Source organism: Lepus europaeus, chromosome 12 (genome assembly GCF_033115175.1).
Source record: "Lepus europaeus isolate LE1 chromosome 12, mLepTim1.pri, whole genome shotgun sequence".
Classification (NCBI taxonomy): Eukaryota; Metazoa; Chordata; class Mammalia; order Lagomorpha; family Leporidae; genus Lepus; species Lepus europaeus.
Genome location: NC_084838.1, coordinates 19,567,423 through 19,639,211, shown reverse-complemented (window position 1 = coordinate 19,639,211; position 71,789 = coordinate 19,567,423). Strand labels below are relative to the sequence as shown.

At 44.0% G+C, this 71,789-nt stretch overlaps 1 protein-coding gene, 1 non-coding gene and 2 pseudogenes across 2 annotated transcripts; 3 read left to right on the top strand and 1 right to left on the bottom strand.

Annotated features, from left to right (window-relative positions):
- The first annotated feature begins 7,332 nt into the window (after positions 1-7,332).
- LOC133772100 (small nucleolar RNA SNORA46) lies at positions 7,333-7,475 on the top strand. Its single transcript, XR_009867726.1, has one exon. It is a non-coding gene; the product is annotated as a small nucleolar RNA SNORA46 (small nucleolar RNA).
- Positions 7,476-15,804: 8,329 nt separating this feature from the next.
- On the bottom strand, positions 15,805-34,480 carry TNFSF15 (TNF superfamily member 15). The gene is made up of 4 exons (XM_062206921.1): positions 34,253-34,480; positions 21,815-21,857; positions 20,707-20,754; positions 15,805-16,256 (listed from the first exon to the last, which is right to left on the bottom strand). Exons 1-4 carry the CDS (start codon positions 34,478-34,480, stop codon positions 15,805-15,807), a joined length of 771 nt encoding a protein of 256 aa, XP_062062905.1.
- LOC133771184 (high mobility group protein B1-like) lies at positions 25,685-26,234 on the top strand (annotated as a pseudogene).
- A 13,406-nt stretch (positions 34,481-47,886) lies between the features above and the next one.
- Positions 47,887-58,905, top strand: LOC133770929 (eukaryotic translation initiation factor 1-like; annotated as a pseudogene).
- The last annotated feature ends 12,884 nt before the right edge of the window (positions 58,906-71,789 follow it).

Genomic DNA, 71,789 nt, shown 5'->3' with positions numbered 1-71,789 from the left:
TGACAATTTCTAGAAGTATAATTAAAATCTTTGTAATCAACACTCATTTAACTTGGCATTTTTCATTTATCTTAGAATCATCATAATTTCTCTCTCTCTTTTTTTTTTTTTTGGCTTAAATACCAAACATTTATTTCTCACAGTTCTAGCAGTCTAAGATGAGGGTGCCAGTTTGATTTCTGGAGGGGATTATCTTCCCACTTGCAGATGGCTGGTTTCTCATTCAACCCTTTTTAAAAAATATGTTTAATATAAAGAGAACAGATTTCATAGGTACAGTTCTAAGAAGATAACCATACTTCTCTCCTTCCGCTCTACCTCCCTTAGTCTCCCTTTCTTTGTTTTCCCTCTAATTTTTGCAAGAACATGCTTTAAATCCACTCTTTTTTTTTTTAGATTTATTTATTTACTTGAAAGAGTTACACAGAGAAGGAGAGGCAAAGAGAGAGAGAGGGAGAAGGGGAGAGAGAGAGGGAGGTCTTCCATCTGCTGGTTCACTCCCCAGATGGCCACAATGGCTGGAGCTGCGCCAATCTGAAGCTAGGAGCTTCCCCCAGGTCTCCCACATGGTTGCAGGGACCCAAGCACTTGGGCCATCTTCTGCTTACCCAGGCCACAGCAGAGAGCTGGATCAGACGTGGAGCAGCCAGGACTTGAATTGGCGCCCATTTGGGATGCCGGCACTGCAGGCAGCGGCTTTACCTGCTGTGCCACAGTGCTGGCCTCAATTCACTCTTAGTCATAGGCGTAATTAAAATCTTTGTAATCAACACTCATTTGACTTTTTCCCTTATTTTAGAATCATAAGTTCCCTAGTTAACATCTTCACTATTCTCTTCCACAAATAAAAAAGCCTTGCCTTCTTGATCTCCTTCCTCAGGTCCATTTGTTTCAGCATCTCTAGTGCTGGAAGTTCTCTTCCTCGATTGATAAGCCAATTATCAGCAGGAAAGCAACTTAATACATATTCTACCATCCTACCTCCTGCACCTGTCCAGGGCACCATATCACTTTTCCCTCACTGTTTCTGTGAAAATCCTGTCCAGACTTTCTTTGTATCATCATTAGCTGAGAGATTAAATGATGAGAACTTCCCCATGTGGTCTGTCTCCACTCATCACCACCCCCACCCTCCCGCCCAAAGGCCTTTTTAAAAAAAAAAAAATTTCCATTAAAATTCCTAAATAAATGTTTTCTCTGGAAAAGTCACAAAACTTTTTGGCAGGTGACACCCGTTGATGGACAACTAGGAGAGACTGCCCTTTAGAAGGTAGACCAGCAATGCTATCATGGTCTCTGTCATTCTCTAAAATTTCAATGTAAGAGAAGTTTTGATTTATTTCATCTGCAAATACCATTGCATTTCTTTCCTGTCTCCCCCATCCTGCAATCTAATCTCCAGTTTGCCTTCACTTTTGAGACATGGTTTCATTTCAAATGGAATTTTGTGTCAATGGATTTTTTCCTTCAAAAGTTTAAAGATGTTATTCTATTGCCTTCCTGTCAAGAAGTTAGAATTCAGTCCTATCCCTGTGTTCCTGAATATAATGTGTCTTTTTTCCTCTGATTGCTTTTAAGATTTCACTCTTCTTCATTTATCGGAACATGATGTGTTTTTTGAGGGGAGGGGGTTTTTCTTTTAAAACAAAATTTATTCTCAGAGGTAAGAGGAAGATGGGTGGGAGTGTGGGCAGGAGGGAGGATAGTGTAGGTAACATCGCTATGTTCCTGAATCTGTATATATGAAATTTGTATACCCTAAATAAAATTAATTAAAATTATTCTGCTTGTAGTTTGAGCTTCTTGGATCTTTGGGTTATTTTTCATAAAGTTTGGGAAATTTTGGCCATTACGTCTTCATGTGCCCTTTTCTACTTCAATTTATTTTTTCTCTGTCAGGGATTTTTATTAAAAATATACTGCACCTGAATTTGTCTCTCAGGTCCCTATGCTGTCAATGTTTCCCTTTTTACTATTGGTTTGAAAAGTTTCTATTGACCTATATTTAGTTAACCAATCATTCTTTTACAAGGTGTATTGTGCTGTTAAAAACTACCCAGTAATTTAAAAAATGTTTGATTTGGTGCTTCTCACTTCTAGAACTTTATTTAGATTATCTTAGATTTTTTAGAGTTTCCCTTTATTTTCTGAGAGCCCCAAAACATTCATTTATGTCCATCTTTTGATTTACAGCAGGGCACATGTTAATAATAGCTATTTTAAGTTTTTTGTCTCCAATTACAACCACTATCATTTCTATTTCTATTGATTTTTTTTCAGGTTAGGTCACATTTCCCCCTGATTCTTTTGTTTTTAGTGATTTTTAATTGTGTGTTGAGTATTGTATATACTATATTGTTGATATGGAAGCTACATTGTTGATAAGACTGGATTTTGTATGCTTTCTTTGGGAAGCTTTTTTGTTGTTGTTGTTGTTGTTGTTTGCTTCCTAGCAGCCTTGAGACTATCAAGGCTTGTTTCAAGGGCTTGGTGGGATGGAACTAATATAGTGTGTTGTAGCCTGCTCCTAAACATGGCCTTTCTAAAGTTTCAATTGAATGCTCTGGGTTACAGTGATCTGCTTATACTCCATTTGGTCATAATTCCATTTTACCTAGTCATTTGTGACTTCCATAATCTCTGTTCCGCTCATAGGGTCCCTGTAGTTATTTCATGCTACACTTCTGTATTTACATAGCTAAGCATTCAACCAAAAGGACATACAGGCAGATTTCTGCAGCTTTTCCACACAAAATTCTTCTTTCCTGTGTCCTTTGCCACAAATTACAGCTACCTTAATAGCTCCAAAACTTGACATGTTTCCTCTACCTTCTAAGACTTCTCTCTCTCTTTACTTTCTGGGCATGCAGAACACATCTCATGTATTTCCCTTCTGTTCAAGATCACAGCCCTATTTTGTCTATCATCTAATGACCAAGAACAATTGCTTCATATTCAGTGCTATTGCTGTGCTATGGGTTTGTACAAGATTTCACTCCCAGACTCATGCAGAAGATTAAACCTCCTAAGTCATAAGTGGACAGTACCAAGAAGGTAGAAATAATCCAGCTGTGGTGTTTAGGTGTTAGACCTAGTGAGAAGTCCTTAGGACATTGTGGACACACCCGTGGAAGGTAATTCTTGAAGGATTGATTATAAAGGCCAGAACTGGACCCAGGTACTGTCTGTGCTTTCTGGCTCACCACGTGATCCTTCCTCTGCCCAGGCACAGTGCTCCCTCTTGTCATGTAATACTCTGTCCTGTCTCATGAGTCTACTAGCAAGGACACTACAGCAGATGCAGAATGGATGGCCTGCTTGATCTTGGACTATAGATTTCCAAGACTGTGAGCTAAAGTAACATTTCTCTGTATAAAGTTAGCCTTTCTCAGGTACTTCAGTGTAGTACTGAAAAGCTGATCAGTGCAAGGTGGTACGACAGGAAAGTGAGTCTTGTAGCCATTATTATTCTATCATGGCTAGAACTAGAGGTCCCAATGTCCTCTTTATCTTTGTTTCCTTGGAGCTTACTATTATCTAGAGTAGTGCCTAGAACTAGATACTTGAGTTAGGTGAATGCATGCCAGATAATTTTGTCATGTGACCTGTCCAAGGGTACATGGAAGAGCAAAATGTAGTTACTGAGTCTCTCTGTTTTGGTCTGGGCTTTCCTATGCAGTACTTCAGGGAGCTTCATTTTTTTTTTTTTTCACATGGTTCTGAATTATGGCTCAGAGTTCCTCCAGCACTTCATTGTGGATAGAAAGCTTAAGTTCCCCATGAATGCCTTTTTCTTCCCTCCTTTATGGAATTGACACCCACACTGTGATAAAACCACATTTAACCTTTTGGGATTCACTTTAAGGGACCAATGGGGAAACACAGGGAAATGTCCAGGAATTTTCAGTGCTATCATCCTGACTTCCTCCTCATTTAGCAAAGCCACAGAACACTGCTGAGATCATCTGTCTGATGAAATCAGAAGTTATTTTCCTGTTTTGTTGAACAATCCCAGTGATTATCCCAGTCCTCCTGGAGCAGCTATTTATGGTCCTACATTCTTTCAATCTGAAGCTGAAATATTGATTCCTTGGGAGTGGCTGCAGGGAGAAGCGGGGTTCAAAGATTGTGTCAGGGTTGGGAATGTGAACTTCAGAAGGAAGAAGGACTCTGAAAGCTGAGTTCTGTTGCTTAGAAGATACATGAAACTGGTCAGTTTTCTCAAGCTATCCAAGCCTCAGCTTGCTCATGGAATAATAATAATACCTATCTTCCATGTAAGGTTAAATGAGTTAACAAGAGTAAAGCAACTAGTGTTAGACATGCTTCAGGAGAAGTTTTGAATAATGGTGCATTCCCTTCCCTTCCCCACCTCTCCCCTCCCCTCCCCTTCCATACTCTTCCCTACCTTCCCATCTCTTCTCTTCACCTTACCTTATTCTCTCCCTCTCTCACTGTTCTCTCTCTCTACTCTTCCCCTTCCCCTCTTTCCCTCTCTCTCAACATCTTAGGAGAGGACAGATGAGAGAGGAACAGTGTATTTCTATTCCTATGGTTAAAGACATGCATTTTTCAGTTAATCAGACTTTGGTTCAAATCTTGCGTCTGGGGGACCCTCTGCATGGGCCACTCCAGGAAGGCTCCACAGCTGAGGGACACCTAAGTCTTGATAAATGAGTATGGGGTTGGAGGTGAGGCAAGCTGCCCAGAGCAAAAAGTAGGGCTACAGTCATGACAAAGCTTAATCAGTGATGCTGAAGCAGGTGTGTATAAACATGTGATAACGGAGTGTTAAATTTCCAGGAAGCTCGTGAGCCTAGATTGAAAATTACATTGCATAAACTTACATGGACATAAACAATATTAAAACAAGGGTAATAAATACTCCAAATATGTCACTTCCAAAATGAGCACTAAAACCTATATTATCCATCCTCTAAGGTTGTGTATTTCTACTTTATCTGTGGGGTAGAAACGCTGTTGAATGCTATGCTACTTCCCAGCTCTCTTCAATGTGCGTTGTGTCTCCTCCCAGCTCTACATTCAGCAGCAACACAGTGGTTGCTTAAAACTGGTCATGACAGAAATATTTACACCATGGGTATTGGCAAATAATGATTCACAACCGAGCTTTCTTGTGGACAGCTGGTCATGAAATGTTTATCTGCACACTGTGGCTTATATGGGATGGGACACTGGCAGAAGCAGAAATATTGGTAGGGATTGAATCAGGAAGGACTTTGGAGGCCAAGTTCATGATCAGAAGTTTTCATAGCATTCCACATCAGAGAAGTACATGATTTTTCTTTTTTAATTCAAGACCACTTAGCTGCTGAGTGGTATGGGCTGTATGGACTTCACCTGAAGCAGGGAGATCACTGGGGAGGCTTTTGTAATAAGAAGAGAAGGAGTTTGATTCGATACTCAGGAACTGGCCTTACTGAGTGATTACATGTGGGGTGTAAGGGGGAGTGACCATTCTAAGGTGGCCCAGCTTCCATCTCGGGACACTTGGCACGAAACGGTGATGTCTCTGCAGTACAGTTGCCCATGAACAGATGGACAAGGTATGAGAGTGTCCTGGAAAGGAAACAGTACCCAAACTACTTGGATGGTCCTTCTCTTCTCCTACCTGCTTCACATCCATAAATACTTCCAGGGCTTTATCTTTGCTACATAGACTCCTGGGGTAAGAACTCTTTGATCCTTTTGCCTATGGACTGTATCTCCCAGGGAGGCATCATGTGGCTGGGACATCCATACCAAGGTTAGTCAGGCTTGAATCAGTCCCTTTATTTCTACTGAATAATTGGCATGATGACTTCCTCCCTGAGCTATGGTTTGCTTTTTCTGCAAAATGGCCATTCATATCCAGACTCTCTCCTTCCCCATGGAGCTCTTGGGAGAAGGGGCATGTGCCAATAATTTTCCTTATGATGTCAGATGTGTTGCCAGTAGAAGGGCAAAAACTGGAAGAGCTCCTTGGCCAACAGAAAAGCACAGTCTAGTTGGGAATCGTTCTTAAAAAGCATCAGAAAGTGCTAAGGGAGATGCTGGATCTCCCTGCAGTGTTTGCAAGAGAAATGCTTTCCATCTGAGCATGTTGAGTGCAGCCCTAGAGGTTAGTGGGGTGGTTGTTACCAGCCCTGTCTGAGTCCAAAGCATAAGTTGTTTGCTTTGGCCCAGGGACAGCTGGCCGCTGGCCAGTGCTCAGTCACCTTGTGTTTTGCCCCCAAAGGTTCCAGTCATTAGTAGAACCCATGAAGTGAATCACTTTCTATCAGCCTGTGTTGTGGAGTCCCAAGTCCAAATGTTAACAAAACAAAACACACTTTGCAGGGTGGCTCAGAGGCCTCCCTGAATCACTCACATGGAATGTGAGTCTTTCATTTCTGTCCCCTATCTTCACTTTCTGTGTCCTTTAGATAACTTACCACAATGCGTTATGTCTTAGTCATTCCTTTATTGCCACCACCTCCCCACATCTTCAAGCCAATAGTGTAGAAGCCTGATGAGCCCAATAGTCCTCTGTGTGTGTGTGTGTGTGTATTTAAGATTCATTTGTTTATTTGAAAGGCAGACTTAGGGAGAGTGAGCAAGTACACTTCTGTCTGCTGGTTCACTCCCCAAAGGGCCACAACATCCAGGGCTGGGCCAGGCCTAAACCAGGAGCCAGGAGCTTCTTCCAGTTCTCCCACATGTGTGCACGGACCCAAGCCATCTTTTGCTTTCCCAGACACATTTAGCCGGGAGCTGGATTGGAAGTAGAGCAGTCGGGACTCAAACCGGTGCCCATATGGGTTGCTAGCATGACAGGTGACAGCATAACTCATTACCTTTCAGCACTGTCTGTTTCATGCACAGCACCCTGAAATATTTATCTGACACATGGACATGCTTGTTCAAGTCAGATGAATGAATGAATAACTGAGTCCCCAGCCCATCACTTACCATTCAATATGGTCTTATGGTTTTCTGTAATTTGTGTTGCCTGTTTAAATATAGAAGAGAAGAAATGCAGAGAACAGATTTTCCAGGTCAATTTGCTAGAATGACAACTGCTGTTTATTGAGTACTGGCCATGGACCTTGCTAGAACTGTTGTCAGGCAGCTTCCTGGGCATTATCTCATTTGATCCTCACAAGGGCACCTGGAGGCAGGTACTACCTCTATTCTCATTTTATAGGTGGAGAAAGTGAGATGTGAGCAGAATAACCCAACTGTCTGAGGTCTCAAAGCTCGAATGTGGCAGAGTTAACATCATAGAGATCTGTTGCTTCCAGGCCCTGTTCTTTCTCTCATGTGCTCATGCTTTGAAAACTCAGCTCTGACTGCACAGTGGAATTATCTAGGGTTTAAAAAAACTCCATTCCTTATTCTTGTTTAGGCTACAGTGCTAAAGAATTCCTGGCTCCATTTATTGCACATCTGACTTGTCCCATTCTGCTGTTGCTTTATGGAGTTAAGGAACATTGAATAATAATAATAATAATAATAATAATAATACCTTACCATCACCTGTGTTCCACCATTGGTGTTTCTGATTTAATTAGTCTGTGTTATGGCTTGTGCACTGAGCTATTTAATCTGTTCCCAGCTTCTACTCCCACAACGTGCAGCCCACATTGGGAACTGTTGCTCTGAGAGGCAGAGAGAGAAACACAGATCCAGTAAAGCATCTACCTTCAAGGGCAGCCACAGGCAGGGCTTCTGAGGATAGCCTTTGGTGATGGTACATTCCCCCGGAATGAATGCATAGCCCAAAGAAAAGAGGACTTGGGTAAGGTGCCCCCTTGAATAAGTCAGGCCTTGATTTTTATCTGTAACTTGGGCATGATGACAATCATAACACTGCGTGGCTGGAATCCTAGAATGGTAGGGTGGAAAGTGAACTGAGAGATCTTTAAGGAGGCCCAAAGATGTTAGATGACCTGTGCAAGAGGACCCCAAGAGGAGTGAGCAAAGCTGAGGAGCAGACCAAGATAGTAGGCGAGAGGCTGGAGTCATAATGCCTGATGGTCCAAAGCCAGACTGATTGCTTTTGCCTCCACATCTCTGGGCAAGTCACTGTGCCTCACTGAACCTTGGCTTTCTTAGCTTCAAAATAGCTAAGATGAGAATTGTTCCTGCTCCTCAGGGTTCTATGATGATGAAAGGAAATTGTGTTTGGAAAGGGCTTAGCCTAGGGCAGATGTTCAAATATTTCTGGACTGGCATTTTGGCATAGCAGGTAAAGTTGCCATGTGTGATGTCGGCATCCCATATGGTTGTGGATTCGTGTCCCACCTGTTCCACCTGTTCCTGCTAATGGCCTGGGAAAATCAGTGGAAGATGGTCCAAGTGTTTGGGTCCATGCTACACATGTGGGAGGCCTGGATGGAAGCTCCTGGCTTTGGCCTGGCTCAGCCCTGGCCATTATAGCCATCTAGAGAGTGAACCAGCAGGTAGAAGATTCTCTCTCTCTCTCTCTTTCTCTGTGTGCGTGCCCCCCACCCGTAACTCTTTCAAATAAATAAACAAATATTTAAAAAGATATTTCTGAATGCCAAAAATAGAGAACAGAAACAAAAAAATGGCACTCCAGAGGCCAGCTTGCGGGGATCATGAAACTGGCAATGGACCCTGAGGTTGATGGACAAGGGACCCACAGTCGGTCTCTGTGGCTCTTCCGAGGATTGGATGTGGCCAGAGTTGAGACTTCCCACATTAGGCTGACAGCATGGTGGTGGTGTCGGTAATCCTACCACAGCTAGTAGGAATGTGGTGCAATTCCCTGGCATTCAGGAAAGGAGTATATGTTGGGGGTCAGAGTGTTCAGTCAATGCTTTGAAGGGAAGACAGTCATCCTTTATGGAAATGGTGGCCAAGCCACATGGAAGGTCAGGGCGACCAGGTGGGCAGAGGGAGAGCAAAAAGTGCTGTCAACTTGGAACAGCATTGGCAGACCCTGGGACTCAGGTCTCAGCTGCAGTTACCCTTCCGTTTCTCGGCCTGAAGGAGTGGAGGTTTCAAACGAGTGAATAAAAGGTCTTTACTGTTGGAGGTGGTGATGACCTATAAACTAACCAGAGGTGAAAGGGTGAGCAGTGTCCCCTGCCAAGCTCCAGGTAAATACCACAGAGCTCTTTCCGTAGGTGAGTTCTAAATGCAAACTGAAATATAATTTTTCTGGTCATGAATGGATACATAAGAAAAGTATATTTATGTTTTAGAATGAATAATTATCTATTGAGGGAGACCGACCTTTCCCTGCAGTTTAGTTTTTTAAATGTATTTTTTAAGTGTTGGGTCAAGGTATAACTCTTGTGCATGTTTAAAGGTACAATGTACCATCTCAACATGTATACATAATTTAAATATTTTTTTATTATAAATATATATATTTTTTTATTTTTGACAGAGTGGACAGTGAGAGAGAGGGACAGAGAGAAAGGTCTTCCTTTGCCGTTGGTTCACCCTCCAATGGCCGCTGCAGCCAGCGCATCTTGCTGATCCGAAGCCAGGAGCCAGGTGCTTCTCCTGGTCTCCCATGCGGGTGCAGGGCCCAAGGACTTGGGCCATCCTCCACTGCCTTCCCGGGCCATAGCAGAGAGCTGGCCTAGAAGAGGGGCAACCGGGATAGAATCCGGCGCCCCAACCGGGACTAGAACCCGGTGTGCCGGTGCCGCAAGGCGGAGGATTAGCCTGTTAAGCAACAGCGCAGGCCCAACATGTATACATAGTTTAAACAGACCTTACCAGGCAACCAACCTTTCTGTATCTGTGTCTTTTTTGTGTGTGTTTGGAGCCTCTATTCCAGCTCTTTGTAAAGAACATTAGATATTGTCATGAGCTGTAGTCACCTCTGTGAAACACCAGCATGCTCACTATGTTCTATGTTTTGGTAGCCATGGTCCAACCTCCTCCAGCCCCTTCTTCCCACCCTTCCCAGCTTCACTATTTTAAATTCAGATTCAATATGTGTATCATTAATTACTATTTAAACTTCCAAATATGAGAGGGAACACGTGCTATTTGTCCTTACGTGTCTGGCTTATTTCACTAAGCATAATACCTCCAGCTTCATTCATTTTGCTGCAAATACCAGGTTTCATTTTTATGTCACATTTTACAGATATTTAGTGTTAAAAAATTTCTGGAACATAACTAATTTCTTGCTATAAGTGCGAAAATATTTTTTTTCTTATCACTCCCAAAGATGGATATAAGCTAAAGTGAGAACTGAATATTAGAAGGACTTGGATACATTCCCAGGTTCCACACTGGGAGGGACATTTTGGGGGCTGATGTTTTGGGGGAGAGTCTTCCCCTCTTCTGCCTTCATGTTTGATTCTACCTCTAACTAGGGGAAAACAAATGAAATTTCTGATGTGTGATCACTTTTGGCCCTCAGAAATGGCAATTTAATGTGGCCTGAGCTGGTGGCTGAGCACTGACATTGACCCCAGCTACTGTTCTGGGTGATAGAGTGGCATTGAACTGCTTTGACTCCTGCTGTTTGATGTTTTTATGAGAGGCAGCAGGTGAAGCTTCAGAGACAGACCTGGATCCAAATAGTGGCTTCATCTAGTATTCACCTCTCTTCATTGTTCCAGCCACGCTTTCTCTTTTTCAGGGTGGTTTGCTATGAGATCTGGCCCCTTAGCTGCAGTCTTCCTTCTTATCATCCAACCAGAGTGGCACAATTTGAGGTGTCACAATCAATTTGTTACAAGATTTATTCTAAGTTGTGGAAATTGGTTGTTCCTTTGCATTCAAGAACATACGCAAGTAGGTGCATTTAAAAAAAATCCCAAGAGGTTACCCCTAGGCCTTAATATGGAAAGAAAAATAAATGAGCAGATGAACAGAAGAACTACCTTATTATTAAAATCTTGTGGCTTTTGATGCGAGTTTATTAAGTTACAACTGTTAAATACATTAATACACATCGCATTTCATTTACAGGGATTAGAATTTCTACAGTGGTGCCCGAAGACATGGGATGCTTACTAGCTAAGTACATATCCAACAACATACAATATGCATTTTACCTTCAGGTTGTGGCGTTTTAACATAAAACATAAACTCAATGAAAGCACGTGGGGCTCATCACTGAAACCACACAAACACCTGTATTTGTTCAACTTTTACACCCCTAAAACATAAAAGGGGAAAGTTACGTATTTTAACGACTTTAAGAATAAAATCATTTGATTACATCCAGCTACTTTATCTACTCTATCCTATGTGTCTCCTTCCTCCTGAATGTATACACCATGGGCATGAGATTTGCCTGTCACAGTGCTCTAGCATCTGGCTAAGTGATGTTACATGACCAATGCTCAAAAATGAGGTGATTCATGGGTGAAGTTGAAAGGCCTCTGGGCTTGGTGTCAGGAGATAGGAATTGTGGCCTTAATCTACCAGCTACTCCTGTATGGCACTGAGCCATTGATGTCACCTCTCTGAGCCTAGGTTTCTTCATCCTTAAGATGATGTAACTTAGATAAACTGCAAGTCCTGGCAGCTCTGAAACTCCATGACATTTCTCTATTGGCCAAGAGCTCACAATCACTTTGTGTTGGACACTCTAAGCAAGTAGGAAACGACAACTGCTTCTAGACTGGAAGCCACTGAACTTTGGACAAAGCCTGCCAGTTTCAAAATGATCAAATAGAACACATGGAAGTCAGTTAAAAAAAAGTTACTGAATCATAGACTTGGAAAGACTTTGGAAATCCTTTGGCTTAACCCCTCCCCCAATCTCAACAAAGGAATAGCTTCTATAAAACCATAATGATAGGCTCTTTGCTTGAATACCCCCAGAGACTAAGAAAACACCACCTGGGAAAATTCTGCTGTTGAGTAGAAACATCCTTTGGCTATGGAGCCAGATGTAGTGATCCTAGATCTATTACCCTTTAGCTCCAGAACTCTCCTCCAGGGACACAGTGAAGAAATTTCCTTGCCATTTCTATGTTGCCCTGTACATTTTGAAGATAACTTTTTCTTCCTCAATTTCTTCCCCAGTTACTAAAATGAATCATACTTAATAACAGTGGAGAGAAATTAGATGAGTCCAGGATTATTGTGTAAGATTTACAAAAACAAAATCCTAGCTCTAGATGGCCCTTAATTGAGTGGTCCTAGATATCTCCTATTTGGGCTAATATGGTGTTTACTTCTTAACAAGGGATGATGGAAAGAGCAAGGGTGAATTGGGCCAGGGTATCCAGTCTACCAAATTCAGTCCACTGAATCATTCAAAGGCCTAGTTGCCAATACAATACAATTAGGTTAATATCCAGGATAAGGTTGTACACTTAAAATTCTACTAAAGGTAACAAATCATTTCCAGGACTCTGGGCCCTAGGAGAGTAAGAAATCTTGAGTTATGAGACATTTGCATGTATTTTCAAGGTGAAAAATATAAACAATCCTGTCCTGAAGAATTAATCCCCTATGTCACAATAATGGAAACATGATTAAGTAGGGATTTGAGAAAAATAATTTGCAAGAGAATATTGGCAACAGCCATGTTTGTGTGTATGAACAAATTGAAGTTTATAATCCAGGAGGGTTATTGATGAGCACAGAAGTGGAATTTCCAATGGTTTGGCACAGCTTAGATTGCAATGGAACCAAGGGCTTTGGAATGCCCTGTTATTAAACTGAACCTGGTATATTTAAGGATGTGAAAAGCATACTTTTCATTTTTCTTACTGCACTTTAGTTGAAAAAAAAAAAACTCGAAATTCTAGTAGCTTAAGCAGTTCCATTCTGCCAGTAGTTCTAAACCACGCTCTGGTCAAAATTCTAGTGACTCATGCGTTTTGATTATAGTTCCTCTTTTGCTGAGAAACAGACTTCTCAAGTCATCTCTGGGTCATCTAAATGTTTCTAGTATTTTCAAGTGTGTTGATGACCAGACTCAAGGGCAGCAAATAATAACCTATTTTTACATGTGGCTTAAGGGTAGAGTCTACTATGGAACATGTGTCAATGCTTCCCTTCTCTATTTATTTATGAAAAACGACACTTGCACAGCTATTTAAACACAATGTAAACACAAATCATTTTGCTAATGATCATCCCTCATCAAATGAAACTCATTTTTATAATGAGAAAATATCCATATGCCTAGAGTTAGCTAATTAATTATCTAATACACTGAAGTAAATTAAAAGATCTGCAGACAATAGAGGCGCTGAGCAGTTAGAATGAGCCTGTCTGGGATAAAAATAATTTATCTTTGTGTCCCCAGGCGAGAAGACACTCAGTAAATGTTTGTGGGACTGATTTGAGCTCAGATATTTGAGAGACATTTAACTAGCATTCCATTCCCCTGCCAACCCCAAATCAACTATTCTCTAGAACATGTTTGTTCTTTCCTCCAAACCCTTGAATGATCCCATTAACCCCTTCTAGGGGTTAAAAAGCATTCTCTCATCTCATTGTTGAACATAGTGCCCTAATTTTTGCTATGGACATAAAGCCTTAGAAACAGAGGTCTGATTTGAGTCACATTAGGAATGTTTGGCTGTGCCTTTCTGAATAGTAAAATATGTATTATAGAGAATCTAACATAATCAGCAGCAAAAAACGGAGCTACAGTACATTCTTCAACAAATAAGCTCATGATAGGAGCAAAATAAATATGCAACAGAGATGTTTCCCCAAAGCTTAACATATCCTAGGAAATTCCTGTCTTGAATACATTTTCACATTTACCACACCCGCTATGGAATAGTGGGCAGGTTTGAAGGCTCTTGGCGCAAAGCTGCCTTGTGGTGGGAGAAAGTGGCTCTTCCATGCCAGTGCTTTCCTGTACCTTCCAGTGACTTGGGGCTCTCAGAAACAGGTGCACACAGGACATTGTGTTTTCTTAATGGGATGCTTGTTCTGACTATGGAGGTGGGCAAGAGTCACACATGCAACACTCTTCATCAGTCAATAAATATTGTTCTGGGAATCGGTTGAGGGGATACTGTGTTCTGAAGCGAGTTTTGGAGTTACTGAGAAACCTTTCCTTTCTGCTTTAGGCAAAGGGTATTTCCCCCCATCTTAGATGCCCTTTCCCATGGTCATCTGAGGGCCACCCACCTTCTTTCAGGCTTCACTTCCTCCATGAAGGTGGAGGTGACCACACCCTTCTCTCATGGAGTCCTTGACTGCTTTGAGAAACTGAAGGCAAGGAAGAGGACTGCTGTTAGTTAGCTGAGCAGAGGTTAGGAAATATACTGAGAACCTTAACTGCCCATCTGAGAAGCCAGATATTAATTTCTATTTTGATTATAGCTCCACAAATACTGTTCAAGTACTACTACTCCTCCAGTCATGTGGTCAGGAGCCACAGCATGTGCCTCTCTGCCTCTGCAGTCTCCTAGCAACTCGCAGCAGAAGAGTGGTTTCAGTGCCAAATTTGTCCTTAGACCCAGCTACAGCATGTCCCATGATAGGGGACGTTTATGACAGAGGCCACTAGGTGCCTGGATATGTCACACTAACATGCTCTGAGACTACACAGTATACAGGGAGTGAACTGATTTCATTCCCAAGAGCTCCTTTGATCTTGGGAAACAAATTGGTGGATTCTTGCTTCACAGGTACAGACAAGTCAAGCAGAACAGAGGCTAGGAGAGCCACACTGCCCTGCTCATCCTTGACAGGTGAGTATTTGTGCAGGAAGATCACACAGTTGGAATGCACAGAAGGGACCTTCTCAGTGTCTGGTCTCTCCTCCAAGAAAGAGGTCCTTGCTAGGTTGTTTAGCTAATCCCATATTATAAGGAAAAATGCTCAGAAAACACTCTACATACAGAGTTACAAACCAAACCTCCAGGCAGATCTAGGCTAATTTCTTCATACTTGGTGATTGACATATTTTTCTCCCCAGAGAGTAAGTCCATTGCATTCCAGCATCAGTCAAGCTTGCTGTATAGTTGGTTTAGTCCATTAGAAATTTGTTCAAGTATCTTGAGTGACTTAATCAGTCAAATATCTTATGTTGTCAGGCTAAAGCCAGAAATCTTAGAATTTGGAGTTATTTAGAGTATGTTGACTGATATTTAACAAGGAAACATCTAGAGATAGTCATATAAGTTTTTAGTAGAGTCTGCTTTGTTCTTCATAGTATCTTCTGGATCCAGATAGTACTCAGAACATAATAGGTGCTCCAGAAAACTGTACTGAATAAATGCGATTGCCATATTTTTGTTATGCATGTGGAACTCATACTCACTTATTTTGACATTTCAATAGGCCATCTATAGCATGAAGACCAATTCATTTCTTTGAGAATATTCATGAGAAATACTAGCTCTCTTTTGATTTTTTCAGTGAGTCATTAGGAAAAATTAAAAGGATTGTCTCTGAAGGGCTCACACTGTTTTCCAGGACTTGCTTTGGACTTTTTTCAAAGCTCCTGAGCTGAAGCAAATTTATAATCAAACTGATCAATGAATGGATTACTGGTGACAAACGTGTATAGGAGGTGTGAAATATTTCTCTGTGAATCCTGACATGAGTAGATCAACCCTTCATTAGGTGATCAGTGTTTCAATGTTTTTTAAAAAATCACTATTCATCCAGGAAAAAAACCATGATAATTATCTTTCTTTTGCCTTTTTCCAATTAGTAGTCTCACCAGAGAGGTATATAGAGCGAAAGTTTGGGTCCTTAATTTCATAGCTAAATAACTGTCTTTATGGAATACTCCCTACCCCTGGACCCAAGAAAACCCTTGGCTGCCATTATAAATGAAGGGACAAGATTAGGAACTGGGAGGCAGAAGGATCTTCACACAATGATGCTCACTTTGCCCTACAGCAAGAAGGCACCGAAGAAAGTTTTGTCTTCTTTTGTGTAATCCACCAAGGAGATGTCACTGACATTTACCATCAGCTTGTCCCCTTCTTCCAAGGAGAACATGGCCCCGAGGTAGATGGGCTGGAACCAGTTGCCCATTTCACACACAGACTTGGTTCCTGTTAGAAGCTGGGCAGGCTCAGGGTAGTTGTCTGTTACCTTGGTGATGACCACAATGATGGAGTCTGGTTTGGTCTGTCGTCTCCTTTGGTTGATGACACCACACTCAGACGTGGTCCCTCGGAATGTGACCTGGGAGTAAACAAAGTAGTCTCCCGACTCTGGGATCACCAGGAATTTATTGGTGTAGTTCATCCGGTTCTTGGTGAAGGCCAAGCCCAACTCATGTTCCCAATGCAGAGCCGGAAAGTGATTTCTCAAGGGCTGTGTGGGAGTTTGTCTCACAACTGCAAAGAGAACAGAGAAGTTAATTTGCTGACAACAGGAGCTGTAAATTTGGCTAAAAAGCATCTTGTATATTTTCAAGGAAGAATAAAGTGAATGAATATAACCAGCAGCTAACAAGTGCCTTGTGGAAGAATAGGTGAAGGCTAAGTGAGTGGGCGTATAAGAATGTTCAAAAAGAATACCATCTTGGAAGGGTGTCCTGGGGGCAATCTACTTTGCCTCTCTGAGCTCTGTGAGATGACAATTTGGAATTTTCCTGAGACCTGTGGTCCTAGAAAAAACAATGAGGGTGAAGGAAATCTCTTATTCTTTTGTGTTCCAGAAAATGGCTTACTGCAAAGAACCATCCTTCTCCACATGACTTAGCTAATAAGACTCATGGATCCCCCTTGTTTACCTGTGACAAGACTAGACACTAGAGCCTCACATTCCTGTTCTTTGGCCCATAAATGATGAGCTGGACTATTTTATCTCAACTGATCAGAAAAATGTGCTTGTTGACTACTTTGGTTAGGCTTCTCTCTTTTTTCCAGACTCCTGAATGCTAGCCACCCTCAGGCTGGGAAGAATGCGGTCCATTCTAAGATCAGGCTGGCTCTGGGATACATGTTCTCAGATCTAGTCTTTCATGCTACTTCTCTGTACATGGTTCATTTTAGCTTTGCTTATTCCTCTTCATAGAAGAAAAGCCCCTCATCCCAACTCTTGAGAACTTTGCCGACTTCAATGTCAAAGTATTCTCCCTATGGCTGTAGCCCTATCCCCCATCAAAATACATTTGGTCCTCCATATCTGTAGGCTTTAATCCACTGATTAAACCAACTATAGTTGGAATATATTGGGGGGGGGGTTGTGAATTCAACAAACTATGACAGGAAAATATTGGGGAAAAACTGTGTCCATATCAAACAGATCATTTTTCCTCATCATTATTTCCTAACAAATTTACAGTGTTTTGACTATTCACTTAGCATTTACATTGTACTAGGTATTATAAATAATCTAAAGGTGATTTAAAGTATACAGAAGGATATGCATAGATTATATGCAAGCATTATGTCATTTTATGTAAGGGGATGGAGCATTAGGGGATTTGATATCCTCAAGGATCCGGGATCCCAACTCTCCCAGGTACTTTATTTTCATTTTTTGACAGGCAGAGTAGACAGTGAGAGAGAGAGACAGAGACAGAGACAGACAGAGAGAGAAAGGTCTTCCTTTACCATTGGTCCACCCTCCAATGGCCACTGTGGCTGGCGCGCTACGGCCGGCGCACCGCGCTGATCCGAAGCCAGGAGCCAGGTGCTTATCCTGGTCTCCCATGCGGGTGCAGGGCCCAAGGACTTGGGCCATCCTCCACTGCACTCCTGGGCCACAGCAGAGAGCTGGCCTTCTCCCAGGTACTAATATAACTGTTGTCTCTTCTCCTTTATCCTCCCTCTATCAACAATCCTTTAGTAATAGTTACTAAATCTAGGTTCATATTTGTTTGATATGTCTTTTCCTTTTAAAATAGAGATAATAACACCTGTGAAAAGAATATAAGAGATGGTGTATCTTAAATACTTTGGTAATTATGAATATCTTCTAAATTACAGTCTTATTTATTTGAAGGGTAGAGTGAGAGAGAGAGAGAAACTGTGCAAGAGGATATACCCATTCACTGGGTTTGCTCCCCAAGTGCCAAAATCGCTGCAGTGGCTGTTGGATGGGTTGCGGGGACAAAGCCCAGAGCTAGGAACTCAAACCAGATTGCCCATGTATGTGGCAGGAACCCAATCACTTGAGCCATCACTGTTGTCTCCTAGGATCTGTATTAGTGGGAAGCTGGAGTCAGGATGTCTTAACTTAGGTGTTAACTGCTAGGTTAAATGCCCACCCCTAAATTCATTTTAATTTGCCTTTCTTGTTTCAGACATGCTTTAATCCCAGAAGAGGACATTTCAGAGTCAGATGTTTCCTCTGATTGTCTTCAAATCCTGTGATCCATGGTCATATGAAATACAGACCATAATTGCTAAAGAATCAACATGCAGGACATATATTGGAACCAGAGACCCAGAACATTTTGAAAATATTTCTCTCACATTGAAAGGGCCAAAACATAAGCTGGTGCATTTTACTTGTGGAGTAGAAGGGACCTGGGCTTTGGGCCACATAGACCCAGTTCCAATTGTGATTCTGCAGCATGCTAGCTCATTAATCAACTATGTAGGCTCATTCTCCTCTCTGAGCCTCAGTGTTCTGTCTGTAAACTATGGGTAAGGCTCATTGAGAGTCCTGTTCTGAAGACCAAGTGAACAGAAATTATCATCACAAAGGCTGAATACAGTTGTATTCAATACATACTCATATTCTTCCCCCAAATAAACCAGCATCTTCAATTTTGACAGACCAAAAATGAATCTATTTTACTTTATTTACTTTTATATGTTCTTATGTTTGCATTATTCACAAAGATGTAACATATAAACATATGAATGAACACTTACGAAGTTTATCTATTGCAGAAGTAAATGATAGAATCAAATATTCAAGTAAGATAACCTGAAATAAAATTAACACTTTTGGGATAAATATAAACATACTATAATTCCCTATAATTGCCTTTGAAATACACAGCACTCACCATTATGTACCAATACTAGAGTTTTGAGATAGGTTGTGTTTACAGAAACTTTAGCAACCTTTACATTCAGTGGGTGACATGAAATCTGGTCCCTGGGTTTTTCTAGGCACCCTTCCTATTGCTGACTAGACTAAAATTGCTTTTGCATCTATGAAGCATGTTCAAAATGTATGGGGTTTCCTCTGTCCCCCTCATTAAAATGTCCCTGGAAAACTCTGATGTGTCTTTGCAAAATCTGTAAAGGGCATTTTTACTCATCACCCTCAGTAGTCTCTGCTCTGTCTTTATGGATGGTGCAGTGGATTAAAAGTTTTCTTCTCAGATGGTGCAAAAGCAAATTCAATAAGTCTCCAGACTAGGTAGATGATTTTAACTATGTCAACACAGTGCAAGTAGGAGTTTGGGTAGGAAGTGTGTTGTAATGGAAACTAAAGTTTTGAAAGTCAAGCTTGAATTTCAATTCTACTTCCTAGTCATGTGAGTTGTGACAAGTGAATTTTGTTGTCTGAACCTCAGTTTCCCTATCTGCAAATAGGAGTAACTAATCTTTATTTCATTGAGCTGACAGGCAATGAGATAAGAGAATGAATGTTAAATGTTTACTACAGTGTCTGGTGCATATTGGAAACTTAGTAGAACATGGACCCTCTCCTTCCCCATTTATTTCTAGTTCCCTTATTCATAAGAAGAGTGGCATCTCTATACTCAGTAGTTTTTAGGGTTTTCCAGCCCAACCTGTTTAATTCTTCTCATTCTTATAGATGGGGACTAAGTGATGGTAACTTGGCAACTCCCTGGTCCTAACCCTCACTCAATATTTACCACAAATAACACCCTCTGAGTCAAATGATAATGCAAATGTCTTGGGGCATAAGGGTATCACCCTGTAGGTGGCAAATTTTCTTATGGTCCTGGGAGAAAGAGAGAGAGAGAGAGAGAGAGAGAGAGAGAGAGAGAGAGAGAGAGAGAAACACAGACACAGAGAAAGAAAGAAAGATAGATAGATAAAGACTGACTGAGACTGCTGGTGCAATTCCCAAAATGCCTACAATGGGTGGACTGTTCTGGGCCAAAGCTGGGAGACTGGAACACAAACTAGGCATCCCAAATGAGGGGTAGGAACTCAATTGTTTGAGCCTCTCAGGTCCTGCGTAAACAGGAAGCTGGAGTCAAGATCCAGAAGCTGAACCCAGTGCCCAGACATGGAACACAGACATCTTAACTGATGTTTTAGCTACTATCGAATCCTCACCCTACCACCAATGGGTTTTAAACACATATTTCTGAATTGTCTTGCTCTTTTCTCTGGAGTCTTAGAGGAGTAGAAACTCTAGCTGTTAGGTACCTGGAATTGATACTGTAGATTTGGGAAGCTGACCAACTGATATTATGAGGTTGCACTCAATAGCCTCACACCATGAACATTCTTTGGAAGCACCTTCCTCATTGTAAGTATCCTGTGATGTTCAAGGCACAGGTAAACTGGATATGTTGGCAGCTCAGGGACCTTTTTATCTGTGATCAGGTCCAGAATTGCTTGAAGCTCTGAGTTTGAGGAAAGCCTTTTCTGAATGGATGGATTTGCAAATGAGGCAGGTGAGAAAGGAAGAGGGTTGATAGAAAATGCCTAAAATACATGGGCCTTTGGAACATTCACAGGGAGGAAGTTCTCCAAAGTCCCTCAAATGAGAGGAGTTACAGGTCATCAAGGGGTGCACTTTCTAGTTTGAAACCCCTAGACTGAGTTCTGGTACCTGTCTTGAAGAAAAGCTCAGGACCATGGATAGTGGTCTCTTGGAAAACACTTCAGGGAGACTTACCTGTCAGGTGTGCCCTTGGCTTATTTCTATCAGCTCTGAGAGGCATGTCTGTAAAAAAAAAAAAAAAAGAAAGATATGTTCTGTATGTGTTAAGGGGTAACTGGAGTGAAGACAGGGTTTTAGGAATTGCAGGCACCCATGGAAGAAGAGAAACATGAATCTCCTTCAGTTTGGTCCAATTCCACTGGTTATGGATTTTTGCATTGGAATATGGTCTGTAGTTAGCAGCATTGGAGACAGGGGAGACACAAGGGTAAATCTTGAACACAAAAGAACCTTGGCCCTGTGACTTTAGACAAGTTAGCTAGCCTAAGACTCTGTTTTCTCTAATATGGGCATGGTCACCCTTACTATGCATGGGGAAGGCTCAGCATGACTCTTGGTACATAATTAGTGCACACTTTGCTGCTCCCCTCAAGGTACTTCTGTAGGAGCTAATTGACTTTTGCCTTCTTCATGGTCCCTTGAACTATCCACTGGGTTGTGTGGGTGTACCAACAGAAATGGGATGGGCGGGAGGTGAGATCTAGCCTGTAATCATGCCCTTGGCAGTTCCTTTTCTCTCTCTGGGGCCCTGATTCTCCCTCAGTTCTTGAAAAGACTCAGACATTCCCTTTGGTTCTCAGAAATAATCATATTAGATTAAGTATTTTCAAACTGCAGTGATAAAGATGTTGTTGTTGGTGGTAAAAAGCAAAAATCCATTGATTTCTTAATGATTTTCTAGGCATTGATCCAATCCTTTTATAGATACTAACTAATTTAATTCCCACTGAAGTAGGGAGAGTGTTATTTTCATTTTTGGAGGGAAGAGACAGGGATAGGTGAAGTTATTTGATCACAGGTGATACTGCTAGTAAACTCCAGAGCTGAGTCTTGAGTCTAGGCCATGAGTGCCACGGGCCATGCTCTGGGCCATGCATTTGGCCAATGCAAACTTTTGCCTTCTTAGTGATTAGGGGGGGAAGCCTCATTGCTCTTCTGGGTTTGCATCTGTTGGCTTAGCAACTTGGCAATAAAGACTGACCCCTCAACCTCCTACATGTCAGAACTACTAGAATTGTTTTTGTTTCTCACAAGAAAAGGCATAGAAAATGAGCATACTTACAAGCTCTCTGCTGTGAAGGTCCAAGCTCCTGTCCTTTTAGAGTCTGTTGAGAAAGAAATACATGGTTCAGAACACCTGTGCTCTTTCAGACCCCAATGCCCATATAATTTCCCATAGCATGGGTGTGATTAACATACTGCTGATATCCAGCCTGGGAACTCTGCAGTGAGGGAAATGGGATTGAGAACGTTTTGACTGATGAGCATCTTGTACCTTACTCTGTACTCTCCCCTTGCATCACCCCATGGTCTTTCTCTCTCTCTTAGGCTTGTCTCTGAAGCTCAACTTTAAAAAGTCCTTTCTCAAAACCTGCCCTATGCTATTCTAGGGGACCTCAGCCTCTTGTCCTTCTATTATTTGAGCAAATAACAGCACTTGCTTTATTTTCTTTTCCCCAACACAATTTAAAAATTGGGACTATTTTTAAAGAATGATACAGAAAAAGAAAACATGGCTATATTCTCTTTCTTATTAGCTTCAATAATTCCTTTGTTTCTGTGCAATACACAAAGACTTTTTCATCATTGCAATCCTAATGTGTGAATCATTTCAGATGCCACATGAGAGTGGAAAAGTAATTACCTTCTAGGCGGACAGACCTGAATTTGAATTCTGAGTCCACTACTATCAACAACTCGATATTCAGTAAGGTACTTTTCCTTTCTGAGCTTTGCTGTCCTCATTGTAAAGTGAGAATAATAACATCTCTAGCTCTAAATTGCTCATGGGGGTGAAGTAAGGATCAAATTAGTGTGTGAATAAGCATAGAGAATACGAATACATAGAAAATGAAGGACTACTACTCGGGTGCCTATGCAAAGAGCTTAGCAACAAAATTGTGCTCTTTGCTTAGAAATAAGTACCTCCTTCCTACATTTGACAATATATTTTTTAAAACTTTATCTTATGTGATTTTTGACTCAACCCCATCTTCTGACTTGGTTCTTACAACTGTACAGTCCTCACCCACAAGAGGGATCCTCAGTCACCCAGTACACTTGACCTATTTGACATCTTAAAAATTGTATGTGTGTATGGTGTGAGTGTACTTGTGAAGGGAATTGTGAATATGAGTGTAAGTGACTACAGCTCTGTCAACAGGACAGGGTGTGAGCTGATGTGTTTTAGCCTCTTTGTGTCTACCTGTGTCTGTGGTATGGTGCTGTATACCTGAATGTACGTGTGGATATCATCTTGTCATTGCTGAGTGTGACAGCAGTGGTCTTTTGGTAGCTCAGACTTCCAGGCTCTTTCCATTTCCAGGCCAGGCTAACTATCCTCCAGTGGTGGAGGCAGAGATCCTGTCTTTGAATGATTAACTGGCTTCGTTGTCTCTCCAGCCCCTTTCCCACCACTTCCTACTTCTATCAATAGCACCACTACTGCTTCCTCCTGGTGACCAAATCTGAATGTTACTTCTTTCTCCTTCTACAAACCCAAGGGCTGTCTTTTATTTTGCAGTTTTTCTCATGCCTCCACTGTAGGCCTTGGAATGCTGCTTGCCTGGATTTTCTCAGTAGTCTCCCCTTAGATCTTTTTGCTGCTGCTTTCTCCTTTTCTCTGATCTGTTTTCTAGCCTCCTTTAGAGAACATTTTTAATAAAGCTTCACATTATCAATACACAACTCTGCTCATAAACCTTTAATGGCTCTGCCCTTGGTCTTCAAGACAAAGTCTATCTTATCTTTGCATTTGAAGTCCCAGTCTACTACCCCAGTCTTGTTATCTTAGCCCTCTGTGTTCCCAGACAGAAGAGGAAACCATAGTGAATGATCCAAGGGGACTGAAAAATGCAGTATGTGCAGCTACTGTCTATTGAGTGAGTGCAGTGGTGACTCCGTGGTAGGCTAGGTCCTTCACAGACATCATCTCCTTCATTGTCACAACAGAGTTCTAAAGTATAGCCAATTTCTATCCTCATATTGAAAGTGGGGCACAGAGAAGATAAATAATTCACCCAATGTCCTACACCTGGAAAGTAGTGTAGAATTTTAACCCAGACCAGTTGATTTCAGAATCTTAAGCCCTAAACCACTGTACCTGTAGGATCTGGACAAGCTATTGACCTGGTCAGGTAGATGAATAAGTATCAGCAGTTCTACACACAGTGAAGCAAGCCCAGAGTTCAGAAAGCCCAGAAGCAGGAGAACCAAGAGAAATTACCCCAGAACTGAATCTTCCAGGGCCTACAGATACTAGCCAGGTGATAAAAGAGGTGATGACCTTCCCAGCCAAGGCCATCAGGCTTGTGCAAAGAGTAAGGAGGCCCAACAGAACATGGGAGAAATTGGAAAGTGGCAAATCCTTATGCTGCCAAATGAATAGAGAATGTACACTTATCCTGGAATCATGAGTGTGAAGGCCTTTGAAAACCTAATTGCTGTGACCATTTGTCCAAAATCAGTAACTTTGATGCCTTTTGAGGTGCTGATAAAGAATTAGCCCAGAAATGAGGTCATTGTGTAGCCTCATGGCCTTACTTGTTATTGACAGAGCTGATAAAGAAATTGGTCCTTTGGGAAGGTAGAAAGCTGAAGGTGGGGTTCTCAAAGAGAATTGGGGGAGATCTTGAAGGTACCCCCCTTTTGCAGGAAAGGGCAACTTCCCTGGTTGGCTTTCTCTTGCCTCATTTAATTCTCAGCTGAGACGTTTTCTTGAGCACTCCGGTTATCTCTGGCTACGCAGCCACTTGGCCAAGAGTTTGGAGCATTCTTCCTTGATTCAGTGGTCATCATCACATCATCGTCAGTGTGTACATGGGATGCGAACCCATTTCCTGATTTCTCTGCTGGATTTATATAAACTGGGCTCAGATTTTGCTTTGATAATGTGAATGGACTTGTGTGGATTTCAGTGACCCAGAATGCCCCTCAATACCCAGAGGCTGTGACAGTGCCTGGTGGCAGCTGTTGCAAACAACAACACATGAAGAATCCACAAGAACAGCAATTGGGACTGTCTCTCCAAGAACAACAACGCACAGCATTGCCTTGCTCCTTTTCTTAATGATGACTCCATACATCATGGGAGGAAGAATTTATGACAGCAAGCTGATATGAATGGGAAATTAGAGAGGATGAAATAACAGCTTATTTGGGGAAAAGATTTATCCACTTAAGCTGTCCAGATGCCTTTTCTCAAGATGATTGTTGACAACACCAGGCCAATAGAGTATCTTCTGTGACCCAACCCTGACTTTTCTCCATCAAATCTGGGTTGCTCTGGAGCACCAAGGAAATGCTAACCCCTGAGGGGTGCTGGTGACGGTGTCTGAGAACGTGTCTACAAGTGTCCTCAAACCACTGGCTGAGAACCAGCATGCAATTTTATTCCTTATTCATGTGCTTGTTGTTTTCTCTCTCCAGCTGGATTCATGAAGGGGACCTGGTTGATCTGTCTTGCTCTCCACTGAATTGTCAGTGCCTTAAGCACCTGGCACTTCTGTCAGATTATGTAATTGGCAACATGTGCAGATTCTCAGTCACCAGGAAGATGGAGGCAGAAATGAATTCAGGAAATGGCGTAAAGTTCAGATTCAGTGACTTTAGCCAGAATTTTGCAATCACCAAATCTAGGAAAGAAATCATTTTGTTTAAAAAAATTTTTTTGATTACATAGAGGTGGGTTACCACGATTTTTAAAATGAGGACCCCTCGTTTATCAGTCTCTATGGGAAATATAATCATGGCTCTAGCATATCTGCTGAAAGTTGGAAGGCTTGGTAAAGAGCTAGAGTGACAAAGACAAATATGGAGCTCCCACTCTCACAGCCATTGCAGTCCATTGAGCTCCATAGAGACAGTGCCAGGGTGAGTGAGAGCCAGAGGGCACTGGGCGACTCTGTGCCTCGCTGTGGAAAAACAATTAAACATGGGCACAGGAGATCCTAAGAAGCTGAGAGGCAAAATGTCATCGTGTGCATTCTTGGTGCAAACTCGCTGGGAGGAGCACAAGAAGAAGCATCCAGATGCTTCCGCCAACTTCTCAGAGTTTTCTAAGACATGCTCAGAGAAGTGGAAGCCCACATCTGCTGAAGGGAAAACCTAACGACAAGGCAAAGGTGGACAGGCTTGTCATGAAAGAGACCTGAAAACCTAGATCCCTCCTAATGGGGAGACAAAAAGAAGTACAAGCATCCCAACACATCCAAGAGGCCCCCTTTGGCCTTTTCCTTCTTTTGTTCTGAGTATTGCCTGAAAATGAAAGGACATCTTGGCCTACCTATTGGTTACACTGCAAAGAAACCGGGAGAGATGTGGAATGACACTGCTGCAGATGACAGACAGCATGATGGAAAGAAGGCTGCTAAGCTGAAGGACAACCTGATGCCACAAACAAGGGAGTCACCATGGCTGAAAAGAGCAAGCAAAAGAAGGAAGACAAGGAGGAGGGAGAGGAGGAAGATGATGATGATGAATAAGTTGGTTCTAGTGCAGATTTTTTTTCTCTTGTCTATAAAGCATTTACATCCCCCCCCATACCACTCACTCCTTTTAAAGAAAAACATTGAAATATAAGGCTGTGTAAGATTTGTTTTTAAACTGTACGGTGTCTTTTTTTGTATATTAACACACTACTGAATGTGTCTTTAGAGAGCCCTATCCTGGTGGTATCTTCAGTAGCTACTGACCAAGCCTGATACAGCATGGGGGATATAAATTGGCATGAGCATTTAAAGCAAATTCTCATTGGTGTACAGCACAAATTAATTATATATGGGGGTGGGAGTTTTTTCTTCAGTTGTCTCTGATGCAGCTTGTATGAATATATTGTTCTGTTAAGTGAATACCATTCTGTAATTGCAAAAAAATTGCAGCTGTTTTGTTGACATTCTGAATGCTTCTAAGTAGATACAATTTTTTTATTAAAAAAAAAAGACAAACATGTATGTCCATGGTCATACATCTTAGTGGGATGTATGACCCACTATAGTCCCAGGGAAATTTATCCTTTCCTTTTTCAAAAATGATGTATCTTTATTTATTTGAAGAGTGACAGAGACAGAGGGAGAAACAGAGATTGTCCATCCACTGTTCACTCTCCAAATGGCTATAGCAGTTGGGAGTGGGCCAGGCTAGAGCCAGGAACCTGGAACTCTGTCTGAATCTCCTGCATGGGTGGCAGGGGTCCAAGGACTTGAGTCATCTTCTGATGTCTTCCCAGGCAAATTAACAGGGAACTGAATCGGAAATGGAGCAGCCAGGACTCAAACCAGTGCTCCATTACGGGATGCTAGCTAGCATCTCAAGCTGTGGCTTAACATGCTTTACCAAAAGGCCAGCCCAATCTTGGAACTTTCATCCTCAGTTGATTTGTTGTTTGCCTTAATTTTTTGTATATGTTGGCTGGTAATCCCTGACTCAAACTGACCATGACTATCACTGTGGACATTTTGGAATTACTCTAATTCTTCCAACTGGGAAGAAGGCAGGGAGAGGGAAGGAGACTACTCTTTCTTTAGTGGTTGCTGGGTCCTGTATGGGGCGTTTATATGTGTGCTCTTGGACTAAGAGTGCAGCTACTTTGAAATGAGGGTTCACATCACTGTTTTTATAGTCTGTGTAAGCCTTCTAATGAAAAGTTAAAGAGGTTAAGCGACTGTTTAAGGTCAAAGAGAAAGGGAAGGCCTGGCCTCTGAATTTTGAGATCAAAGACAGACCCTGGCACATATTTGAAGCTCCACAAACAGTAGCACAGGGCATGGCAGGTGAATGATCTGGAAGCAAGATGATCTTTGAAATGTCCTGGCATTTCCCCAGAAAAATCCCGTGAGTGCTTTTTAACTAATGGCCCACTTAGCCTTTCTTCCCATATTCTGTAGTCGCTCCCTTTATCTATTCATAAACAGGAAGAGATATTCATTTCTTGCTGCCATAAATGCTGCAATTGCAAAGGCATAAATGTTTTATGACGCACAACAACCTCACATTCACTTCTAGGAGAAATACGTTTGCTTCCTTGTATCTTCCTTTTATTTCTCCCTGTTTATATTTGCATTGGGGTAATCCATAAATTTTTATTCCAAGGTCATTTTATTTCATCATACTCTGAAGTGCCCTGGACAGGGCTTGACGTGCGCTATTCAGTGTAGCAGAGAGCAAAAATTCTGGTGTTTACAGTGAGCAAATTTGGAAATCCCAGCTCTTTTATCTCTCCTGGGTTGTGATTTTGCAGGGCACCTAACCTCAGGGAGACTTGGTTTACTTATCAATAAAAGCCAGCAGGAATCTTTTCCTTCCTTATTATTGTGACAGCTCAGAAAGAACATACGCAAGTAAAAGGGCCATCCAGGTTCTCTTCTTTCTTTGGTCTCAATAAATGCTCCTGGCATGTGTTGTTGGTTCTGTGTGTTTCCCTTTTGGTCTTGTGACTTTAGCTGTCAACTGATGCCACCCTGGAGTCCCTTTATAACCGTGCTGTAACTAACTTCAGTGAGTGCGGTTTCTTTTCCCTTTTCACATTCTAACCTTGTGACCAACCATGTCACTGTAACTAAAATGAACGTATGCTTTTTTCTCTTTTCACGTTCTGCTTGACAAAGCTAATTGCTGATCTCATAATTCATGAGACCAATGCTTAATTCAACAAACGAATGGTGCTTACCTAAGAATTCCAGAGACAGACAGCCTGGGAATTGGTTAGAATCACAAGAGCTCAGACAAGGAAGGAATTTGCAAACAACAAGGCTAATGCCCAAAGAAGCACTATCTGACCAGGGTTACCCACATTCTCCATAAACAGTCAAGGTTTAGGTCAACAGATCACTGACCAGCTGGTTTTGAGCTGACTGGAAATTTGCCTCCCTAAACTTCCATAATTTTCTTTTAATTCTTTAAAAAGTGCTCTTGCTAACTGGACAGATGGGAAAGGCATTTTGAGACAGAGGCGTCTGCTTTCCCCCTAAGATTGCTAGGCTTTTACTTAAACCTGTTTCCTTACATCATCTTCACCCCTGGTAAACTGGCCATTCCATGAGAAGCAGCCCGGCTTAGTCAGTTTTGCTGGTATGAGTGGCTGGTTCAGATCCTTTAGGAGCTCCGGATGGCTTCCTCTTTTCCCATGGGCACTTCATGTGCTTCCTCTGTCCATTTTTGGCTTCTGGAACCTGCTCTTTATCCTGGCCCCCATCAGGGGCCAGGCCTGGAGGTGACCTCTTGAGGCCAGTGACCTGCAGCAGCATAGCTGCCTGGTGATGGGTGTGCTGTTGAGGGAGGATGCTGGAGCTCCCCTGTGGGGGAGCAGCATTCAGGGGTGTGTGCGTGTGCTGAGTTTAGGGGGTGAACCGAGTGAATGCTGAAATTGCCACCTACGCGCCACAGCAGCTGTCTAGGATGCACGGCTGGCCTTGCCTGCCCTTCCTTCACTTCCCAAGTGCATCCACACTACCTCTGCCTTCCCTGCCTTTTGCTGGCTGCGACCTGTGGAGTGATCGGGCTTCTCCTCCAGGTGTGCCGGGGTTTCCTGTGGTTACAGCAGATTACAGCTGCAGGGAGATCCGTGTTTTCCAGTTTACAAAGCATTTTTAGCTCAGTTGTCGGTGTTTCCTCTGGACAACACTGAAAAGGGACTAACATTACTGTCTTTACTTCCTAAGAGGGCACAAGCCAGGTGAGGCAGGCAGGCAAATAATGCCTGCTGAGCAACTGCCCTGTGGCCATAGATTCTGGACATCTTGTAGAATTCTCACCACTGTGCTATGAGGAAAGTCTTTCTCTAGATTATGGGTCCACGGCCCAAGGGGTTCTGCTGGCTTGCCTATACGCAATCCCTTTGCATTCCAGAAAACACTTAGTGACTGCTGGTTGCATGCCCTGTGTAGCAAGGTACACCGAGGCAAAGAAAGGGATTTGCATGTATGGGGCACGGACTATGTGCCGGGGGATTTTACAGGGTTAACTCCTCCTGGCCACTTTGGGACCCTGTTGGTCTGGGTGGAAACCAGCAGGTGTCAGGAGGGAAGAGGGGCTGCAGGGCTCAAAGGCCAGTGTTCCTTAGCAGGATTTTCAGGAAAGGGAGGGTGTGAAAAGGGAGGAAGCTGAGAAAACGGAGAGAGTGTGGGTAGATGATTGCAGAAGGAGGACCTGGAAAGGCAGGAAATTGGGCAGTGGTGCAACCCCTGGGCAGGAACCCCCCCTAAGGTGTACCCATCCATGCATGGCGCAGTTCTGAGTGTCCACCCTGCTGGGCTTGGGGTTGAGTCGCCACCTTGGTACTGCCTGCAATACTCAGTCTGTGTGACACCCTGGGGCCTCCCAGAGGGCAATGGGAGCCATTGAAGGGCCCAAAGAATGGCCAGGCTATGGTCAAATATAGCTGTGTAAGAATGGACCGGGAGATGTGGAGCGGGGGCAAGACTGAGTTGTACAAAAGGAGGCAGGGGATGGCTGCTCAGCGTCAGAGACCAAGGAAAGCCCTCTGGTGTCAAAAGGTGCCCTCTGGCTTGGGCAGGCCACAGTCCGGAGCAGGTAGAAAAGTTGTTCTTTGTGATGTAATTTCTGAGAGCAGGGAAGTTCCTTGGTTTTCACAATGATAATCACTACCATTAACTAATCCCACACTTCCTGTCAGCGACTTTAAATACTTTATTTCTAATTATCCTCACTTTGTGAGGAAGCTGGGGCCCATCGGATTGGGTAACAGGCTAAGAAGTGGGGAGGCCAGAATTTAAACTGAGTTTGAACTTTTGACCCATGATTTGTCCAAGATGCAAATCTGCCCAATAGCCTGCAGAAGTGGAAAGGTGCTAGGTAGGAGTGGGGACCTTTGTCCTTCCAGGCCCATTTGGCTATTTATAGTAGGAATTGCAGACCATATGAAGTCATCAACTTAAAAATTAGCCTGCTATAGGTTCATTGAATCTCAAGACCCACCTGCAGAGCTGGGCTAGACCAAATGATTTCCTGGGCCTTATATGGCCCATGGGCCGGATGTCCCCTGCCCCATAAGCATTTTATTGTCCTAACATTTTTATATAAGTGATACACACATTTTGCACAAAAGAATATACATACCCACATGACTCACTTTCCCATTTCCCTTCTTCGGACACTGGCAGAGTGACTAATTTGTTTTATGTTCTTTACGAGATAGTCTATGCATTGTTAAACACATTCATACAGGTGGATTTTATTTTTTCCTGAAATGAGGTGCTTTCTACGTGCTGTTATGCACGTTGCCCTTTTCACTTAACTTGCAGGTTACGGATGGTGCCTGCATTTCTTTGTGTCTCTGCAACCTCCAATCAGATTGCTTGTGAGTGCGCTGCATTCTACTTTAAGTGTCTGTTCCTCCTCCCTATCTTTGTGGGGAGGGTTTCTGGCTTTGGAGAAGATTTTGTTTCTCATCACGTGTCTGTAACATAAGCACAGACCCTGCCTCTGATCCTCTCTTCCTCTTTGGAAAAACTTGGGCAGCCCTAATTTCCCTCCACTGCCCCTGGCTGGGGGTCCTGGGAGGAGGATTCTGAGTGTGACATAGATTTGGTGGGCGAAGCTGTGGAACTGCTGGCTGGGAGGCTGGCATGGGGCAGGGGGAGGCTCACTAAATGCAGGAAATTGTGGCAGCTTGCCCCCATGATGTTACCTGTATTTTTCTTTAGCCCACAGCATGGCAGTCTGGCAGTGGGTCACCATGACCACTGCTGTCTGAATGCTCGGGGCAGGAGTCCACTGACCAGAGGGGTAGGCTTGGGCAAATCTCCTTCAGAGCTCTGAGCCCCTGTTTCCCAGTGCATGAAACAAAGGGCTTCAGGCTTGGTAATCTTCAAAGGCTTCGTTCTCTGTGGTGGTGGGTTGTGGTCTACTGGCTTTCATCTGCAGGAGGTCCCTGACCTGAACTTCAGGAACAGCATGGTAGCTACAGGTGCCTCCGCTCCCTCCTCCGGGATGCCCTCTTCCCTGGATCGCTGTCTCCATGGCGGGGTAGAGGAACATCTGGAATCCACAGCACCTCTACATTGAACGGGCCCACTTCCTTGTCTGACTCATCCATCAGATTTGAGGTTCTTGGAGGTCAAGATCAAGTTTTCTCAGCAGTTCCCTGGCACAGAGTGACCATCACATCTCCATAACTGTGTGTGCACTGTATGTAGCTCTCCCCCTCTTCCCAACGCACAATGTGTTCTCACAAGGGCTTTAATGGTCTTGTTAGCAAATGGGTATTAGTAGCCTCTTATGGTAGAAAAGGAAAGAGGCTCTAAGAAATGAAGCTGCTTGCTCTTTACAGATGGCTGGAAACTGCTGAGCCTGGGTGTGTAAGAACCGTATTTCACCATCTACCAAGTTCACCCTGGTAGCTGAGTTTACCATCGTCCTTTTCCCCCATCTTTGGCCATTTCCTCTGACCTGGTCATTAAAACTGAGCCCTTCCAGATCCATTCTCTGCCCTTCTAAGCCCTGCTCCGAGCCCTGAGAGGCTGAGCTCTGGGCATGGCTGCTTCCTGGCTTCTTTGAGCCTTGATTTCTCATTGAGCCTGGACAATGGGATCAGAGCCTGGGAGGAGAGGACAGTCAGCAAACCCTGTCCCCCTCTCTCTGTCCTTGCTATTCTGGCCATGACTGCCTTTTCTCCCCATCCCTGAGACCCACTGGGCAGGCCCTGTTGCAGGCTTTAGTTCTCCCTGGGTTTTCCTCATGCTGAGGAGTGGGAACTGGTTTCCCACTGTGGCCAACCCTGGATGTTTCCAGCTATTTTTGTTCCCTTCTGTCTGCATCTCTGCACCCAGGTCTTTCTTGAAACCACTCCAACTGTTCCTTAAATGCTCTTCTGCTTTGAACGCTTGCGTTTTGAATGGCCCAGCTGTTTCCTTTCAGAACCCTGATTGCTCCCTGTGCCCCAGCCTGGCCCCTATTTCCCTTTCTTGTTATTCTGACATACTGAGACGTTCCACAGCCCAGTCAAGCTTTCCTTTACCGCATGCTCCCTCTCCAGGGAGAACAGAATGGGTACTGTTAGGCCTGTTCACGTCTCAGGCACCTGCAGTAGAGCAGGTTCGGGGTCAGACCCGGGGATGTAGTAGAGTAGAGACTCAGTGCCTCCCTTCGTGATGGCTCAGCTCTCCTGCTGGCTTCCTGACTGGGCAAGTTGCTGCCTCCCCTGCACTGTGGCTCACATGGGAATCTCAGCCATCATGCTGCTGGGTTCTCTTCGGAACCTAGCAGGGTGCAGGTTGCTGGAGGCTACTCAGTACTCCTAGTACATCTGTTTCCTGTCCAACAAGGGACAGAGTTCCAGAGCACCCACTGGACAGTACAGTTTGCTTCTGGCCCCTATGAGAAGACCTCCCACACCTTCCAGTTCTTCTCAAACAGCAGGAGCTTTCCCGGGACATCTGCATATTTCTAGATGTTAAGAGTGATGACTTGTGGCCCTAACACTGCTTCCTGAATCACGGTCTGTTTGACTCTGATGGGGTGGTGAGAGTTACACATTAGCCAAGGCCTGCTCACTGCTGTCTGTGTATCTGCTTGGAAGATAGCCAGGATTGCTTAAAGACTGGATTTCTAATTAAACCAATGGAAAAGTCTATTTTATCCTTTGGAATTTAGTACTTTGCACCAAAATTTAATCAGTCACCAGATTAAACCAGAGCATTTTAAGAAAGGATATCATTTGAATGACATTCCATAGAATTTTTGAGGTACATTGCTGATGTTGCTTGTCTGCCGTCCTAAGCTTTCTCCTTGACACCTGTACCTTCACCTCCATCACCTTTATTCCTGCTTTACTGTATATATTTTTTTGTTTTTTACTGTTTCTCCCCAGACCCCAACAAGACCTCAGAGATAGATAATTAGAAAATTCTTTCTTAAGCATCAAGAAATAGCATTTCTAAACCCAAGAGAGTTCTTTAAATAAATCACACATAGAAATATAATACAAGTATGCTATATCATCATGCTGCTGTACATTTGAATAGAACCATATAAGTATGGTTATAATCTAAATAAAATCATAATTTATTAGAAGGCTCAGAACAATCCATTTTCTGAATACAATTGTGGTATACTATATTCTATTAGCAGTGATCACCTCTCAGAGGTTATGCATATTAATAGTTTTCTTCATTTCATTGCCTGAGTTTTTTAGCTTTATCATCAATGACCATGTATTAGTTCTTAATTTAAATTATTATTTTCTTCCAAGAAAAGGAACAGTTCTCAATGATCAGTATATCCTGATTATGATTATCTAAAAATATGGGGCTTGAGATTATTCTGACATAAATATAAAAAGGGACAGTTATTCCCCAGAATTATCAAGACAACAGGCAAGCTGAACCTTCCCACCTTTCCCACTCTACTCTTTCTTGGCATGTAGAGGCAAGGAATGTGATGCATCGTGGAGCTTGTCCTCTGTCCAAAGCTGGAATAGCTGTCACCGCCCCCCACCCCAGCAAGGCATGTGCCGACCCTCAGGTCAGAGCAGAGTCTGTCTTACCTGGAACTGTACACAGGCTTCTCCCTGTGTCTGGAGCTGGCCAACGAGCAGGTAGGCACTGAGTCCGATGAGGATGGAGAGAGACACCAGGCAGCAGGTGAGTGCCCAGCTTGCGCTGCTGCTCCTGGCTTCCAGCCTGGCTCTGGCTTTGGGCTTGCAGATGCCATCCTGGGGCAGCATTTCCACACTGGCTGTTTCTCCGAAGTCCAGTCCCAGATTCACTGCCATACTCTCGCTGGTCCTGGAGGTGTCTCTGACTCCTCCTGGGTGGAGAGACCCCCCCATTAAATAGAAGACCAACTCAGTGGGTGAATTAATCACACTGCCTACTCCTCCCCTTTTCCCTGCCCCCAGCACACTGTGGCCCTGCCCTGCAAGGGAATGTACCGCCTACAACAGAAACCAAGTTTGGTTTAAGGAAAAAAAAAAGAAGAAGACGGCTTTCCCAAGCATATTTATATACAGTACGCTCATGTGCTCTTTCCTTCGTTTGCAGAAGGAAGTTAGGAAAGTCCCTGGAGGAGGAGAAAAAGAATTCATCAAGTCAGTGGGTGGGACAAATTGAAATATACCTGCTCCTTGCGTTGGAGTCAGGCCAGTGGTGCCTGGCAGGGCAGCCTGCTGCTTCCGGAAGTGAAAGTGAGGGATGGGGAGGTGTGTGTGGCTACAGATGGGGAAATGGGAAATGGAAATCACATTTGCATCAGTACTTTGCCCGGTGCTACCAAGCCCTCTGTCTTGTTGAGCCTCATGGGAGCTCATTCCCACCGTGCAGAAGGGAATATTACAATTCTTGCAGGTGAAGGCATTTGCCCTAGGTCTTCTAGGAATGAAGACATAGCAGCTAGGAGGTGACCTCGTTCTTCTAAACCATGGTCTGGCGTTCTGGGTGCTATAACGCTACTTGCCTGAGAAGAGGAAGTGAGTTTCCAGCCTGTGTTAAGCCATTATGTAAGCAGAGAGTGTGAGGTCATGGTTAGAGGTGACTGCCTGTGGAGGGAGAATGTTGACTCCTGCTCTCTAATTATGGCAGAGTTAATTGTGCACCAGGGAGAAGCCTCGCCAGTGTTGGCCGTGCTTAGGGTTCACCACCTATGAAAAAGAGTAACTTTTATTGGAGACTTTGTGCCGGGCATCATAGTAAGACACCTAAAGGTATCAACGAAATTACTTATCTCTGAGATAACTTTTTCTTTAGAAAGGCAAAAGGGGGAGGCTGGGGCGGAGGGGAGAGAGAGAGAGAGCGAGCGCACAAGCTTCCATCTGGTGGTTTACTCTCCAAATGTCCACAATAGTCAAGAGCCAGGACTCCATCCAGGTGTCCCAAATGGGTGGCAGGGATCTAAGTTCTTGAGCCATCAGCTGCTGCCCAGCAGGATGCATTAGCAGGAAGCTGCAGAGTAGGAGGGACTGACTCCAGTGCACATGTGGATATGGGAATGCGGGTGTCTCAAGTGGCAGTTTAACCAATGCCTTTTAAGACAGTAATGTTCTTAGACCCATTTTACAGTGAAGGAAATTGAAGCACAGGAAGTGGTAGAGCTAGGATTGTGACTCGGGCAGAGTGACCCCAGAGCTCCCCGACATCACACTCACTGTGCTGCTGGTCACTGCAGGTGCACAGGGACCTGCACCTGGAATGCTCAGTAGGAGGAGGTGCCCTCTCATGGGGCTGTGGCAAAGGCTTCCTGGAGAAAGAGGTGGTGTTGGGGCTAAGCCTGCGAGCCTCAGGAGGGGCGACGCCAGAGGGAAGTAGAGGACTCTGTGGAAAGGTGCAGAAATAGGAAAACTGAGCAAATGGCCTGGGGTGTGTGGTGGAGAGGCCACCACAAAGCGTCCTTTCTGTGGTTACCTCTGCTTAAATCAAAGCAGCGAAAGCCTGCAGGGTGCTTGGAAAGGCCTTTCCTAGTGTGGGCCCTTCCTATTGTTCAGACTCAGCTCATTCTGCTGTCCCAAGCTGTTGTCCCCAAGACACCCTGTGGACTCGTTGTCTATTGTGCACACTGCTGTGGAAGCTTCCAGTCATTTCTCACCACATCACCGTGCTCCCTTAACTGTGCATAGAAACCTCGTTTGTAATACCCCTTGCTTCCAATATTGGCTGAGACACCATCTTCCATGCTCCTACTCCTAATAGCTTCCTGTTCTTCACCTGTCATTGACCGCTTTGCCCTAGACTGCGTTTGTCATCTCCATTAGACCAGCAGATCTGGGAGGGCAGGTACTAAGACACACTCGTCCCCCATAGCTGTTGCTCCTGACATCATAATGGTCATGTTACAGACTTGCCATAACCATCTACTGAAATAAGCACCAATATTTCAGCTGAGGATGGTTTTCATGTCACCTATTCTTAGTTTAACGAATCTGTTACAAATCCAGGCTTTGAGGCTAAACTAATCTTCCCTGTTGCAACTGAACATTGTCTTTTAATGATTGCTCACCCATGGGAGTGCATTTGGGTTATTCTAGATTTGAGTGATTGTGAATCAAATTGCTGTGAGTATTCATATATATATATATATATATATATATATATATATATATATACTTGTCAAACAGTTTCTCTGGCATAAATGTCCAATAATGCAATTGCTGGGTCACATGGTAATGTGCAATTTTTAGGTAAGTGCCATACTCCTGTCCTGATGGGCTGTGCCAATGGGGGAAAGATCCAATATCCTCTCTGCTGCATTCAGGGTTAGCACTAATTTTTTTTCTTTTAGCCATTCTGATAGGTGTGTGGCTGAAAGCTCACTGTGGTTTTAATTTGTATTTGGTGGCTAATAAGGTTGGTGAAATAGACATTGTTTTTTGGCCAGCACCTGGTGCTTGCTTTTTGATTTTCAGTGTGTGTAAAGGCAAAAGGTGAATAGTTTCCAGAGAAGTTAGGAGGCACTGCACCTGAATGCCTACTATGTGCAAGCTAGTGTCTAGGCACTGGGAATAAAGCAGTGAGGAGAACAGACAAAAATCTCTGCTCCCGTAGAGCTTCTAATGAGGTCTGCTTGGCTGTAGTCCAATCCCTAAAATTGCAGATAGCACTGAACCCTGGACATACTATGTTTTTTCTTCTCTCTCTCAAAGATTGATTTATTTGGAAGATAGGGTGAGAGAGAGAGATTGATCTGCCATCAGCTGGTTTACTCCCCAAATGACTGCAATGGCCAGGATTGGATTGGACCAGGCTGAAGCCAGGAGCCAGAAACTCCATCCAGGTCTCCCACATGGGTGGCAAGGGCCTAAGCACTTGGGCCATCTTCTGCTTTTCCAGATTCATTAGCAGGGAGCTGGACTGGAAATGGAGCATCTGGAACTGGAACTGGCACCCATACAGATGCCACCATTGTAGGAATGGCTTAATCTGCTGCACTATAACAACATCCTCTGTTTTTTCATACATATTCTATATCTATGGTAAAATTTAACTTGTAAAATAGGCATAGGGAGATTTTAATAAAATAATTATCGCAAAATACTGCACAATGACACACCTAGCATCACTACTCTTGTACTCTGGGGCCATTATTAAATAAAATACAAGTTGCGTGAACACAAGCACTGTGATACTGTAAGTGTGATAAATGAGATGGCTGCTAAGCAATTGATGGGCAGGTGTCATTTACAGCATGCATGAGTTATTCAAAGGATGACTAATGCCCAGGTAGGAAGGGGCAGGATGATTTGAGAGTTCACGGTGCTGCTCAGAATGACACATGACTTAAATATTATACATTGATTTTTTTCTGGAATTTTCCATCTCATACTTAGAGCCCATGGTTGGCCTTAGGTAACTAAAACTGCAGAGAGGGGAGACTGCTGTATTCTACTTGGGGAAGATGGGTAGCAAATAAAATAGTAAGTTACTGCTACATTAGGTAGCTTTAAGAGATTTAGAAAACAAATAAAAAGCAGAGAAAGGAGAGAGGAAATGATCTTAACTGCAATTTAAAATAGGGTGGACAGAAAAGGCCCCATTTGAGTGTAGCTGGAGAAGGTGGTGCCTGACTTCACCAGGTGTGCATTGTGAGCTCAAAGAGCACGGGAGGCCTGAACAGGGGCAATGTGGGAGGGGAGTGGGGGCAGTAGGGTCAGAGTGACTGTGGGGGAGCCTGACCGGGCAGCCCTCCTGGGTTTGGGTGGGATTGGACTTCTGCTTCAGTGAGGTGGGCATGGCAGGGACTTTGGTGCAGGGCAGAAGGGGAGGCGGATTCCAGTTTCACTTTGGAAAGCTCGTCCTGGTTGCTGTATTGACAACCAGTTGAAGGGAAGAACGTGGAATCTGGGAGCTGCCACGGAGAGGACCTCTGTGGACCCAGCAGGGGCGGGCGGTGGCTGTGAGGGCCATGAGGAGCAGTGGACTCTGGACCGGTTGTGGAAGAAAATAAATGTAAGTTCTTATACTGAGCTGGGTGTGGAGTGAGAGGAGAGAGAGGGAGGGGTCTGCAGTTTGTGGTTTGAACCTTGTAAGGAATGGGACACTTTTAGTGGACACCTGGCTGGAGTGCACAGAAAGACAGGTGCCCTTTAAGGATAATTTATTTATTTTGAAAGATTTACTTATTTATTTGAGTGACAGAGAGAGGGATTGAGTGAGAGAGAAAGAAGGAGGGTAGGGAGAGATATTGAGATTGAGAGATCTTTGATCTGCTGGGTCCCTCCCCAAATGGCTGCAATTGTCAGGTCTGGGCCAGGCTGAAGCCAGGAGCCTAGAACACCATCTGTGTCTCCCACATCGGTGGCAGGGGCCCAAGCACATGGGCCTTCTGCTGCCTTCCCAGATGTATTAGCAGGGAGCTAGATAGAGAGCAGAGTAGTTGGGACTCAAACCAGCATTCCAATATGGGATCTGGTTGCCCCTAACTCACTGCACTGTAATACCTACCCCTTTAAGGAGACATTTAGATAAGCAAGAGCAGGTGACTTGTTGGATGCTGAGCCTGGACTCCCAGGGAGAGGCCTCTGTGGCAACATTAATTGGAGGGTCATGCTTAATGCAGCACCTATCACCCAGCTAGCACAATGTGGAGGTTCCTCAAGTGTTGCATCTAAAATCCTTGAGGTCTAGCTTTAGAGAAAAGCATTAAGTGGAACCACCTGAAGTTGCCATCTTTGACCTACACGGGCATTGATTTCATACGAGTCACCTGAATGAGACACTACATAGTAGGCCTTACATTACAGAACACTGGGCTCCTGGGAGGTTCTGGATCACCTTAAGAGTCAAGGATGGAAATCCTTCCAGATCACCCCTAAGAGAGAATCAAGTATGGAAATCCTCTTGGCATACACAGATGGATCAGTAAGGGTGGCAGGCCTTTTGCCTCAGCTCTTACTGCCAAATTATATATATATATATTCAATGTTTAAAGCTATTTTGGGTTATGGACTGGTGGTGTTATCGTGGTTACCTGTGTGGAATCCAGGGGGATGAATGAGGCCAATAAGTGGAAGATTCTGCAAGGCAGTTTTGGCTCAATTTTAAGACTATGTCGATGTTATCCAAAGGTAAATCGTGCTGCTTGCAGAGGTGAAAGCCCTCCGTTTCGGGGCAAGGACTAGAACTGAACAGCTACTTAATGGGGAATGTTCTAGAGGAAGCGCAATGATACGAGAGGTGACCGGGGTTGTTGTCTCTGACAGCTCTTGATCGCAGGATGACTGGAAGTCATTTCCGCTGCTCAGGTCTCATTCCCTCCACCTGTAAAATGGGGCCAGATTGTTGAACTTAGTGATTGCGGAGGCCACTTCCGGCAGGAACTTTTTCAGGGTCTCTGAGTCTTCTTTTTGCCCACTGGTTGCTGCGCTGTCCTGTCTGTACACTTTGCTGACATCCCTGCTGAGTAACCCTTTTTCCAGACTCTGCAATTGCGATTTTTCCCACAATGTGCAGCGAGGGATTAGCAGGGGCAGCTGGGATGGGTCAGCAGACGTTTTCTGTGTTGCTTCCCAAATTGGGAATTTCAGCGATTGCTCCCTGATCTCTAAGCCTGCTTTGATTTGTGCAATACCCACAGCCCTTCTGAGAGAGTGCTCATCCGGGGCACAGCTCCACCTTCCTGGAATGCCCCTGACAGCTGCCAGGCTGCCCCTATCTGCTTCTCTTGGGAAATGAGCTACTTGATAAAAGAATTTTTTAATGGCTAACCCACTGCTCTTTTAGTGACAACAGAAGGAAAAAATGCAACCACTTTGAATGGAAGCCTTCTGCCATGTAGCTTAAACCTCTAACACATTTTTTCAGGTTAGAAAATCAGTATTTTTACTTTAGAAAATGAACAAACACCAAAGGGAACCGTTATCTTCTAGGTCCTCTACAGCCGTCAAATCACACGAAGAACCCTGTTGTTCCTGGGCTGCGTTTGTCTTGAACATGAGGCCTGAAGATAGATTTCTCCTTTTCTTTCCTAATAACTCTTTCTACTTCGCTTAAATCTAGCTGCCCTTTGAGTGGATCAACACTCTCAAGCAGGCTGGAGTCGGGCATTCCATACCTAGGCAAGTGCCCAGTACATGTTCTTGTACTTGTTTGGCAAGAGATATATACAAGGAGCGAGTTCTTCACTGTGGCACCTGTCCACAGCCCAGAGGAACACGTGGCTCATGTCCTTAGGAGGGGACAAGAGCCACACCGTGGGGCACTGAGTAGTCACCTAAATGAAAACAATAACACCCCTCGGCACACAGGAGTCTTGACACAATGGTATTAAGGGGAAAAAACTAAATTCCCAGAGAGGACATATATAACCAAGCTTGCATAACATTAAGAATAACACAGGTGTGCAGGCACACATGCACACATACATATGTGAGTGCATGTAGATACAAGTGAAAAAGGCAAACAAACCAGCCAGCCTGATGGCAAAGTGGGTTAAGCCATCCCTTGTGATGCCAGCATCCCATAAGCGTGCTGGTTCGAGTCCTGACTGCTGCACTTCTTTTTTAATTTTTAAAATTTATTTATTTATTTTAAGGATTTATTTACTTATTTGAAAGAGTTACAGAGAAAGGAGAGGCAGAGAGAGAGAGAGAGAGGTCTTCCATCCGCTGGTTCATTCCCCAATTAGCCGCAACAGCCGGAGCTGTGCTGATCGGAAGCCAGGAATCAAGAGCTTCTTCCGGGTCTCCCACGTGAGTGCAGAGGCCCAAGGACTTGGGCATCTTCTGCTGCTTTCCCAGGCCATACCAGAGATCTGGATCGGAAGTGGAGCAGCCGGGTTTTAAACTGGCACTCATATGGGATGCCGGCGCTTCAGGCCAGGGTGCTAACCTGCTGCGCAACAGCGCCGGCCCCTGCTGCACTTCTGATCCAGCTCCCTGCTAATGTGCCTGGGAATGCAGCAGAGAATGGCCCAAATGCTTGGGCCCCTGCACCTATGTGGAAGACCTGGTAGAAGCTCCAGGTTCCTGGCTACTTGCTTAAGACTGGCCCAGCTCTGGCCATTGCAACCATCTGGGGAGTGAATCAATGGATGGAAGACCTCTGTCTGTCTCCCCCTCTCTCTGCATAACTATCTTTCAAATACATAAAATAAATTTAAAAAAAAAAAAAAGGAAAGCAAAGAACTTATAGGAGCAGGACTTGGTATTATAGAAACCTGAGCCAGGAGAGTTGGGAGGGGGTTGGCAAGACCTTTCATATTGTATCAGATGATGCACCTCGAGGTCTTGGCTTCCTTTCCATACCATAGATCACAGGTCCTTATAGCATCATAACAACTGCCTGACTCACTGAATAGCAAATAGTCTGAGTACAGACCTTGATAATAGTGTGACATGATCAAACAATGGGGACAGTTCCTGCTCTGTACATCTGAAATCCCAAAACAGAAAAGAAATGAGTCATTGGGGGTGTGTGTGGTCCTAATAGACTTTTCTGTACCTCATGTGTGTAAGTGTCAGTACACAGATTTCAGGGTATGTACTTTGGATTCATAGAGGAGTTTTTTTTTTTTTCTTCTTAGCTCTTGTCTCTGATCCAGACAGAAGCATGTTGCCAGATATGGGAGGTCTTGCAGAGCCTCACCCCATTGTTAAAACTAACATGTGTTCTCTTCAAAGAGCCTGCAGTAGGATTTTGTAATTATTGACCATTTGACCCTGTTCAGGATACAGGGTGAGACTTGTGTCTGAGCAGATGGCAAATGGTTGGGAGGAGGATGCCCCAGCGGGTAGAGGACTGGCAGGGATTTAGGAGTGAGGAGTGGGCAGCAGAGGGGGACGGGGATGTGCTAGGAAGTGAGAGTATCCACCAGTTCTGAGCGAGCAAGGTAGAGCCTGAAGAGTCTCAGCCAAGCAACCAGAGTGTTTCACTGGACTCCTTTTCACTTCTCTGGCCTACATCTTTCATTCCTCAAGTACATACTCAATGGCCCAAACTCTACCAGACATGGAGATACCACGACTGGATATGACCCGGATCTGAAATTGGAGGTCATTTTCATGATCATTATTTGTGGCCATAGCCCTCCTTTTCAGCACCGATAGTATTGGCTCTTGGGGCTAAACTGAGCTGGGTGGATCTTGCTGTTAAGGAACAAAGGGCTAAGATATAGACTGCATTCACAGTGGCAGCCCTGGTTAAAGTTATAACTTCCTCTCTGAGTTATGTCCAACCCATACTTCAGTTGTATTGTCATGATTTATTTACACAGTTCTCTCTCCCACTAGCTGGTGAATGTTCCAAGGGCCTAGAAACCATGTTTATTTCATTGCCACGTCACCAACATTCAGGACACAGTGTGGATGCTAAATGAACATTTTGGAGAACACTGTGTGTTGCATCTTCTGGTTGGTACCCCAGTAAGTGGGGAACCTCAAAACAGGGACAGATTATTAGTGGTTGAGGGGGTGATCCAGAAGTGTTCAGAGAGTAGGGGATGGCTTAGCTTGGGCTTTGAAGTGGAATTCACAGATGGAGATGGGTTAGTGGGGATGGAAGAAAGTGCATGGTGGTGGGGCGGTGATGTGGGAATGTTTGTAGTAACAACAGAAATTTCATGCCTACTGGGTCATCAGAGCAGACACTGGCTGAAAATGAATATTAGCACTCCCATGCCTACTCATCGCAGGCCACCCCAGAAGGTTGGAGTTGGAGTGGTACAGAATTAGAATGAGAATGAATGTTTGTGCATCACGACCTTTATTCAAGCTCTACATCAAGAGTTGTCTGCTCGTGACATTTCTTTTATTTAAAAATTATATATATATTTATTTGAAAAAGAGAGAGAGAATATGAATATGAATATCTTTAGCTGCTGGTTCATGCCCAAGTGCCCACAATAGCTAGGGTAGGGCCAGGGGCTTGCAACTCCATTCAAGTCTCCCATGGGGGTATCAGAGACCCTTTCCCTTCTGTCTCCCAGGGTGTACATTAATAGGAAGCTGAGATTGGAATAGAAGCAGGGACTCAAACGCTGAGATGTGGGCTGTGTACCTCCCAAGTTCTGTCTTAACCACTGAGCTAAACACCCACCCCTACATGCTTTTTCTTGATTCTCACACAACCCTGGCAAGTAGGAACTGTTACTCCAATTTTGAAGAGTAGGAAACAGACCCAGAATGGTGATGCTGTTTTCTCAGAATGACCCAACAACTGAACAATAGAGGTGATGCTGAGGTTGAACTCATGTTCCTGGGCCTGTACACTGTTCCTTCTGTAGGGTGTGGCAATGGGGGTCAGGGTGAAGGCCAGAGCGAGGGCCAATAGTGAGCAAGACTGAAATGGGAGTTGTCAGCAACCTTGGGGAGATGAAGTTACCACAAAGGGCTGGGCAGCTCCTTAGGAAGGGGTTGAATGAAGAACTCTGTTAGGGCATCTGTGTCCAGGGACATTCTATTTGGAATCGTAAGCCTCCACCCATCACCCTGGAGAAAGTTCACTGAGTTCAAATCTTTGCTGTGGTCTTTCCAGGGAATGTTTCTGAAACCAAACACAGCCCAGGCTCTCAGAAGGCAAAGTGCTGCTTTGGAGCCGGTGGAGAGAGTAATTTTGGAATTTAAAGGAGAGAGTTTGGCCGGCGCCGTGGCTTAACAGGCTAATCCTCCGCCTTGTGGCGCCGGCACACCGGGTTCTAGTCCCGGTTGGGGCGCCGGATTCTATCCCAGTTGCCCCTCTTCCAGGCCAGCTCTCTGCTATGGCCCGGGAAGGCAGTGGAGGATGGCCCCAAATCCTTGGGCCCTGCACCCACATGGGAGACCAGGAGAAGCACCTGGCTCCTGGCTTCGGATCAGCGAGATGCGCTGGCCGCAGCGGCCATTGGAGGGTGAACCAACGGCAAAAAGGAAGACCTTTCTCTCTGTCTCTCTCTCTCTCACTATCCACTCTGCCTGTCAAAAAAAAAAAAAAAAAAAAAAAAAAAAGGAGAGAGTTTGAATGCTAGTTTTCAGTCATTGGTCAGAGATAAGCAATGTCTGATTCAGAGGGACACTCCACCTTGAGGATGAAAAATAAGTGATTAAGTAAAGGAACAAACAAAAAAGAATCAGAAATCAAAGACATGGCTGAACAAGTAAGTGGTTTTAGTACCAGCTATGGTGCAACAGAAACCCAAGGACTGATGCTCTCCTCAAGAGCATCTGAGTGGTATATTGATGGAAACAAGGTCTGAGGGTACATCAGAGAGTTCATGCAGGAACGGAATTAAAAGACAAATCTGTTTTGGTGCAGTAATTTTTGAAAACAATGCCTATTTTTTTCACACTATGCATTTCCACAAATTTTTTGAAAACCCCTTGTAGTAGAGGGAGAGATGGAGGGAAAGTAGGAAAGAGGAGAAATGATGCACAGTAACGGAGAGACCATGGGGGAGGCAGAAGGCACTAAAGACAAAAGAAACACACAATGACAGAGAGAGAGAGGGAGGGAAGGAGGATGGATGGAGGGAGAGAGGATAAAGGGAGCACGTGGTCCGAGGACAGGTGGAAACCAGGAAGTGGCAGAGAGACAGGAATAGAGACAAAGGAGGATTGGGGGATGAGGACAGAGATACCCAATGCATAGCTGTGTTTAATGAAGAAAACACACAGGAACTTCCTGAGAAGGACTGCATGTTAGGACTTCCAGCATCCATGGCAGGATAGATTCTTTGGCTTGGTTGAGGTATTGGATGATCCTAAATCGCTACATTTTCTTATCCAATGTAATCTATTGGGATGCTATAGCAAAATAGCTTAGATTGGGTCATTTAGAAACAAGAGGCATTTGTTGTGCATGGTTCTGGAAGCTGGGGAGTCGAGGATCAAAGCAGCAGCATCTTCAGTGTCCAGTGAGGGCTCTCCTCCTGCTTTAAAGATGACACTCTCTTGCTAACCTCATACAGTGGAAAGGTTACACCAGCTCATTCAGGCCTCCTTTTATAAGGATACCAATCCCACTCATGAGGGCCTGATTCTTACGACCTAATCACCTCCCATAGACTCCACTTCCCAGTACTGTTGCATTTGGTATTAGGTCTCAGTTTTGGAGGGCACAAACATTTAGACCAAAGCACTCTGACATGTGAAAGCCTCTAAGCCAAAGACTACCTATAATGTAGACTCTCCATGTCATCACAGCATCTCTGCACTGGACGAAGCCTGAGAGCCACCTGCCACCCTCCTGCCTCAGACCTCTGCTTGCCCTTGTGCAGAGGCGCAAGGATTGTTTGCTCATGACTCACTCAGAACTTTCTGTTTTAGGCTGAGCTACTGCTCTGTGACTTCCAAAAAGAAGCAAATCAACCATTGTTTTTCCTCATGGTTCTTCATGTCATGGAAGACATTGCTCCTACTATGCCCTCTCTTTTTCAGGACAATATTCTGTGATTCCTTCCCTGAAGTAACCAGGCAGGAGAGGCTAGGTTATGCCCTAGGAACACATGATCTCAAGATCTCAGGAGCTCTAAGAAACAAAAGCTCATTTCTTGTTCATACTATTTGCTCATTTCAGGGCAGAAAACTTTGCTCCAATTCATCTTCACTCTAGAACCCAGACTGCCTTTAACTGAAACATTGCTGAGTATGGGGGTTGGAGGAAAGGAGAATATGGATTTTCATACCTTGGTTATGAAAGTTTGCACCAGAAGTGACACACATCACCTTCTTTCACATTATGTTGGTTAGAGCCTTATGCCTATGAAGTGGGGAAGGGAAATCTTCACTGAGGAAGGGGCAGGGGATATTTGTAAACAACAATAAAGTCTACCATAAGTGGCTTCTCCCACCCCGTATTCTCTAGCTGTCCACTTAAGCTACTTCCTGCTTATGGAGGCTCCAAGTTCACTGACGTTCCTCTTGATATTTGGGAGCTGGGACTGCACAAGAAACTTGGAGGGAAGTGATGCTTTGGGGCACCAGGTGATCATGCCCGTGATGGTCTTCTCCATCTCAGAGCTCAACCCTATAGCATATTTGTCCTCTGAATTTGCAGAGGCCATGGAAGGAGAGGAAGCTCACCTTTAATCTCTCTACCTGAGTTTTTTTTTTAAAGATTTTATTTATTGACCGGCGCCATGGCTCACTAGGCTAATCCTCCGCCTGCAGCGCCAGTACTCTGGGTTCTAGACCCGGCTGGGGTGCCAATTCTGTCCTGGTTGCTCCTCTTCCAGTCCAGCTCTCTGCTGTGGCCTGGGAAGGCAGTGGAGGATGGCCCAAGCTCTTGGTCCCTGCACTCGCATGGGAGACCAGGAGAAGCACCTGACTCCTGGCTTCAGATTGGTGCAGCGTGCCGGCTGTATTGGCCATTTGGGGAGTGAACCAACGGAAAGAAGGCTTTTCTCTCTCTGTCTCTCTCTCTCACTATCTAACTCTGCCTGTAAAAAAAAAAGATTTTATTTATTTATTGAAAGGCAGAGTTACAGAGAGGAAGAGAGGGAGGGAAGAGGGAGAGAGAGAGACAGAGACACACACAGAGAGAGAGAGAGACAGAGAGACAGAGACAGAGACATTCTATCTGCTGGTTTACTTCCCAAATAGCTGTAATGGGCTGGGCTGGTCCAAAGTCAGGGGAGTTAGGAGCTTCTTCCTGGTCTCCCACATGGGTGGCAGGGACCCAAGCACTTGGGCCATCTTCTACTGCTTTCCCAGGTACATTAGCGGGAGCTAGATTGGAAGTGTAGCAGCTGGGACTTGAACTGGTGCCCATATGAAATGTCGGCACTGAAGGCAGCAGCTTTACATGGTATGCCATAGCTCCAGCCCCTCTACCTGAGTTTTACCCAGTCTTTCTCCTTTAAAGGCTTTAAAACCATCTCATCTTTTAGTGCTTAGGATCTGGAAGCAATTGTCTCATAAGGGGCTCCAGGATGGAAAAATGGCCTACCTACCTTTCCTGAAGAGTGAATGAGTGAGAAGTAAGCCTTTACTATACTAATTGTCTGAAATTCTCAGAATTTGTCATTTTTAGACTAGCTAGTGTTAGTCTCATTGTAGCTATTGGTACCAGTAGTGAGGTGCTTCATAACAAAAATATGAAATATATATTAGCTTAGAGATCGGTGACAAATGATGGGAAACGAAATTGGAGATGAGAAACATGGAGATTGGGTTATGTGGTGGTAAGGTATTTGTAAAGTTGTCGCCTGTGATTTAGAAGTCAGACTGCTCCTTGAACTTGTCACGCCAGGGAAGGAGGTAGAAAACAGAGTGGGGGTAGCATGGTTGTATTTGACAAGGTTTTACAAGTATTACACAAGGTCAAGACATTATTCAATGAATTTCAAGCAGAAATTAAGAAGAATAAAGTAATGTAGGGACTTTGGAATTGACATGGGAGACTACTTCTAGATATCCAATAAGAGATAGCATTTAACAAGGAGTTAAGTGGCAAACGCTCGGTACAATCTCCTATCTGGAAAAGTGACTCTGGATAAAGATCAGATTGAAAGTGAGGTCTCTTCATTGACTTTTCCATCTAGCATCAAGGTAGCTGCTAGAAGGCTGAGAAAGAGCAAGAGAGCAAGAGTAAGAATGAGAAATAGAGAGGATCTAGGAGATGAAAATGCAAGCAAAAAGGCAATTTTAGAACTATAATAAAAAAAAAGTTGCCTGTGGAAAACAGATCAGAGGTCTATTAAGTTATTGAGTGAAATGTAGTGCCAAAGACACCATGAGCCTGGCCTTAGCAGTTGTTTAGCTTTAAAGTCACCTTGGGATGCCAATCTTTCATGAACACAAAGTGGATTAAGAAAACTATGAAGGGAGGGTATTATAGAGTAGCTAGTTAAATCTGCTGCTTCTGATGCCTGCATCCCATATTGGGGTGTTGGATCAAGTCCTGCCTACTCTGCTTCTAATCCAGCTTTCTACTAATGCACATTGGGAGGCAGCAGATAATGGCTCAAGTGCTTCGGCACCTGCTAACCATGTGGGAGATGCAGATGGAGTTCCTGGCTCCTAGCTTCAACCTGGCCCAGCCTTCGCTGTTGTGAGCACTTGGAGAATGAACTAGTAGATTGAAGACCTCTCTTTTTCTCTTTCTCTGTCATTCTGCATTTCAAAAAAAAAAAAAATCTATGGAAACTCCAAGGAGGGCAAAATTTCCATTTCTCACTCCAGTGAAAGCCCCCTCAAGGGCTGCAGCCAGGAGTTGTGAGCTTCCTGGAGATTTCACAGCCTGCACCCTGAGCTGGAGCCTTCATGACCTCTGTCCAGCAGCACTTCAGACTGCTCTGAATCTGGGACTTTTGTGTGTTTCCCCTTCTTTCCACAGCTGTGTTGATTGTAGCTATCCCATCCCCGTTCACCGTTCTACCTTGTTTGTGTGGGATGTGCAATGGGGAGGAGGGGTTGTTGGAGACAAGGGTATATGAAACATCCTCACAGGTTGCAGATCTGTGGTAGTGATTCTCAGCTTTGACTCCAGCATCATTTAGTTCTAACTGTCACAGCTGAAGGTGGCAGTCCTAGTGACATCGAGCGTGCAGAGGCCATGGATCCTGGGAGGCATCCTATAATGCACAGGGCAGCCCCTAACCCTCCAAAAGGATAACTCAGCCTAAAATGCCAGCATTTCCATGGGTGGGGAATCTCTGGTCTAGGGAATAAAAAGTGCAGCATCCAGCTTAATAGGAAGATGTCAGGAACTCACCAGGAATTCATACAGGCTGGAGCTGAGTTGGAGGCTTCTTCCTTCATTTATCAAGACAATGCATGTGCAGGGGAAATCGTGTGTGTGTGTGTGTGTGTGTGTATGAGCATACAGGAGTCAGGATAATTAATGCTAGTGTCTGCATAGACAATGCCTGCAAATCTCAGTGTCTTACATGATACAAGTCCATTTTTCATCACACGTCAGGAAAAATGTTTTTCTCTTGGTCAGTGGATTTTTTTTTCTTTTTCTTAGGGACATCATGATCCTGGAAATGGGTTGATTCTCTCCATTGCTTTGGCTACCAGGCATCTCATGGAAAACAGTCAGGTGGGGAGCAGTTCCGAGTTGGAGTGACTGGCCCTTGCTGTTTAGTGATGTGGCCTGTCTCTTCTTGGCTGTTGTGACCCTCATTTCCCCATTGCTCTGGTTGCTTCTCCTCCCTCCCTGCTGTAGTATTGTACATGTCTGTGTCTGATGGTTCCAAATGCCTTTGGGATGAGATGAACTGTAAACCACGTGAGAACACCAAGAGCATTCTTGCTGGTGCATGGCTTCTGTGGAAGAGAAATCAGGGAACCAGGCAGCGCCCCTTTGCTTCTTTCAAAAGGGAGGTGGAGCTTTGAGTCTGGGCTTAACGATTTACTGAATCGAAACTGCTTGGGCTTGGGATCTTCAAACAGCTTTCCTTTTTCCATTCCACAGTTTTAGTTACTTTTTCCAAGTCGCTATTTTAGTAACCCAGAGTCCCATCAGCTTGAGCAGAGAGAGAGAGAGAGGAACAAGGCTAGAAAACCCTTTCTCCTTTTTGGGGAATCACTTCATGCAAATGTCTTTGTCTAATAAGGGAACTGCCCTGAGGTCAGCCCTCTGCCCCTTCCTGAGAGGCAGCCTTCAGAGCTGGGATTCTTACTTTTGCTTTTCTGTTTCCTAATACGAAACAAGCAAAAAAGTCAGGAGACTAGCCACAAACTTGCTGTGTGACTTTAGGCTATTTATACCCCTCTCTGGTCTCCAGAAACTTCCCAGGCTATGGTTCTTGCCTGTGTACCAAGGAAATGGGCTATGCCAGCAAAATGAGTTTTCTGATAACTTTGGCAAGTGAGATTTTAGCAACACCCAAACTGTAGGGTCAGAAGTTGACGCTGCTTCCTATAAACGTGGAGGAAACTATGGGTTTGGGGGCCCAGACCGGTGTCTTGCCAGTGAAGCCCTGAGAGATGGAGTAGAGTATGAGCCCTGGAACCCCACCGCTGGCTTCAATGCATTGCTCAGTGTATAACCTTGGGCAAACCATGGAGGCTTCCTACACCTCCATGTCCTTGGCCACAGCAGGATAGAGCTGTGTGCTGTGCAGAGTGTCATGTGATGCTCATAAAGGCCTGGGTGTGTTGTGAATCTCCTGTGAATTACAGATCACTACCCTTAATTGACTCAAACCCGGCTGGTTGGGTTAGGGTGTGGCTACAATAGGAACTGAGCCAGGATGGCTTCACCCAGCACTCTTGAATGTCATTTTTCCCTTCGTAAGAGATCGGAAACCATCACCCCAGCCACTCTCCCAGGATGGGGTGGCGGGACGATAAAACGTCTTCCCAGCTGAGCTCCAAGTTGGCCAAATCTCAGTCCTCAGCGTACTTTTCCCTTCCATGCACTTGCTCCCCCACCCCTACCCCTTTCCCTTTCAGAGTTTCCATTTTCTCTTGTGTGAAAAGAGGAAGTTAGATTAGATCATCTTCAACTGAATTGATTTCAATCCCATCCCAATTTAGATGTTTTGTATTCGATGAAAGCAGAGATTCTCACTCTTTTTAAAAATTTCTTAAAGATTTATTTATTACTTTATTTGAAAGTCAGAGTTACGCAGAGAGAGAAGGAGAGGCAGAGGGAGAGAGAGAGATGTCTTCCATTTGTTGGTCCACTCCCCAATTGGCCACAATGGCCAGATCTGCGCCAATCTGAAGCCAGGAACCAGGAGTCTCTTCCGTGTCTCCCACACAGGTACAGGGGCCCAAAGACTTGGGCCATCTTTTACTGCTTTCCCAGGCCACAGCAGAGAGCTGGATCGGAAGTGGAGCAGCTGGGACTCGAACTGGCGCCCATATGGGATACTGGCACCGCAGGCAGTGGCTTTATCTGCTATGCCACACCCGCTATGGCCCCAGAGATTCTCACTCTTGACATTACAACATTTTAGGTCAGGTAATTCCAGAGCAAGAGAATGTCTCCAGGCATTGCCCAGTGACCTGGGGGGCAAAATTACCCTGACTGAGAGTCATGACTGATGAGTACCTAAACTAGACAACACTAGGCACTTAGTCAAGTACTTTTTTATGCAAGCCATGGTGCTGAGACTTTTCCACACCCTATTCTTTGGGTTTTAAATTTTTATTTATTTATTTGAGAGGCAGAGGATTTATACTCCTCAGATGCCCCAGATTCTAGGAGCCAAGAACTGAATTTAGGTTTCTTTTGTTGACGGCAAGAATCCAAATACTTGATCCTTCACCTGCTGCTTCCCAGGGTCTTCATTAGCAGGGAGTTGGAGTCACAAGTGCAGCCAGTTCTTGAACCCAGGCATTCCAATATGGGACACGGGCATCTCAAGTGGTGTCAACCTCTGGACCAAATGCCTGCTCTGTGGCCTAACCTTAGCCCTTACAACACTTGTGTGTAGTGGGCATTTTTATCCTCTGTTTTGCCAGTGAGGGCAATGAACTGTTAATAACTGTTGAAGCTGGATTTACATGGGTTCAGGATCCCCACTTCAGAGCCTGTGTGCTTCACCACTTGGAAAATTTAAAATACAGAAGGTAGACTTTTGAGGTGCAAGGCAATACGGTTGGTCTAGTAAGGATTTGGGACCAGGCAGACCTGACTTGAAATCTCAGTTCTGTGGTGGTGAGCTCATCTCCTTATCCATGCTGAACTCCATTTCTGCCATTAGTTAGTTGGGGGTGATGCCTGTCATGCAGGTTGCTAGAGGATAGAATGAAGCAGAGGTATAGTTGATGCAGCAAGTCTTTCTCTAGCTGAATTATGTGTTTGACAACAATAGAATATACTCATTCCTTCCCTGCAGCCCTGGGTGTGTGTCAGTGTCCTGGGGTGGATGAAAACCTCATGCCAGAGTGTATCACCTCATTCCTGCACTTAGCCTCTCTTGAGTATCAGTCTATCTTCTGGGCTCCAGGCCAGCTGGGTGGTAGTCTGTTGGAAAGGTTATTCTCAGTACAATCATAACTGGAAGGGTCACATTCCTACCAAACTACTATCACCATAGGTCTCCTTTTCCTATGATCACTTGAGTGGTACCAAGCCAGGACTCTGGGAGTCATTGTTGATGTCTCCCAATTTCTTACTTCCCAAAGCCACGCAGTACCCGGGCAGTGTCTGTTGTACTTGCTAAGTGCCTCGTGCACTTCTCTGTCTCTCATCCTGACTGCCCTTTCCCTGGTCCAAGTTAGGCTTTCTAAAAATATCTTTATTTTTAAAAATTTTGAGATAGAGTATACGTGCATGAGAGAGACAGTGCCTGCATGAGAGAGACAGAGAGCGAGAGAGAGTGAGCGAGAGAGAGCTTGTTCACTTTCCAAATGTCTACAGAGATCAGAGCTGGGCCAGGCTGAAGCTTGGATCCTGGAACTCAATTCAGTTCTCTCAATGAGTGTCAGGATACAGCTACTGGAGTCATCCCCTGCTGCCTGCCAGGGGTGCTTTAATGGGGAGCTGGAATCATGAGCAGAGCCAGGACTCCAGCCCAGGAGCTCTGATATGGGATGTTGTCATTTCAACCAGCAGGCTGACCACTGGGCAAGATGCCCACTCCTCACCTGACTAGTCTGCCTGCTCCACTCTTGCTCTCCCCATCCATCCAGCTGTGCAGCTGGGATGATCTTTCTCAGCTGTGAACATGACCTTGTTCCCAGGATAAAGTCCAGCTCTTTAATTGGCACACAACGCTCTTGTCCTTCTGGTTCCATTTTCTCTTCATGCTCGTCGGTGGCCACTCTCTCCTTCCTTTTCTCAGTTTCAGCCATCAAGGATGATTTGCAGTCTCTTGAAGGCACTTGAGTGTCTCTTTAGCCATGTGCATAGCTTTTGCTTGGCTTAGCACACTTCTCTGCCACTTTATCTTTGGCCTAGGTAACTCCTTTCAGCCTCAGTTTAAACTCCACTTCCCTTCTGGAGCCTTCCTGATCCCTAAACCTGAGCCAAGCATCTCCTCTAATCCTCCTCACCTCACATTTTCTGCTCTGTATTGCAACCGGCTGAGCTGTCTGTGTTCTCTGCTAGGCTGAGAATTTGTTTTGAGGGCAGCAAAAGTGCCTTTTCCTATGGTTCCTGGTGCCCAGCATAGGCATCGTTACAGTAGATGTTGGTAGCTCAAGTGAATGATAGCTGGCTTTGCATGATTTAGTTGTGAAGAGGAGGGAGGAAAGCAAGACAGTGAATGGTAGCCTCTGACAAATGAGCAATCCAAGACCAGTCCAGTCCTGAAACTGCTTCAAGGTTCCCTCTTCCCATCTTTAACTCCCCAGGAGTTCAACAGAAAGATTATCCCATTCCACAGAAACATGACTCAAAGTAGGTTTATCTTTGCTATTAACAGAGATAAGAAACTGATTTTGCCAATGATAAGGAGGCTGTGTTCTTACTGTGTGGTCTAAATGTTGGGTGAGGAGAGTCAAATCACCTGGAAGTGTATGGCCTATGATTTGTTCTTAGTTTGGCTGCTACCATGTTTATTAATAAGTCTCTCTGGTGAGGTAACCTGAAAAACCAGATGAACTTTAGGTATGCTTTACAGCGAGATTTCTCAACCTTGACATTTAGGCAGGTAATTCTTTGTTAGGGGGAGCTATTCTGGGCAAAGTAGGATGTTTGGGCAGCCTCCCTGGCTTCCACCTGCCGGATGCTAGAAGTGCCTGCTGCACTCCAAATGTGACACCCTCAAATCCCTCCAGATATTGCTAGGTGATATCTATGGGGACCAAGTCAGTCCTGGCTGAAGCCATTGTTCCAGAGAAATTCAGCACCTATGTGATGGAGCTTAAGAAGCACTGAGTGAGAGGTGGGTTTGAAGTTCATTGCCAACTCTGCCATTTAGTGTAGTTTTTAAAAGTTATCTCTGAATTTGACTTTGGGCAAAAAACTTGATGCCTCCCCCCCCCATCCTGGATTGCATCCTTCTCATCTTAAATAATAGAATAATGTAAGACCAGAATGTTGTATGTATTTTGAGTTTACTTTTGGTTCCAGGGGGGTGATCCGGGGAATGGGTGAACTCAGACCTCGAGTTGAGGAATCTAGAGCATGGCAATGTGGCTGGTTGGTGAGACCCATGTCCCTGCTTGCTCTGCATGATGTCTCCACAGGCTGCCTCTGCTCTGCCCTGGGCTTCTCAGGCTGCCCCAGGAGGTCTCTGTCTCATTCAATCACTTCTTAGCTGCCCTCTTTGCCCAGTAGCTTTGATGGACAGATTTGGAAACTGCTTAGAAACAGTGCATGAGTACAGGAAACTGAGCCTCAGAAAAGGGAAGAGACTTTGCTGAGGTCACATAGTGAGTTAGCTTAAGACCCTTTACTGATCCAGGTTTCTTGATTTCACCCCACTCTGATAACCCACTCTCACATCTGCTGAACTCGTGGTGGAACTCTGCTTTATAGACTTTTCCTATTTTTTATTTTTTAAATTTCTTTGAAATGGACAGGTCATTGGTTTTACACTTTCTGCCCACTGATGATAGTCATCTAATGTAAAAGTAGGACTGTAGCACTTTAGTCAGAAATGATTACTTTCCAAGTGAAATGTTTGGCTTCTAATTGAGCTTTAATGCAATGAAATGAAACCGATGGGCCCAAAGCTAAGTTTCGAGAGACTTTTGGAGCAGTCAGATCCTTTTGGGAAATTCCTCCATTTCTGGAAGCCCTCTAATCTACCATCGTGTAGGTTCTACACTGGAGTTTTTCTTTACATGTGATTTAGAGGAAAGAATGTGGGCTTTAGACATAGGCTCAAATTCCAACTCTTATCTTTCATAACTCTGTGAATTTTCCATAAAGAGAATGCCATTTTTGAATGGTTATTGTGGGCCGGTTGCATTACCTATATTATTTTATTCTTGCAGTGTTGGAAGAAGGTTTGGTAACTTATAGATGAGAAAACTGAGTTGTAGAGACTTTAAGTTACTTTAAGCCAGAAACCTAGCAGTAGCAGAACCAGGAGTCCAACTCAAGGCAATGTGGTTCCAGGTTATAAAAGGGATTTTAAACAAATGATTAGGCTATAACATAACTCCCCTGGACTTCAGTTTTTTAGTATGCTGCTAGGATAGTAATGCTCGCATAGCACCTGGCACCTACTAAGTGTCTAATAGGTGCTTAGTCTTCCACTCCTTAGCAGAGGTTGTTCAAGTTCCCTTCATGTCAGTTACAACTTATTAACTACCCACTTAGTGTAGGCAAATTGCTAGGCAAATTTTATATAAAATTTCTTTCAAATTTTCAGAAACTAAGCAAAGTTAATATTAGTTTCCTCAAATTCCCACTGAAGAAATTGAGGCACATAGAGATTAAAAAAGCTGCTGGTGTTGATCTAATGAGGACATGGCAGAGTCGAGATTTGCACTCCTGGCTGGCTGGCTCCAATGAGGCCCTGGTGACTCCAGGCTGTGCTCAACTCTGTAACTGCTCAAAACCCCATGTGAGTTCAGAAAATCTCAGATGCTTTATGTTATCCCCCTTTGCATCTTTTTTTTTTTTTTTGACAGGCAGAGTGGACAGTGAGAGAGAGAGAGAGACAGAGAGAAAGGTCTTCCTTTTGCTGTTGGTTCACCCTCCAATGGCTGCCGTGGCTGATGCACCATGCTGATCTGAAGCCAGGAGCCAGGTGCTTCTCCTGGTCTCCCATGTGGGTGCATGGCCCAAGAACTTGGGCCATCCTCCACTGCCCTCCCAGGCCACAGCAGAGAGCTGGCCTGGAAGAGGGGCAACTGGGACAGAATCCGGCGCAGCCGACCGGGACTAGAACCCAGTGTGCTGGCACTGCAGGTGGAGCCTGCGGTACCAGCCATCCCCTTTGCATCTTTACAAACTACAATAAACCAAAAATTTCATCTTGCTGGGTAGACCTCTTCCTGTGTGGGAGACTGGTGCCTAGAGGGCCTTCTGCATTCTTTGGAGTCTTGAGGATGCCAGAGTCAATTCTTATTTCTCCCTGTTGTTTGTAATTTAGATGCACATCTTGCCCCATGTGGCTTCAGGGACTCCAGTCTAATCTTCAGCCAAGCCACAGTGAGATCTAATTAAAGCTGTTCATGATCCACCCCAAAGCTCCTGGCCAATCTTATTTCCCATTTTATCCTTTCCTCCTCCAGTCCTCTGTGACTTATAACTTTCTGGACCTGAGTCCTTTAGCCAGCCAGACCCCTGCCTTTGTGCTTGGTGTTTGCCAACCTGATCCCATCTGGTCAGCCCAGTGAAAACACGTTTTCAGAGCTGTGCCTGTCAGTGTGGGGAAGTTGGGCAGGGTCATTGTCACATTTTCTTTTTTTTTTTTTGACAGGCAGAGTGGACAGTGAGAGAGAGAGAGACAGAGAGAAAGGTCTTACTTTTCGTTGGTTCACTCTCCAATGGCCTCTGCGGCTGGCGCGCTGTAGCCGGCGCACCACGTTGATCCGAAGCCAGGAGCCAGGTGCTTCCTCCTGGTCTCCCATGCGGGTGTAGGGCCCAAGCACTTGGGCCATCCTCCATTGCCCTCCTGGGCCACAGCAGAGAGCTGGACTGGAAGAGGAGCAACTGGGACAGAATCTGGTGCCCCGACCGGGACTAGAACCCAGAGTGCCGGTGCTGTAGGTGGAGGATTAGCCTATTGAGCTATGGTGCCGCCCCCCCCCCCCTTTAAAGATATTTTTATTTATGTGAAAAGCAGAGTTAAAATTAGAGAGAGATATATCTATATATCTATATATCTACCTACCTACCTATCTATATTCCATCTGCTGGTTCACTCCCCAGTGGTTGCAATGGCTGGAACTGGGCCATTCTGAAGCCAAGAGTCAGGAGCTTCTTCCCATCTTCCCTGTGGGTGCAGGGGTCAGCACTTGGGCCACCTTCTACTGCTTTCCCAGGCCATTAGTAGGGAGCTGGACCAAAAACATAGCAGTCACGACTTGAACAGGCGCCCATATGGGCTGCTGGTGTGGCAGGTGCAGGCTAAATTTACTATACCACAGCACTGACCCCAACGTCACGTTTTTCACACCAAGGTGGTGATGCTGAAAGCCAATTTTCTATCTCCCTAGCTTTAAGTACCTGACATAGTACCCCAAATCAAGCATGCTTGGTAATTCCTGGTGAAAAACCAAGGAACTGTAAAAGAGTAATAAAGGGAAATATCACAAGGGGTAGGCATTTGGCACAGTGGTTGAGATGCTGCTTATGATGCCTCATCTCATATCATAATGCCTGAGTTCAAGTCCTGGCTCTGCTCCTGATTCCAGCTTCCTGCTGATACAAACCCTGGAAAGCAGCGGATGATGGCTCATGTACTCGAGTCTCTGCCACCATTGAGGGAGACCTAGATGGGGATTTTTACCTTTTGGTGAACTGGAGGTCAAGCTAAGGAGGTCATGTGCACAAAAGCACTTTGCATCCATGGGCTTGATCAAGCAGGTGTTCAGTAAATCATGACATCGTGCATTGCTCTTCTCTGGCTTCATCTCTTGTGGCCTTTGTGCTATATTTCTTTGAGCCAATTAACGTTTTCTACCTTGGTAGTGATTACCTGGTGTGTGCATATGTTCTCCTGTGACTTTGAGCTTCTGGAAGAGAGAGCTCGTAACATAAAAGACTCTGAATTTCCAGAATACCTCATATGGACATGATTAATAAGTAGTTGTCACATTCATAGATGAGTGAACAACCTTTGGGAGACAGGAGGACTCTACTCTGCTCCAAATAGAAATGTGTAAGAAGCAGATTGCAAGTGTGTCTGTCTCAGCCATGGCTGTGTCCTCATCACTTCACTCAGTGACAGGTGGCAACCAGTGTTCCATAAACACCTACTGGATTTATGAGTATGGGCTTCAGTGATATTGAACTTATTAGAATGCATAATGTCCCCAGTCACAGAGCCTCTGTCGAGGAGGAGTCAGCAGCCTCCCCCCACCCCGATCCCCCTCGTTTCCCCATGCTCTTGCCCCTCCCCTGCCTGCCTTCTCCCACCTCCGCCTTCCACAAGCTTTATCCACTATCCAGAACCTCTACTCTTTCAGCCCCTTTGCCGATGCACGTAAGAGTGATGACCTGCCTCCTGCTGGCACTGAGGATTATATCCATGTAAGAATTCAACAGGGAAATGGCAGGAAGACTCTTACTAGGTCCAAGGGATTGCTGATGATTACAATAAAAAGAAACTAGTGAAGGCATTTAAGAAGAAATTTGCCTGTAATGGTACTGTGACTGAGCCTCCAGCCTAGGGAGAAGTCATTCAGCTACAGGTGACCAGAGCAAGCACATATGCCAGTTCCTGGTAGAGATTGGACCGGCTAAGGACCATCCTCTGAAGATCCATGGGTTTTAAGTGCTTGTGGCTCATAGAAGCTTAAGTGAGGATTTCTTTGCAGTGAGTAGACTTGCCCTTCTGTCCCTTGTCATGAATTTAAAAAACTCACAGCTTGTATACTATAATCATTTTGGGTCTACTTTTAGCTTAGACTAGTGTGACCTCTTCATGCAATAAACTGAAAAAAGCCGTGCCAAAGAAAATGCATAGATATCACTTGACTGATATCCTCTTAGTCTCAGAAAGAGAAACTGAAGCCAGAGAAGAGGAAAGAATGTATGTTCACAGAGGGACTCAGCAGCCAATATTTAGGCTACCTAGTTTATAAGACTCTCTAAGCTGGAACCACATAGTATGTAGTCAACAAGGCTTACTTGGCACGGCCAGTTGGAGCTGATTCTAGCCTCTTCTCTTGCTTCTCAGTGTTTGACAGGAGCTGAGTTGAACAGAGGATTGGAGGAGCTAAAGTGTTCAAGGAGATTAAGCCTAGTAATCAGTCATGTTTGGATTCTGTTTGGGGTGAGGCTCAATCATTCCTAAATCATGCTTTGTGGTTTGGGAAGAGATGGGACCTATTTTTACATGACTTGACTTTTAGTTATGTGCAGCTCTACAGTTAGAGTCCCTTCACCTAGCTTTTAAAATGTTGTGCTAAGCCAGCTAGATGTGTCTTCCTTGGCAGCATTCCCCTGGGAATCTGTACATCTTATTGTACAAAGCATCAAGATGCATTGTGTGGCCCAAAACGGTAGCTGGAGCCATCGTCTCTTTTGATTTCCTGATTTTATTCTCTGTGTTCATGGCTGCTTTGAAAATTAGCCTTTCCTGTGACTTCTAGGTAACAATCTGAGCAGCATCCAGGCACTGTTGTGGTAGAGAAATGGCACAGAGCTAGTACTTGTATGACTTTGGATGAACATATCATTAAGGTTTAAAGTAGAAAGCTAAGATTTTTCAGAATGTATTTGTGTTCATGAGAGGGTAGAAAGGTGAAAAACATTGGGGCCAGGGGATTGTGAGAAAGTATTTATAAATAATGAATTTATCAAACTAGTTCATACTTGACCTTGTATAGTTGTATGAGCTTGGATAAGTCATTTCTATAAGAACAAGACACTGATTTATGCTTTCTGGAGGACAGAGTATATTGTAGTACTTGTCCTCACAGCTCTGGGAGAAGTGGAAAGGAAAATGAAAGATTTGGAGTGATGACTGCTCAGATATGGGGGTGTATAAAATTCTGTGGGAACTCAAGAGGGAGAAGGAATTGGATCTGCTTGAGTGGTCCTGGGATATAATTAAAAAGAAGATTTTTTTTTTTTGAGATGGATTTAAGGGATGAAGGGACCCTAACCAGATAGAGAAGGAGTGATGGTGTGGATCAAGTGATACTGTTAACCAAGGGAGAAATTGCTTATACAATCTTAGAGGCAGGAGTAGCATGGTGTTGTGAGGTAGAGTATTGTGATTTGGCATATCTAGAGCATAAGTTGAATGGAGAAGAGATTGAGGGGTAAAGGAAGACTAAGATCATTAAAGACTCACGCTCAATAGGACTTTTGTACCTGGGGGCAGTGATCATCATGGAAAGACTGTAAGTATGGCAGGAACGTGATCACATTTGCCTGTCAAGATAATAATTCTGGCTGTACTGTGGAGGATGAGTTGGAGGAGAGAGACTGGAGGCAGGGCCACTGGAGGAAGGTAGTTGCCCTTGTCCAGATGAGAGATGATAAAACCAGGGATCAAGGAGATGTAATGGGGGGATAGATAAAAACAAAAGGAAGAATGTGATCATCACAGCCTCAAATTCCCTATCAATACATTTAAAAATCTCTGAACTGAAGTTTCTGTGAGGTACCCCAAGAGTAAACTGGAATGTGCTCTGAAATATGGGATACCCTAGAAAATGAGCACCTCACAAGGAATTCTATTTTGTGGGCTCCCTGTAATTTTAGTGACTGTATATTTGGTGGTGTTGGTGTTGGTATTGGTGTTGTAGGGGTAGTGGGAGTGTTCCAATCTTTGTAACACGCCTGATAAAGGGTAAAGAAATTCATGTTGGAACTTGAAGGATGATTTCTGAGACTAGGCATATTTGAATGCTGGCAAAAATAGTTTCAAGGGTTACAAGAGGTTTGGAAACATCTATCGCTTGAATGTTGGTGTCCTTCCAATAGTCAAGCATTGAAACTTGATGTCCAATGTGATAGTATTGAGAGGTGTGGCCTTTAAAGTTGTTGGCCATGAGGGCTTCTTCCTTGTGAATGGGATAAAGGTCTTAAAGAGGCTCTCAAAGCTTTCAACCCCTCTTTCCTTTCTGTCTTCTGCCAGGATGTGGCAACAAGGTACCATCTTGGAAGCAGAGAGCAGCCTCATCAGACAAATGAACCTGGTGGTGTCTTGGCCTTGGATTTCCAAGCCTATAGACTGAAAAATGAATTTATGTTCCTTATAGATTGTCCAGGGTCACGTATTTTGTGTAACAGTATAAAATGTCTAAGACAGAAGCCAACTTGTTGGGTGCTCTCAACACCTCAACAACATGCTTGCTAAGCACTTTCCCTGACACTGCCTGAACCTTGTCTGTAATATGAAGACATTCTCCTTCTGGATGCCTGTGCATTGTGGACAAATTTAAACACTGAAGAGCAACCTGTCTGTCCCGTTTCTATGCAACCATGGCCAGAGAAAGGAGTGTTTTTGAAAGAGATTGTCTTAAGAATCTTTGCACGAGTATATTTGATGAATGAAGGTATTACAAAAGCAAGCCACTGCCTTGATTGAAATTGATTTTCATTTTTTCCTCATTTGAGGCCCAACAGTATTTCAAGCTGCATGTCAAACAGAGACAGAAACATGGTTGAGCTAAAAAGAATTGGTTTTCGGCTAAAATAGAACACTGACAACCTGGTAATTCTAACAACAACAGTAGAGGTGGCTTCATTCACAAGAAGTCTATATGTGTCACAAAGAGTACAGGGTAAAGGCAGAGAAAGGTGGAATCCATTCTTGGTGGCAGGGATGATGACAGCATGGACACGGGATAAACTCAGGGTCACTATTACATGACTGAGAGCACAAATATCCACATGGGAACTGTTAATAAATAAGGAAGAACCTGCTGTAGTGAGTGTGACTACAGAGTTGGAAAAACACTGAGGCCATGACTACAAAGGCAGTGGGCTATCTAATGCCCTCTCTAACCCCGACTTCCTTTATCTTCCTCCCACTTCAAACCTCCTCTTCTGGTTTCTTTCATTGTCCTTTATCTAAATTGACTGCCTTCCTCCTACTCCCTTTCCACCCAACTCTTTCTCACTCCAGGTTTCTGTCTCATTCCCCATATAGAAGTCATACCTTACGTTTTTATGATGCGTTGTCATTCAGTAAGCCAGGTGAAGTACGTAATCTCAACAACCTCAGAACCACAATTGTAGGCAGGTGCTGTCCCTATTATGCAGATGATGAAAATAAGGCTGAAGAGATGAAGTAACTCACCTAAAGCCACATGGAGTGGATGCGAGATGATGGCTTATGCCCTTTTCCATACCCATGACTCCATCACTCCAACTTTAGAGTAAACCCCTGCTGTTTCAGTGTGCTGACTTGCACTGGATTTCCCCAAACATAGGGAACCAGACGATCTCCTCAATTAAGGACAGCACCAGGAATAGCTTCTTTATCCTGGAGGCATTTTAATGAAATGTCAAAAGAGGATTTATCTCTCAAATTCTGGGGAAGTGTCATTTTAGGTTACTGGACTCTTTTCAATGTCCAAGTTCACCACATATGCCCAGACTCCTTTCAGTGACATTGTTTCTGTGAGCACAAGTAGGTTAATGTGCAGGAGCCAGCTCACACTGGCTCATTTGTTCAATTTTTAGAAATTTGGTGAACTGCTTGTTAAAAACAGCCATTCTTGAAGTATATATCTATATAAGCTTATAATAAGTTAAATGAATTATACTGAAGCCTAAGGTAAGGGATACTCAAAACTCATAAAATCTTAATGGTTTTCTGTTACTACAATTACTATTCTCTGTGGCTGTTGGCATGTATTGTATTTGAATGGTGAAAATACTGGATAATAGAGTGCTATCATTCATTTATGCTCAATTCTATACTCATTGACATTGCAGTGACACTTGAAAGTGGCCATGGGAACACTTATACCATGGAAATTATAAAAAAATACAAACCAAGTTCCTCTTTCGTCCTCAGGGAACTATTAATTTCACACACACACACACACACACACACAGTTTCCATTCACTGATTCACTTCCTCAATGCCTGTAACAATTGGGGCTAGACAGGGCTGAAGCTGGGAACTCAATCTGTGTCTCCCATGTGGATGGCAGAGGAGCACATTACTCGAGCCATCACTACTCTCATGACATCACCATCTCACAGGGTCTGCATTAGTAGAAGGCTGGAGTCAGGACCTGGAGGTGGATATTGAACTCAGACACTTCTAAATGGGACAAATGGGACAAGAATGTCTTTTTTTAAGAAAGCTTTCATTTAATAAATACAAATTTCATAGGTACAGCTTTAGGAATATAGTGGTTGTTCCCCCCATACCCACCCCTCCCCCACTTTCGTCCCACTTCCTACTCCCTCTCCCATCCCATTCTTCATTAAGATTCATTTTAAATTATCTTTATATACAGAAGATCAACTATAATAAGTAAATATTTCAACATTTTGTATCCACACACACAAAGTGTAAAGTACTATTTGAAGACAAGTTTTACCATTAATTCTCATAGTTCAACTCATTAAAAACAGAGGTCCTACATGGGGAGTAAATGCACAGTGACTCCTGTTGTTGATTTAACAATTGACACTCTTATTTATGATGTCAGTGATCACCCAAGGCTCTTGTCATGAGCTGCCAAGGCTATGGAAGCCTTCTGAGTCCACTAACTCTGTCAGTATTTACACAGGGCCATAAGCAAAGTGGAAGTTCTCTCCTCCCTTCAGAGAAAAGTACCTCCTTTTTTGATGGCCCCTTCTTTACCCTGTGATCTCATTCACAGAGATCCTTCATGTAGGTCATTTTTTTTTTTTTGCCACAGTGTCTTGGCTTTCCATGCCTGAAATGCTCTCATGGGCTTTTTAGCCAGATCTGAATGCCTTAACAGCTGATTCTGAGATCAGAGTGCTGTTTAGGGCGTTTGTCATTCTATGAGTCTACTTTGTGGCCTGCTTCCCATGTTAGATCATTCTCTACTTTTTTTTTAAAGATTTATTTATTTTACTTAAGTCACAGTTACACAGTGAGAAGAGAGGCAGAGAGAGTCTTCCTTCTGCTGGTTCACTCCCCAGATGGCCACAATAGCCAGAGCTGCAATGATCCGAAGCAAGGAGTCAGGAGCTTCTTCCGGGTCTCCCACTTGGGTGCAGGGGCCCAAGGACTTGGGACATCTTCTGCTTTCCTAGGCTGTAGCAGAGAAGTGGAGCAGCCAGGTCTCAAACTGGAGCCCATATGGGATGCCGGCACCTCAGGCAGCGGCTTTACCCACTATGCTACAGTGCCGGCCCCTGGATCACTCTCTCCTTTTAAATTCTATCTATTGTTGTTAGCAGACACTTGGTCTTCTTTATGTGATCCCTTTGACACTTATTCCTATCTATATGATCATTTACACACTTAAAATGGTCACTTTAACTAGTAAGATGGCATTAGTACCACCCAGCTGAATGGAATTTGGAGTCCCATGGCAAGACGTGATGTCTTTTTTTTTTTTTTTAACAAGCTTATCTTGACTTTCTTTTTATCCATGAAGTTCTTTTTTTCTTCTTTTTTTTATATAAAGATTTATTTATTTAAAAGTCAGAGTTACACAGAAGGAAAGGCCGGGGGGAGGGTGGTCTTCCATCCACTGGTTCACTCCTCAATTGGCCACAGTGGCCGGAGCTGCACTGATCCGAAGTCAGCAGCTTCCTCTAGGTTGCCCTCATGGGTGCAGGGGCCCAAAGACTTGCGCCATCTTTTACTGCTTTCCCAGGCCATAACAGAGAGCTGGCTGAATTGGAAGTAGAGCAACCAGGACTAAAACCGGCACCCATATGGGATGCAGGCACTGCAGGTGGTGGCTTTACCTGCTATGCCACAGTGCCGGCCTCGATATGATGTCTTAAACATTGAGCCAATGCCTTCCCCACCAGTTGTTAAATATGTTACCAGCACAGCATTGGCTAAGATGGATAAAAAGTTTGTGATTTTTGGGCCTGTTGAATCCTGAATGCTCAGCTCTATTCTACTACCTGCCACTATGAACTTTGGGCGGAAAGAAGAAGGTGTCTAGAGAGGAATGGAGAGATGTGAAAATAGCAGATTTTAGGAGGTCATTCTCTTCCCCCTTGGTGGTAATAGTATACAATATTTCACAGTGCTGTGGGCTACCTACTGTATTAGGCATTTTGCATGTGAGGAAAATATTACTATTCTTATTTTACAAATGGAAATGTGAACAGCAGGGAAAGGGAATGTTTGCCCAAATTTACCCTGAGAGAATATGAGAGGACTGTGTTTTGAGGCCAGATCTATCTGGTACCAAATCGGAGCTCTTTCTGAAATGTTGGTGAGAAGGGACATCATTGGAACTCTAAGGACCGCCCTGAACATCTGTTTGCTCCAGAAGCTTTGTCACTGCTGTGGATAGATAATATGCCAGGTGTCCTTTGTTAAAATTCATTACTAATTCCAAACAGAAGCCAATCTTGAAGCATCTATTTCTTTATTCAACCGCTTTTGAATATGCGCTGTATACTAGGCATTATCTTAGATGCTTGGAACCCAGCCATGGAAAAGAAAGGTAAGACCCCTGCTTTTGAGTTGCTTATGGACTTAACAGGATGCCTTAAGCTTGGTGGCTCATCCAGACATTGGCACCTTCCCAGTGCCAGTGATCCCAGAGTGTACTCTGAGGTTACCATGGTCATCAAACTGGGTGACAATAAGGTCTTCTCCTCTCATCACCAGACCTTGCCTAGGCATGGCAATCTTCTTCAGGGTTCACCTACTTTTCTCACCTCTCTTTCAAACAAGATTGGCCATCAATTGTCAAAGTACTGCTTCTGCCAAGATCAAATGTGGCATTGGACACTGTCCATGGATTATTTTCTCTTTCATGGCAGAGATTGGGAGGGAGGTGTGCACACAATTTCCTCAAGTTGTGGCTTTCTGTTAGAGTTTCTGTTATAAATCCCGGTTTTTTTCAGTCACTTGTGCCACATATCAGCCAATCATGTAAGGAGTTCTGGTCCACACCTTATATTTTTATATATTTTAAGTTTATTTATATAAATTTATATATATGCATAAAATATATAAATATATAAACATATTTTATATAAATATATAAATTATATACATTTATTTATAATTTATATATATTTTAATTTGATTTTTAATTAATTTTTAACAGATTCAATATGATTTGTAGATACAATTCTAATAACATAATGATAGTCCCTTCTTCCTTCCCTTCCATAGCTCCCTCCCACTATGGGATAGATTTTGATGATAGATGGGAGCTTGTTTTGGGGAAGGGGAAACAAAGATAGTAGTTGAAGAATTTTTTGTTGTTGTTTTTCTTTCTCTTTTTAATTTCTTTTATTTCAAAAGCCAACTTACAGAGAGAGGGAGAGGGAGAGGGAGATGGAGAGGGAGAGGGAGAGGGAGAGAGAGAGAGAGAGAGAGAGAGCTCTTCTATCTGCTGATTCGCTTGCCAAATGGCTGCAACAGCCAGGACTAAGGCAGACTGAAGCCAGGAGCCGGGAGCTTCTTCTGAGTCTCCCATGTGGGTACAGGGACTCAAGCACTTTGGCCATCTTCCATTGCTTTCCCAGGCACATTAGCAGGGAGCTGGATCAGAAGTGGATCAGCTAGTACTCCAACAGGAACCCATTTGGGATGCCAGTGCTGTAGGACACTTTACCCACTACACCACAGCACCTGCCCCCTGTTGTTTTTCAAGGGCAAAGTCAGACCATCCTAGAATGCTTTGCTACAGCTTAGCTCAGATTGCCAAGTAGTGCTTTATCTGTAGCTATATATTGACTGGGAAAGGGACACTAGAACTCTTGGCAGGGAGAAGAGATGCATTTTGATCTATGTAAGGTTGATTTCCTTAGTCCCCTTATCATGATGTGGTAGAAACCTCTTAACAAAGTCTGGAAGCCTACAGAGGGCAATCTCTTGATTGTTGAATGTCTGATCATGGCTCCTTTGAATGACATTGGTTTTCAGCTATCTGAATACTTTGAGTTTCCTTGCCTGCCTTCTCTGTTCCTTTTGCCATTTGTAATGAGACGTGAGTATTGATGGCACTTTAAAAGTATTCCCCACAGGTGGAATTCATTCCAGTGGGATGGTGTGAGAGAGATATGTTGGCACATGGAAATGTCAGGTTATTGGAGTCTAGAAGTGAAACAGAGGAAAGCACCCAGTAGAGCCGGCAAGGGGTGTACATGGAGAGTCCCCACCTGGCAGGGTGGGGCTGCAGAACAGATGTGGTCTGAGCCAACTTGGTCTCTCTTCCTAATTCTGTATTCCTCTCCCTTCTATAAGGAACATTGACTGGATCCTCCTTGGTAGAGACCCCCTAGAGAGTCCTGTTTTGTAATCCAGGCCAATTGGGCTGTTCCTTCAAGCTGGAATTACATGCAATGAGTGGCTGTGTTTTTGTTCATTAGATTTCTTAACCTTTTTTTTATAGCTTGACTATATCCACCCCTTCCACTTTGAAATCCTTTTTCTCTTGGATATCACAAGCAACTCTCAACTCTTCTCCATCTGAGACAGTTATGTTATTCTAAAATTCTGCTGAAAACTTTATATTTTGAAATATTCCCAGGTTATAGCCATCAAAGACCTGAAAATGAGTGATTAGAGCTTATGAGTTGCATGAGATAATCAGTTCATCCAGCAAATATCTGAGCAAAGCCATGTTCAGGGCTAGGTATTAAGCTTCCTTTTGGGCATACAGCAAGCATCCCTGTTCAAAGTCTCTGTTCTCCTGGAGTTTCTTATTGGTTAAAGACAATCAAATAAAACTTAAAGGCTGGCGCCATGGCTTAACAGGCTAATCCTCCGCCTTGCGGCGCTGGCACACCGGGTTCTAGTCCCGGTTGGGGCGCCGGATTCTATCCTGGTTGCCCCTCTTCCAGGCCAGCTCTCTGCTATGGCCCGGGAAGGCAGTGGAGGATGGCCCAAGTGCTTGGGCCCTGCACCCGCATGGGAGACCAGGAGAAGCACCTGGCTCCTGGCTTCGGATCAGTGCGGTGAGCCGTCCGCAGCGGCCATTGGAGGGTGAACCAACGGCAAAAAGGAAGACCTTTCTCTCTGTCTCTCTGTCTCTCATTATCCACTCTGCCTGTCAAGAAAAAAGAAAAAAAAAAAAAAAACTTAAAACTGGCCGGCGCCGTGGCTCAACAGGCTAATCCTCCGCCTAGTGGCGCTGGCACACCGGGTTCTAGCCCCGGTTGGGGCGCCGGATTCTGTCCCGGTTGCCATTCTTCCAGGCCAGCTCTCTGCTGTGGCCAGGGAGTGCAGTGGAGGATGGCCCAAGTGCTTGGGCCCTGCACCCCATGGGAGACCAGGATAAGCAACTGGCTCCTGCCTTCGGAACAGTGTGGTGTGCCGGCCGCAGCGCGCCAGCTGTGGCAGCCATTGGAGGGTGAACCAATGGCAAAAGGAAGACCTTTCTCTCTGCCTCTCTCTCTCACTAGCCACTCTGCCTGTCAAAAAGTAAAAAAAAAAACAAACCTTAAAACTGTGTGTAGAGACATCTGTCTCACCCACACCACGTGGGTTTATATCTCCGCCCTGTGGAGAAATCTACTTCTATCATCTTACTTAGTTCATGTTATGGAAGCCTTTCCAAAATTTCCTTCTGTCACTGTGACTTAGCTCCTGATATTTTCATGTTTTCAGCTTCCTAGTGAATTTTGCCTGGGCAACACCACCAACATTCTGAACTCATCATGTCTAAAAGCAAGTTTACCCTTTACTTCTCCCTCTCCTGCCATTCCTTCTCAATGACACTGATGTGCCCTTGCTTAACTGGATTTTTTTTTTAAGATTTATTTTATTTATTTGAAAGAGTTGGAGAAAGAGAGGGAAGGAGAGAGAAAGAAATCTTCCATCTGCTGATTCACACCCCAAATGGCTGCAATAGCCAGGACTGAGCCAGTCCAAAACCAGACCCATCTGGGTTTCCCATGTGGGTGCAGGGGCCCAAGGACATGGGCCATCTTCTACTGTTTTTCTAAGGTGCATTAGCAGGGAGCTGGATTGGAAGTGGAGCAGCTGGGACTCTAACCAGCACCCATATGGGATACAGGCACTGCAAGCAGTGGCTTAACCCATTACACAACACAGGCACCTGGACTGACTCTTTGTGTCATCTTTACCACCTTCTCTGTCCCCCTCATCACCAGATCTTGTAGGATTCTAATCCATTATCCCAGTGTTGATATAAATTTTAATCAGGTCGCTGCCTCTAGCTTCTTGCAATTGTGTTAGACTATTTAGACTGCTCTAGTGAAATATAAACTGGGTGACTTATAAATATAAATAATCGAATCTATTTCTTACAGTTCTAGAGACTTGGAAATCCAAGATCAAGATGCCACTGATTTGGTGTTTCATGAGGGTCTGCTTTCTGGTTAACGGGTGGCACCTTTCTTCTATGTTCTCCCATGGTAGAAGGGTGAGCAAGCTCTCTGGGATCCCTTTTATATGAGGACTAATCCCACCCATTAGGGTTCCAACCCCATGACTTAGTAACCTCCCAAAGGCCATTTCCTAATACCATCACTTAGGAGGTTAGGATTTCAATGTATGAATTTTGGAAAAACATCAATATTCAGACTATAGCACTCTCCAGTCCATAATGCATACCCACCCCAGTAATTTTTCCCAGCATGGTCTCATAATGTGACTTGACAGCCAGCATTTATTGAGGACTTACTATATGCCAAGTTCTATGTATTTTATATTGTTTTTTTTAAAAACCACGCAATAATCCTTTGAAGTACATAATATTATGTGGAAGATGTCCAAGATCTTATAGTTAATAAATGACATATTTGAGCATAGTGTGTTCTGATTCCATAATCACCATGCCAAATTGCTAAACGGATGGTAGCCTTTTTAAAAGAATTAAATGTCAATTGCCCTAGCTCCTGCTATTGTCACAAAATATCCAAGAAAGGCTAATTTTTAAAGAAAAACATTTTATCTATCTATGTCTGTCTGTCTGTCTATCTATCTGTCTTAGCAATAAGCACACTAGCCAAGTTTAATAAAACAAAAACAAAACAAAACAAAAAAACAAAAAAACAAAACAAAAAAAAAACACTCAGGATCACTAGCCATTAGGGAAATGCAAATAAAGACCACAGTGAAATTTCACCTTAATCCAGTTAAAATGGCTGTACTCCAAAGATCAAAAAATAATAAATGGTGGTGAGGATGTGGGAAAAAAAGTATCCTAGTACACTGTTGGTAGAAATGTAAGCCAATACAACCATTATGGAAGACAGTATGGAGATAGATCAGAAATTAGAAAATAGATGTACCATTTGACTCAGCCATTCCACTCCTGGGAATTCACCCAAATAAAATGAAATCAGCATATAAAATATTTATTGTACTGCTATGTTTATCACAGCCCAACTCGCAATAGCTAAGATATGAATGTCCATTGATTGAAGACTGGATAAAGAAAATGTATACACACACACACCACACATACCCACACACTATGGACTACTTCTCAACCATAAAAAAGAATGAAATCCTGTCTTTTGCAACAAAATAGAAACCATTATTCTTAGTGAAACAAGCCAAACATCCAAAAGAAACATATTTTTTATCTGATATGTGGTAGTTAATATAGAATACAAAAAGATGCATAGAAATGAAATGGACATTATGTGATTTGATTGTTGTTTTTAGCCCTTATTTATACTCCTATGAAAATGTGGTCTTTTTACATTTTACTTGTTGAATATTATGACTGAACATTAAGACTGATTATAGAATGTATTGAAATTATGTTTTTGCAAAATTTTTTTAAAAAGGAAGAAAGGAAGGGGATTGAGGGAAGAAAGGAAACATGGTTATCTTCTTAGAATTGTACCTATGAAATACATGAAATCTGTTCCCTTCATATGAATAACATTTAATTTAAAAAATTGAAAAAGAGAGTACACTTGATAGATCCTGGAGAACCGAGAGCTCAGTCTGCATTCACACTGGAGTTTTTATGGCTGTCAGTCTGACTCCTCAGTTTCTCCTCTCCTTTTACCCTTTCTGGAATATTGCTGGGCTGAAGGCTTTCTGGGTGTGGAATTCCTGAAATTCCTCCCAGAATGTTATATAAGCCTCTTTGGTAAAGGACAGATGAGATTCCCCTAAGCTTCTCCCAGGAGAGGGCTGAGACTCACCTAACCAGGTTATGGAACAATGGCAAGATTGATTATATGTAAATGCTGGCACGCTTCCAAGGCTTGCCTCTACGTTTCTACTCTCATCCACCCACACAAAAATTTACCGATTTTTTTGGCCTTGTACACTCACAGGCTGATGTCTACCTAGCTGCCTCAACATTCTCCCTTTCCGAGAAGTAACCCATAATCTTATGGGGCAACATGGATGAATATCCATTTTCTGTATTTTCTTTAGAGCTGATTCATGGGCTTAGAACTGCTTGTGGGTATTCATGTTCTGCTGTCTATCTTATGGTATGTGGAGGTGGCTTGGGAAAAGGTTGGTTTGTGTAGTCTAGAGGGCTGGGAACATCACCCAACAGGATAGGCCGGAAACCTTGCCTCTCATGACCATCTGGAACTAGATAGCTTTTATTCTGTTAGTGACAAATG

What these genes read in the sequence shown, in the direction of transcription:
- TNFSF15 (XM_062206921.1), bottom strand. Translation starts at nt 34,480, where the DNA reads ATGGCAGTGAATCTGGGACTGGACTTCGGAGAAACAGCCAGTGTGGAA. An exon ending in ACCTTCACAGCAGAGAGCTT is followed by an intron (nt 20,755 to 21,814) that starts GTAAGTATGCTC and finishes TTTTTTTTACAG; the next exon opens with ACATGCCTCTCAGAGCTGAT. An exon ending in GCCAAGGGCACACCTGACAG is followed by an intron (nt 16,257 to 20,706) that starts GTAAGTCTCCCT and finishes TTCTCTTTGCAG; the next exon opens with TTGTGAGACAAACTCCCACA.